Genomic DNA, 71,446 nt, shown 5'->3' with positions numbered 1-71,446 from the left:
TCAGTGGCATATTTCTTAATACTTAAACTAATTTTCTCTTATTTACCATGTTCTTGCTCCAATCCATACGATTTTACAATAACAGTAGTTCATATATGAAGCTCTTTTATTCTTTTTAATCCATTTGGAATAGTCTCAATTCAATAATTAAGTTAAGGGAACAGTCATTATTTATCAGCTGAGGGGGTCGGTTCATTTTAGGGGGGGTCATTACCAAAAATATCATACAGCTGGGGGGGTTGCCATCAAAAATTTTATTTGACTGGGGGGGTCACACAATGAAAGTTTTTATGTCTGACAAGCATATAAATTGTTGACGATATTGAAGTGAGTGTGCAATCTTTTAAATAATTTCTGTCATTATTAAATCATTGATCATGTACAGCACTAGCAGGATGTCTAAGTTCTCAAGGGTAGTGAATCTGGTCACTCCTTATCACAGTCATCTGTTATGGTTCATTATCCCATGGAACTATTATATTGACCCTTTATCCATAGGATGTGAAAGTTTACAATCCGACTTATCTCAAGATTAACAACTGTATAAAACATTTGTCTCTAGTTTTGACCACAGGAAACAATGAGTTTTAAAAGTTTCTGAACATGTGTATTACAACTTTCTAAAGTGTTCAAATCATTTTGATGCGATTACGGATAGATATAGGACTGTAAAAGGTGTGTACGTTCTAAAATAATTTGTAAATATGTATAATTATTTTATGAAATTATTACAAAGATATCGAATAATAATAAGAATTTTACATGTTCAAATCGAGGGCCCTTGTTGGGCAGCATGGCATTCACACACACAAAACAAGACACTGGGGTTTCATAAAACATTTTTCACATTGAAATAAAATATTGAATGTTCATATAATTATTAACCTACATTTATATTTCTTTATCTCAAATAAATCATGTACATTTTTGTACATATTTGATCCAGGAAGGACTTAGAACCATAAAATCAGCAATATTTGTAATGTGCTATTTTCAGTTGCACTTCCAAGAGTGGGATTGAAATAAAAAAATAACTATATGATGAGAAAATTAAAATCCACAAAACATTTATAAAACTTCAAAAATTTTAATAAAGGCATTAAAAGAATTGAGACATATTGTTTACTCTTTTTTTCTGTTTTTTCATTCACAAATAATTCTGTGTCAGACAGTAAATTTACATTTATTCATAATAGAGGGGAAATCATTATTGAAAGGTTATATATAAAATTTGTACAATTTTATAGGTTGCAGTCAAATAAATTAAATTTGGAACAAAGAATTTTCTGTTTTTTTTTTTTTTTTCTTTTTACGTCATTTCATTCATTTATAAGAGCACATGCTCATGTATATAAACAAATTTGGCTAGAATTAGCAGTTTCAAAACCAGGGACAATCTGTATTAAGATATGACTTCATTCGGTTCATGAAGGTTCAAGTTAAAATGCAATATATTTTTTTTTCATTTAAATGCTTATTTTGTCCATTTTTCTTCTTGCATGTGTCAGATATTCATATTCGAAAGAAAAAAAAAACAAGAAGAAAAACTCTATTGTATACTCAGGGTTTTCTCAAAGAAGAATACAACTGAAAAATGTTTACTAAAATCAGTTGTATGAGCTTCAAAACAAAGAACATGGAAGGTCATGATGAAACATCAAGGCAATATATTATTTACAGAATATCACCAGAGACATATATACACATATGATATCACTTACTAGTGTTTGCTAACCAGACAAAGTAAATTATCTTTATCAAATTAATTAGTTCAAGCTACTTATATAAAATAACAGAACTATAGTGTAGAATGTATTATAAAATATCAGTTTAAAATCAAAGAAAATGAGTACTGCAATCAAGGAAAATCTTTTTATTCTGTATTCTGTTACGGAGAGTGTCAATGTCCACATACTTCTCATAGCTATTTTTCAAGTCAATGCCTGCAACTTTGTACTATGTAGCTTGCAGTTATCATCTTCTCCCAACTGTTAATGGATAGAGATTTTTCTTTGGTGGGGGGGGGGTCAAACTTTTCAAACTATGTTCTCAGGGGGGGTCATCATGTGGTTCATAAGAATCATGGGGGGGTTGCCAACAAAACCTTTAAATGTGAAAAATTTGAACCGACCCCCTCAGCTGATAAATAATGACCATTCCCTAAGGGCATACGATACAGTTTCGATCCCACGGTGAATTTTTGACGAAAATTTGCATACAAGCTAATTTTCACCTAAGCGATTCAAATATGTAATAGAAAATATACCTTCATGTGCTATTTTAAGAGATAAATGAGGTCGAAATTTTAGAAATGTACTCAAAATTTTGGTTTTTTGACATTTCTATTCTTTGAATAGATCTAACTTTTGTGTTTCAAAAGATAAACACAAGCGGATTTTTGTAAAAAACATTTGGAAAATCTTCTTTATATAAGAATGTTATTACAAATCTTTGAAAAATAATTATTTTTATCAAAGTTTCAGGATTTCAGAATGCTGTATATTTATCTAATTTATAAAAATTTCATCGGTGACTTTTTCATAAAAATTGGTACAAATAATCTTCATACGTGATCAAACCTAATGATTCGGTTGACAGTTTTGACTTTTCCACTCCATATTCTACACTTCCACACAATCTTATCAAACAAAAGTGTTCCTATCTAATTGAATGGTCGTTTGATAAATCTGGGTGCAAATTTATTTGCTGCAACTCATATAAAGCCTTTATTCTAATGATAAAGACAGAGACATATAATACAATTGTATTATATGTCTCTGATAAAGGTTAATATGCTAGATATACTTACTGGAGGTGTGATGAGATGATTAAAGCACTAAATTTTCTCCTTGACAACATTTATATACGTTTCGGCAATAAAGTTTATCGACAGATTGTAGGCATTCCTATGGGTACCAATTGTGCCATTTTAATAGCAGATTTGTTCCCTTACTGTTATGAATCACAGTTTATGGCCAAACTCAGTAAAGAACCGTCTAAATTCCATTTAATTGATAAATTCAACAACACTTACCGTTATCTTGATGATATTTTGTCGTTAAATAACCAAAAACTTTCTAAATATACTGCTGAAATTTACCCAAAGGAACTTACTTTGAATAAATCTAATATCAACAGCAATAACTGTCCTTTCCTAAATTAAGATATTTCAGTATTACACCAGAAACTCTACACAAAAAATTTACGACAAAAGGGATGATTTTTCTTTCCCTATTGTTAATTTTCCCTTTTTTGGACGGTGATGTTCCTTTGACACCGTCTTACGATGTTTATATATCCGAACTCGTTCGCTATGCTCGTGTCTGTAGTGACGTTTTGGATTTTAATGAGCGTAATCTATGTATTACTAGTAAATTATTAAGTCAGGGATTTCGTTGCCACAAATTACTTAAAATCTTTACTAATTCTTTCATATATACAAAGATTTGGTCTGCAAGTTTGGCTGTACCTGTAGAAAACTTATTTCAAACGGAATAGCACATCCTTGATTTTACGGTAATGTTGTAAAACGAGCCCGGAAATTTAGATACGATCCGGGTAAACTTATCAATCCTTTAAATAATACTTATTGTAAAAGGTTTGGCATTGCACAAGGTCATGTTTTTCTCTGACTGTTAATGACGTCTTTACACTAAATCATGATTGGATGTTGGATGTGTACTGATTGGTATTTTAGTCTTAGATACATGATTTTTTTCATTAGTTGTTATTGGCTTTGAGCTAGCTGTCAGTAACTGCGAGTACTCTCAGATCTGTACTAAGTGTCTTTTTTTATGTTTTTGGGATGTATAAGTACCCGTCCACTTCTACTTTGTGTTTTTGTTAGATGTATTTCTATTTGTATCCATCTGATGAGTTAAGCCTTTCTCAACTGATTTTTATAGTTTGCTCTTATATTGTACTGTTACACCACTGTCCCAGGTTAGGGGAGGGTTGAGCGCTCACAAACATATTTAACCCCGCCAAATTTTTTATGTGCCTGTCCCAAGTCAGGAGCCTGTAGTTCAGTGGTTGTCGTTGGTTCATGTTTGTCATATTTGTTTTTCGTAAACTGTCTTGTTATTAATTCGGCCGTTAGTTTTCTCAATTGAATTGTTCCATATTTTTCATGTCGGGGCCTTTTATAGCCGACCATACGGTATAGGTTTTTTCCCATTGTTGAAGGCCGTAAGGTTACCTATAATTGCTTACATCCACTTCATTTGAACTTTGGTGGATAGTTGTGTCATTGGCAATCATACCACATCTCCTTATTTGTATATGAAAACTTGCTAGTGATAAGATCTTCAAAGTCAAATATGAAGGATCAGAGACCCGGGTTCTTGGTTCGAACTCTTTATACAGACAGGTATAAAGAGTTGGATAAATATGCCGAAAATGACAAAAAAAACACAAAACGTAAAAACCTATCCTGTTACACGTGAATTATATTGTTGAGAATAGAATCCCTACCCCTTTCGCAGACATATTTTTTGCAACTATTCATTTATTATCAGAAGTCCATTCCTAGTTATGAACTTCTGATATTATATTTAGTGGTAATCCAAGAATATTTGGGAAAACAAAATATTTTAGATCAACATGGTTAGGGAAGAATACAATGTCAAGTAATCGAGCCGGTTCCATTCTGAGATCGAGGACACGCACGGGGATGTTTTAGATGCCAGGGACAGACTCGATATTCCGATAGTCACTCTATTAGGCGACTCCTGCTATATAAAAGAGAGCTCCAATATTTTTTTTTTGAAAGGAAAACAATGGCATAAATTAAACAATCGCTTGGGGCATGTATTCCTTCTCTCGTGTTTTTATGTTTTAGTGAATTTGTTTTTATATTTCGGCTGACCGAATGGATACACGCAAACAATTGTGTGAATATAAAATACGTGTATAGTGAAAATCAATTGCAATAGATTACTTCTCTGATTAAAACAATTTGTTACGAAAGGGGAATATAGTTTAAGATAAGTGTAAGATTTATTATTTAGTATAAGCTTTATTTATAGTATAACTAATCGCCGTATTTGAATATCAAAAATAAGACAACGCGTGACCGAACGACGCATGGATTAAACGAGTGCGCAAATCTTTTTCTGTATTGCGTTCTTTGTTTCAATGCGTATGTTAAACTCGAATTCCTCAGAAGTCCATTAATTAAAGCGCTTAAATGTTTTGTACATAAATCAGGCCGCTAGTTTTCTCATTTGAATTGTTACACATTTTTTTATTTAGGGGCTTCTTATAGCTTACTATACACTACAGTATGGGTTTTGCTCATTGTTGATGGTCGGACGGTGACCTATAGTCGTTAATGTCTATGTCATTTGTTCTCTGTTGGAGATTTGTCTCATGTCTCATTGGCAATCATACTCCATCTTTTTATGGTTTAAAAAAAGGGTAAAAAATTAAAAACCCTCCACTAAGACCTTCGGTCATTGTCTGGCCTATAATCAGAATTATAGTCACCTATTCCATTTAGTACGGTTTAAATGACCTGGGGAAAGGATGCAGAACTAAACAATGATCTCAATAATTAGTTTTGTGAGATTTCTGGACTGTCCCTCTTTTTTATGTTTGTCAAATAAGTAACAAGTCTCGATGGCCAAATGGTCAAATAGATTTGAGGACAGATTTGAAATCAGTGATGTCACATTAAAAGTCTATATTATAAAAGACACAGATTTGAATAAAAATAAATTGCTTCGCCGAGCGCAGCTGGATACGACCGCAAAGGTCCAACCCTGAACAGTTGGGGCAAAAATGGACACAAAATTCGCGCTTGATACAGGTCTGAATTTGGATTGTAATTAAATATTTGACACATAATAGGTTTCTGACACAGAATAACTGTAGTCAAAGAACTTAGAATTGGTTATATGATTTGAATTTATATTCAATGTTTTGCTTTTGTGCAATACACTTTGCTGTTGCGAATTGACCCCCCTCCCCCCACAAAAAAAAGTATTTACCCCCCTTTTTATTTGCTTTTGTGCAATACACTATGCTGTTCCGTATTGACCCCCCCCCCCCCCCTCCCACTTTTTTTTTGCAAAAAAAAATAATATTTGAATATTAGAATTTTTCTTTTTTATTTCTGAAATCTGAAATGAGAAAAAATTGACCCCCCCCCCCCAATTTCTTTTTACCCCCCCCCCCCCCCTTCCCAAAATTTTTTTTCACCTTCCCCCCAAAACATTCTTTCCCTCAAGATATGGTCATAATCTCAATTCAAATTTCCAATGGAGTTTGCAGCCATAATTACCCATTTAAATACATCATAAAAGTCTTAAAATAGAAAATGACATACATAATCATGGCTAAAATTAATATTTCTTAATCAGCATTTTTAAATAGTAACTTCTAAAAATAAATTGACAGCTAATCATCTCAAGACAATACAACATTTCTTTAAACATAATTTAAAAGCAGTGTAAGGGAGGTAATCAAAACGTTGTGTTTGGATTACCTCCCTTACACTGCTTTTAAATTGTCTTAAGTAATTGTCCATTAACCAGGAAACCCTTGTTTTCCCCCTTTTTTGCCCCTAATTCCTAAACGGTTTGAGCCATAACCCCCCAAAGCAAATCCTAACCATCCTTTTGTGGTATGGAAACTTGTGGTATAATTTCAGAGAAATCCATACACCGTTCCACAAGTTATTGTCTGGAAACTAGAAAAATGCTTATTTGGGCCCCTTTTTGGCCCCTAATTCCTAAACTGTTAGGACCATAACCCCCAAAATCAATCCCAACCTTCCTTTTGTGGTTATAAACCTTGTGTTTAGATTTCATAGATTTCTATTTAATTATACTAAAGTTATTATCCGGAAACCAACTGTCTTTGGACGACGCTGACGACGACGACGACGTGATACCAATATACGACCGCAAAAAAAAAGGGCCACAGATTTTACTTTCATGAAGTTAGGGGACACATATTTTAGGCTTGACATATATTTGACTTGAACATGCATATACATATTTTAAACACAGAAAAAAGCTGAAAAAAGTTTCAGGAGTGGTTGAGTTGTACCATTTTGTAAATCAATTTGGCAAAATGAAAAATGTGAAATATTTGGAATAACCACACATTTTCATAAGTCTAGTATATCCAATCTAGACATGTTAGTTTGATATGCCTCAATGAAGTATGTAATATGAATTCAGTACCATTTGACCAGATAAGAATACAGATAAGACTAAATAGCTAGACAAAGTTAATTTGACTTTTTTACTATTCAAAATGAAAATTAAATTCGACCAATCATTTGCTGTGTGAGAAAGGGCGTAATCTGATAAAACCATTTTGTAAGTTAAAATCAATAAAAAAATACATGAATATATAAGGCAATGGAATGAAATCGATAAATCAATTAGAAATGATGATATCATCTCCTAATTACAATTTTCAAAATGAAAGAAATGCCATCGATTGAAAGCCTCAAAAAGTCTATTATGTAGTAGCTCAAAGGTTTTCGTCTCGCTTCAACGCTGTAGAAAAAACAAGACTTAGGAGTGCTGTTTCCAGCGGCGGCAACAATGTCTTAGTTTGTGATTAGGTCAATTTATGGAGAACCACTAGTGTTCAATGGTATGTGGTATGCAGTTGTATTAGTATTGGCACATCTCATTTCCATGGAGATCTATGCCCCTTAGTCATGGTCTATTAACTTTGAAATTTTTCCTGAGTTTACATGTTTTACTTTGTGATTAGGTCAGTTTGAGGGGAACCATTAGTGGTAGGTCAATGACATTTGGTATGCTGATGTATTAGCATTGGTACATCTTATTTCCATGGATATTATTTGGCTTCCCCCCTCAGGCTTGTCTATTGACTTTGAATATTTTGCATAGTTTACAAGGTAAAGTTTGTGATTAGATCAGTTTGAAATAAACCAATTATATTAAGTCAATGATAGTTAGTATGTAGTTGTATAAGCATTTGCAAGTCTTGTTTCCATGAAGATTATATGGCAACAACCTATCATCATGGTTCATTGACATTAAAACTTTTGCATAGTTAAAATTTGTGTTTAGGTTAGTTTAAAGAGAACCACTTATAATAAGTCAATGGTATTTCATATGCAGTTTTATAAGCATTGGCATTTCTCATTTCCATAGAGGTTATTTTGCCATGCACCTTCAGTCATGGTTTGAATGTTTGCATAGTTTACATGATTAAATATTGCCTTTATAACATCAACATTTGCATTTTACTATCAAAATTACAATAAACTGTTAACACAGAGATATGTCTCACCTTTTTGTTGTTTTGATTTTGCAAATGTTGAAATTAAAATAGCAATACTTTAACATGTAAGTAATGCAAATATTCAAAGTCAATGAACCATGACTGAAGGTACAGGGCTGAACAATCTCCATGGACATGAGATGTGCCAATACTAATACAACTGCATACCAAAAACCATTGACTTATCATAAGTCGTTCCCTTTAAACAAACCTAACCACAAACATTAACTTGTAAACTATGTAGAAGTTTCAAAGTCAATGAACCATGATGAGGGGTGGGGTATATAATCTCCATGTAAATGAGACTTGCAAATGCCTATACTTTTGCATACCAAATATCATTGACTTAACATAAGTGGTTCATCTTAGACTGATCTAATCACAAACTAATACATGTAAACTAAGCAAAAGTTTCAAAGTCAATAGACAATGACTGAGGGGTAAGGACCAACTAATATCCACGGAAATGAGATGTGCTTATGCTTATACAACTGCATACCAAATTTCATTGACCTACCACAAATGATTTCCCTTAAATTGACCTTATCACAATTTAATACATGTAAACTAAGCAAAAGTTTCAAAGTCAATAGACAATGACTGAAGGGGCTGGGCCAAATAATCTCCATGAAAATGAGATATAACAATGCTTATACAACTGTATACCAAATATCATTGACCTACCACTAGTGGTTCCCCATAAACTGACCTAATCACAAACTAATACATGTAAACTAAGCAAAAGTTTCAAAGTCAATAGACCATGACTGAGGGGGCAGGGCCAAATAATCTCCATGGAAATGAGATGAGCCAATGTTAATACAACTGCATACCATATATCGTTGACCTACCACTAGTGGTTCACTATGAACTAGACCTAATCACAAACTAATACATTGTTGACGCCGCCGCCGCCACGGCAAACAGCATACCTGTGTCTTGCTTTTTGACTCCGTCAAGGCGAGACAAAAAACCAAACATATCTCTGTGTCAACAGTTTATTATATTATATCAAAACAAGATATTGACATTCTCTCAACTGATTATTCTGAATATTTTGTTTCCATTTATATTCAGGTAATGTATAAGTATGTCCCAATTCAAAATTATTATACTAGTATTCAGAAGATTGATAAATTGATTGATTGGTTGATTGATTGGTCATTAGACAAACTTGAAATATGAAAAGACCAAAATGAAACTGAGTCATGTTGGTTGGTATGGTCATCATCAGGTATATCTTGGTCCAACATGACAGTTATGTTGGGCCACCATCAGACATACACTGGACTAATGTAAATAAAATGCTTCGCTGGGGCGCAGCTTGATACGACTGCAGATGTCGAACCCTGAACAGTTGGGGCAAGTATGGACACAACATTCAAGCTTGATACAGCTCTGAATTTGGATTGTTATTAAATATTTGACACAGCATAGGTTTCTGACACAGAAAGAATGTGGTCTAAGAACTTGAATTTTTTTAATTTACCTATTATGGTCCAATGTCTAAAATCAAAATACATGGTTAGATTCAGCATATCAAAGAACCCCATATATTCAATTTTTGTTAAAATCAAACAAAGTTTAATTTTGGACCCCAACTTGGACAAACTTGAAAACTGGGCCCATAATCAAAAATCTAAACACATGTTAAGATTCAGCATATCAAAGAACCCCAAGAATTCAATTTTTGCTAAAATCAAACTAAGTTTAATTTTGGACCCTTTGGACCTTAATGTAGACCAATTTAAAAAACGGGACTTAATATTAAAAATCTAAATACACGGTTAGATTTGGAATATCAAAGAACCCCAATAATTCAATTTTTGATGAAATCAAACAAAGTTTAATTTTGGACCCTTTTGACCTCAATATGAACCAATTTGATAGCGGGGCCCACAAATAAAAAATCTAAATTCATGGTTAGATTCAGCATATCAAAGAACCCAATATATTCAATTTTTGTTGAAATCAAAAAAAGTTTAATTTTGGACCCCAACTTGGACCAACTTGAAAACTGGGCCCATAATCAAAATTCTAAACACATGTTTAGATTCAGCATATCAAAGAACCCCAAGAATTCAATTTTTGTTAAAATCAAACTAAGTTTAAATACTGGACCCTATCTTAGACCAACTTGAAAACTGGGCCCATAATCAAAAATCTAAACACATGTTTAGATTCAGCATATCAAAGAACCCCAAGAATTCAATTTTTGTTAAAATCAAACTAAGTTTAATTTTGGACCCTTTGGACCTCAATGTAGACCAATTCAAAAAACAGGACCCAAAATTAAAAATCTAAATACACGGTTAGATTTGGAATATCAAAGAACCCCAATAATTCAATTTTAGATGAAATCAAACAAAGTTTAATTTTGGACCCTTTTGACCTCAATATGAACCAATTTGATAACGGGGTCCACAAAAAAAAAATCTAAATACATGGTTAGATTCAGCATATCAAAGAACCCCATATATTCAATTTTTGTTGAAATCAAACAAAGTTTAATTTTGGACCCCAATTTGGACCAACTTGAAAACTGGGTCAAAAATCAAAAATCTAAATACATGTTTAGATTCAGCATATCAAAGAACCTCATATATTCAATTTTTGCTAAAATCAAACAAAGTTTAATTTTGGACCCTTTGGACCTTAATGTAGACCAATTTGAAAACTGGACCCAAAATTAAAAATCTAAATACACTGTTAGATTCGGCATAACAAATAAATAAATGTGATCAAAGATTTTACAAATCTAATGTGCCATACTGTGCAATTAAAGATTACTTCTTGAAATTTTTCAATATTTGAAATTTGAAAAAAAAATAATATTTGAAGAATAATTCTTTTTAATTTCTGAAATCTGAAATGAGAAAAAATTGACCCCCCACAATTTCTTTTTATCCCTCCCCCCTTTTTTCCCCCAAAAATTTCTTTCCCTCGAGATATGGTCATAACCTCAATTCAAATTTCCAATGGAGTTGGCAACCATAATTACCCATTTAAATTTACCATAGTGCTATCTTAATCTATTTTATAATAGAATTAAAAATAAAGTGTCAAATCTTTCATATGGATTTTTTTGTAAAAAAAAATGATGCAACATTTGCAGATATTTTTACTGGTCTTCCTTTATAAATATGCATTTCTTTAAACATAATTTAAAAGCAGTGTAAGGGAAGTAACCAAAAGGTTGTATTTGGATTACCTCCCTTACACTGTTTTAAATTATCTTTATTGTTCATTAACCATTACTTTTATACATAATTTAAAAGCAGTGTAAGGGAGATAATTTCAATGATGTATTTGATTTATCTCCCTTACACTGCTTTAAATTATGTGTTGTACTAAAGTATTTGTCCATTAACCAGGACAACCTTGTTTTTCCCCCTTTTTTTGCCCCTAATTCCTAAACGGTTTGAGCCATAACCCCCCAAAGCAAATCCTAACCATCCCTTTGTGGTATGGAAACTTGTAGTATAATTTCAGAGAGATCCATACACGGTTCCACAGTTATTGTCTGGAAACTAGAAAATGCTTATTTTTGGCCCCTTTTTGGCCCCTAATTCCTTAACTGTTGGTACCATAACCCCCAAAATCAATCCCAACCTTCCTTTTGTGGTATTTAATCTTATGGTCAAATTTCAAAAAGATTCATTCACTTAAACTAAAGTTAGAGTGCGAAAACCAATGTGTATTCGGACGACGACGCCGGACGACGACGACGACGCCAACGTCATACCAATATACGACCACAAAATTTTTTTGGGGTCGTATAAAAACTTGTCAAGTGGTCTAGATAGTTACTGTATCTGTACACACCACATCAACCTATCACCACTAAGCTAGGACCTTTTGACTCAGCATGGTAGTTTGCAAAAATTTTAATGTTTATTTAACCAACTGCTATATGACAGAGCATAAAAGGAAGTCATTTATCCTCCAACAATAAAACTGACCAACATGAAATTCTATAAATGTATAAAAAGTGGAATATAATACCAACAAACAAATAAAGTCGTTTGTTGCTGTAAATAATATTTTTTTTTCATTCATTGTTTTGTACATAAATCAGGTCGTTAGTTTTCTTGTTTGAAATGTTTTACATCTGTCATTTCGGGGCCTTTTATAATTCAGGGTCTTTTATAGCTGACTATGCGGTATGGGTTTTGCTCATTGTTGAAGTAATGTTAACTTTTATGTCATTTAGTCTCTGTTGGAGAGTTGTCTCATTGGCAATCATACCACATCTTATTTTTTATATAAAAAAAATTAACAAGAATACAAAGAAATTACATAAACACCAAACCAAAATTATATTTCAACAAAGAACCAAGTTAAATACCAACAAATTAGCAAATATTTATCACCTTAGATATAAATTATATTTAAATACCAATTAAAATAGGTATAATCTGGCATTAATTTACCTGTGAACGAAACAATTTTGTTTTCCATTGAAGAAATAAAAAAAAAACTATGTTTATACTGTATGTAAATATTTATATTAAATAAACTATTTTACTAAAATGATACTGTATAAATAAGAGATATGTTTTGTTCATCTGTTGCAATTACCATGCAATTTGTTTTGTTATCAATTCAAATCATGCTATACATTTAAAATTAATCAGCATAATAAATAAACAGTTTAATATCTGGTCTCATCCCTATCTTTTCCATCAAATATTTCATAAACTTTGTTCTTTATGGAAATAAGTAAATGACAATCACAGTAAGAGTCATTTTGATTCCCAGAGATTATTATCCTTGTGCAGCTTTGGTTAGGTGTTCCCTGGAAATTATAATACGCTGGATCTGTGCTGTACCCTCATAGATCTAAAAAAAAAAAACAACAGGTATTTAGACTGATGTTACTTAACAGATCATATGCTATCGAGTCAAAGTCTGTATCAGGAAAACTATGAGATTTTGTTCATTTTACAAATTCTTTATCATTAAAAAAACATTTAAGTAGAATATACTTTTTCTCAAAAACAAACCTAACCATAAATCAGTTTCCACCTCAATTATGTTTAGAATCTTTGGTAATCATGGTTTCAAGATTTCAGAATTATATATTCTAAAACAATTGGTATCCTGCATGTACATATGAATAAGAAGATGAGTGCCAATTAGACAACTCTACATCCAAGTCACAATGTATGAAAAGTTAACAATTACAGGTCAAAGTATGGCTTCCAACACAGAGCCTTGGCTCACACCGAACAGTAAGCTATAAAAGGCTCCAAAATGACTTGTGTAAAACAAATCAAACAGAAAAACCAACAGTCTAATCTATATAAAAACGAGAAATAAGAAACACCTATGAACCACACCAACAAATGACAACCACTGAACAACAGGCTCCTGACTTAGGACAGGTGCTTAAAAATGCAGCGGGGTTAAATGTTTTAACAGGCAACCTTTATCCTAACCCGAGACAGTAGTGTAACATTACAACATAAAAAGACACACTATAAAATATCAATTGAAATGGCTTAACTCAATCAAAAAGACATTTAAATTAAAACAAGTAATTTTTTTTAATTGGTTTTGGTTAAGTCATTGCATGTTAGAATTTTTCATCATGAGAACTTGGTGGTCTTGTTGTAGAATGTTTGTTGCTCATATGGTAGGTCTTGTGTTTTATTCCTGGCAGGGTCAAAACCTTACCCTTTAAAATGGGTATTTGCTGCTACTCAACAAAGTACACAACATATTGGAGAAAGAGCAAAGATTGGTCATGTCTTCCAAGACTGTTACCTTATGAACTGGCACCTTAAAATATATGGCTAAGCAACTTAAAATGTCCGTCTAGTACAAAGTAGGGTTCATATTCATAATGATTAGCATGTTCTCATTCAGATATGTATGTAATATTTACCACTGGAATTTAACACTAGCATCCATCATCATTCATTATATATAATTATTTCTCTTCCTTTATTTTATTTTGCATTTTTTCTGTTTATATATTTTTAGATGCATTTACCTGATAAATTTTAGCATCTCTCATCAATTTCTCCACTGGATATTCAGAGTTAAATCCATTTCCACCAAAAATCTAAAGAAGCAGGAATATTTATAAAAACATAGGGTAATTTATGTGAGGTTCAAAGAAAATTGTGACAGAACAGAAGGATTGCTTAGGTATTTTATTTTCCGTCACTGTTATTGCTAAGGTATTGTAACTGTCATTGGTAAGGTATTTTATGTTTTGTCACTGTTATTGCTAAGGTATTTTATTTTTGTCGCTGTTATTGCTAAGGTATTTTATGTTTTGTCACTGTTATTGCTAAGGTATTTTATGTTTTGTCACTGTTATTGCTAAGGTATTTTATTTTTTGTCACTGTTATTGCTAAGGTTTTGTCACTATTTTTGGTAAAGTATTTTATGTTTTGTCACTGTTATTGCTAAGGTATTTAATGTTTTGTCACTGTTTTTGGTAAAGTATTTTATGTTTTGTCACTGTTATTGCTAAGGTATTTTATGTTTTGTCACTGTTATTGCTATGGTATTTTATGTTTTGTCACTGTTATTACTAAGGTATTTAAGTATTATTTTATGAATACACTACATTGGTTCTCTAAGGCTCTGGCAGTATGTTATTATCTTACTTTCACCTTTAAAGAACATTATCTGATTGTTTACTGTATATATTTTTGGATTACTAGTATATCTTCTACGGGTATCTCCATATCTTTTCATTTCAATAGTGCTAAATCTATTCTGTTTTCTTGTACTGTGGATTCATTATTATAAGTTGGATACCAATTTTCGTGGATTTCGTGGGTATAGGTAAACCACGAAATCAAATGTTCAACGAATGACAAATTTCCCACAGGCTTGTATGCAGACTTTGGCAAAACAACGAAATTAAACATCCACGAACATGTAAGTTTTCCTTAATCCACGAAAATTGGTACCCACGAAAATAAATGAATCCACAGTATTAGGACAGATTTTATGAGCTTTGTACCTGAACAGCATCTGAAGCAGTTTTGTTGGCCACATCACCAGCCAGACATTTGGCTATAGAAGCATAGTATGTATTTCTTCTTCCCTGATCAATCTCCCAGGCTGCTCGCTGGGTTACCATTCTGGCTGATTCTATACCAATAGCCATATCAGCTAACATGAAAGCTACAGCTTGGTGCTAGAAAAAAGAAGTAAAATTTGGACTTACAGTAGATGAAGAACAATAATTTTCAAGCACTTTTCTCTTACTGTCTGAAAGATGATGATGATGGATGGCTGCTAAACGTCCAGTGGCAAATTAAATGCATATTCAGGACTAGAACATGTTAATGTTATATGAACAATCCTGCTTTGTACTGGACCGAAACACTGAACCTGATTTTTAATGTGCCAATTCACAATGTAACAGTAGGCAGGAAAACATGTGACCGTTCGGGGACACATTATTCAATCATGTGTGATCGTTTGCAGTATATTCGGGGACACATTATTCAATCATGTGTGATCGTTTGCAGTATATTCCTGGAAAAACCTATTTTCCATCATCAAATAGAAGTTGAAAATGCTTGTAAATGATTCAAGAACACTTCACAAGTGTTAAATAAGTCAAAATCACAAAAAATAAATCGGGAATGTGTCCATGGGACACAGATGATGCCACTGCTTGCATATAATGTTATAAAGGGACATAACTCAAGAACTGTAAAAGTGACACTACCCAAATTCGTACTTAATCTGAGTTTTGTGGTAATAAGCATTATGTATAAGTTTCATAACATGTAGTTAAGGCAAACTTAAGTTAGAGAACGGAAATGGGAATAACTCTAGAATGGTAAAAGTGATGCCACCAAAATTTGAACTTCATCTGTGTTTTTGGTAATTAGCATTGTGCATAAGTTTCATAACATTTGGTTGAGGCAAACTAAAGTTAAGAGAAAAGAAACTGAATATTTCAGCAATTTTTCCATATGTAAAGGGGCCTAACTCTAGAACGGTAAAAGTGACGCTAACAAAATTCAAACTTGATCTGTGTTTTGTGGTAATAAGCATTGTGTATAAGTTTCATATCATTTGGTTGAGGCAAACTGAAGTTAGAGAACGAAAAACCAATTTTGGGATGTATGTATGTACGTACCGACGTACAGATGGACAAATGTAAAACTTAATGCCCCCTCCGCTACGGCGGGGGCATAAAAACAATTAAGAAACTTGTGTATGTTTAAACCGGAAGTTCTAATAGCACTTGTAAATGAAAATAAATAAGGTGAGAGTGTACACATGTATCAGTATGAAACACCAAAAAGGAACAAATAACGGATTACGTTTAATAGTTTATACATCGTAATGTATAAGCTGGTTTTTGTTTCATTAAATTCAAGCAGATTCCGGTTTATTTTAAGCAATATATGCAGTAAATGAAATGAGAAATTTGTAGTGAAGCATTTAATTTTGAAATTTATCAGTTTATATTTGATATTGAATAAAAAATACAAAAAAAAAAATTATTGATGTTGTAATGTTTATGCCCTTTGGGGCCCATAATTGGAAATAAAATATCTTATCTTATCTTATCATATTAATATGGATTATGTAAAATTATTAGTTTTGAAAGTGATAAGAGCAATCTCTACAATTTCAATTACAAACATGTCAGAATGTGAACAAACCTCACGAAATCGATTTTTTTTCTCTTATTTCTTGCTTATCATACTCAATAGTCTGCACCCCTGTCTGGAAGGTTCAATTTTGGAGAATAAAACCGCGGACTATACAAGCCTGAATTCGGTATACGGTATTATATATAGAAACACAAAACAAATGACTTGTTTTTCTTTCCACTTATTCTCATTCATATTTTTTCCCTAGGAATCTTCTCAATTATTCTCTTGTTTTTTAAGAGTTTACACTAATTTAAATACCAGTTAATGCTACCTACCTCACAGATAAGTTTGCCAAAGGTTTTCCTCTCCATAGAATATTTTGTAGCCTCATCAAATGCTCTCTGTGCCAAACCCACAGCACCTGAAGCAACCTGCAACAAAAACAGTTTATATATTACAACACATACATGTATAGGTTTCCAAAAACTGGAATTTTAATTGCTATGCAAGTTAAGCTACATGTATTCTATAAAGCTTAATGACTGACATTTTTTAACAGGGGTATTTATTTTGAACTCCTTACTCACAATCCCAGATGACCTTTGACTTTCACCATCAATGTGCAACTTATTTAAAGATCATTAGTACAGTAGCCAATTATTCCTCACCTGTCTATGACAAATGAGTGATCTCCCAATATCTAAGAAATTGAAAATTGTTTACTTAAAATCAACAATATTTGAAAACCAATAATTGATTCAAAATTATATATATATTAGTCAAAAAAAGAAACATAAATCAACCATGATGTGTAGAAATTTGAAGTAAAGTAAGGTTAAGGTCAAATGGAAATGGGCAAATAACAATCATTGTACAGATCAAATTACCTATTAATCTTATGTTACAGAGATCTAGACCTAATAAATAAAAGTGATGGAAATCACTTAAGGAAAGATTGGAAGAGTAGTTTGAATAACTTCAAATTATATTTGGGTAATGGATGGTAAAATAAACATCATTATCGCTATTTTACGTAATTTTCCTTTGATCTTACTGACTGATAATTTCCTTTCTCAGTACAATAGAGTGATATGAAAAATTATCGCTAGAAACTAAGGGTGCACGTGCCGTTTTCAATGAAATTAACAACGTCGTCATAGATAAAATAGCGATAAACAGATTATCATTGGTCATCTCAACTCGATTGCTTTTCTCACTTTCACCCTACCAGCTCAAGCGAGAAAATCAATCTCATTGAGATGACCGACAATAATCTATAAATATTATAGCACTCTTAGGCCTGAGAACACATTTATTTCGTAGTGCATTTCTTTTAGACAATAAATTCAATTTAAAATAAATTGCTTCGCCAAGCGCAGCTGGATACGACCGCAGAGGTCCAACCCTGAACAGTTGGGGCAAAAATGGACACAATATTCGAGCTTGATACAGGTCTGAATTTGGATTGTAATTAAATATTTGACACATAATAGGTTTCTGACACAGAATAACTCTAGTCAAAGAACTTAGAATTGGTTATATGATTTGAATTTATATTCAATTTTTTGCTTTTGTGCAATACACTATGCTGTTGTGAATTGACCCCCCCCCCTCCCCCTCCAAAAAATAAAAAATTCTTTCCCTCAAGATATGGTCATAATCTCAATTCAAATTTCCAATGGAGTTTGCAACCTTGATTACCCATTTAAATACATCATAAAAGTCTTAAAATAGAACGTTTAAATAATTTCAACTATCAAGATTTGGGCTTAAAAAATTTAAATATTGCAAAAATTTGCTTTTTGAATACCCTCAAATATAATATATTAAGTATTTAAAGCAACTGAACACTCATTTGATTTATCAGATTTATTACAATTGTTCAAAAGTCAAATTTATATGAGCCTGTGCCTGAAAATAGAGATTTTTGAATTAAGGGGGACTTTACATAAACATTAATTTTTTCAACCAGTTTGAAGTTTAAGAAGTTTTTTAACCATAAATTATTCTTCCATATATATTTAATGTACTTTAAATGGAAAGAAATGTTACAAAAATGTGTATAAAATGATCTTAGCTTAGGCCATGTAAGACTGAAAATTGTTTAGAGTCAATTTAGGCCGTAGCACATATTTACATATACATGTAAAAATGCATACAGAAGCTATAAGAAATGGAAATTTGTTACTTTTTGCTCATTTCTATGCTAATATGCTAATATGTCATGATACAAGAAGTTTGATTGCAAAAGGACTCTTGCATTCAACTTTTTTTGCAGACAGTATGGTCTGATGCACAGTTTTTGCACTTTTCAATGGAAAACTTGCATGTAGTTTTAGTCTCAACAGGCATATATTTGAACCACTTACTATCTACAGAAGAAAATAAAGGTAGTATATGAAATGAATAAGGTGCACTGATCATTGTAAAGTGCTTTTTTTATAGATTTAGTGAAATATTTATGATAGACTTCAAATTTTATGTACAAAGCTCTTCACATTTCACATGCTTCAAACAGGTTGTTCTACCAGGGCCATAAATACAACACATTTTGCACATTTTTTTCTGTGATAATCTACTTTTCTCTAGATTCAGAGTTCACAAATGGTTAATAAAATTTGAATTGAGCATGAAAACACAAATATCAAAACATAATAAAATGCTCCGCTGGGCGCAGCTTGATACGACCGCAGAGGTCGAACCCTGAACAGTTGGGGCAAGTATGGACACAACATTCAAGCTTGATACAGCACTGAATTTGGATTGTGATTAAATATTTGACACAGCATAGGTTTCGGACACAGAATGAATGTGGTCTAAGAACTTAAAAATTTTAATTTACCTATTCAAACCATATCATTATTATTTGCTTTTATATATAAATCAGAAATAACCAATTTAAAATGGAAAATTTTAAAGAAAAAAAAGGGAAAAAAAATCCCCCCCCAAATTTTTTGAACCCCCTTATGATTCATCACCCCAAACTCAATCCCAGCCTTCCCTTTGTGGTATGGTACCTTGCAGTACAATTTCAGAGAGATCAATACACTTGAACACAAGTTATTGTCTGGAAACTAGAAAAATGCTTGTTTTTTGGCCCCTTTTTGGCCCCAAATTCCTAAACGTTTAGGGCAATTACCCCCAAACTCATACCCAGCTTTCCTTTTGTGATATGGAACCTTGTAGTACAATTTCATAAAGATCCATACACTTACACACAAGTTATTGTCATGAAACTTGAAAAATGCTTGTTTATTTGCCTCTTTTTGGCCCCTAATTCCTAAAATTTGGAGGCAATTACCCCAAAAATCAATCCCAGCATTCCCTTTGTGATATGGAACCTTGTGGTACAATGTCAGAGAGATCCATACACTAACACACAAGTTATGTCTGGAAGTTACAAAATGCTTATTTTTGGCCCCTTTTTGGCCCCTAATTCCTTAACTGTTGGTACCATAACCCCCAAAATCAATCCCAATCTTCCTTTTGTGGTATTGAACCTTATGGTAAAATTTCATAGAGATCCATTCTCTTAAACTAAAGTTAGAGTGCGAAAACCAATGTGTCTTCGGACGAAGACGACGACGACGACGCCAACATCATACCAATATACGACCACAAAGTTTTTTTGAGGTCGTATAAAAACCTGTCAGATAGAAAGTCATGTTGCCTCTTAAGCATAAAAATGGAAACTGCTTTAAAATGCTTATTTTAGCCGTATAATGCCAATATGGGACATTTTAACAGAATTTCTATCAAATAAAGATGTAATTCCTTTACTTTTATTGATTTTGACAAATTGAAACCAGCAAACCATTCAGGGAAGTTGCTAAAGTACAGAATCTACATTTACTGAATTCATCTCTTAGGCCAAGAACACAGTTATTTTGTAGTGCATTTCTTTAAGACAAAATATTAAATTCAATTTAAAATAAAATGCTTCGCTGGGGCGCAGCTTGATACGACCGCAGAGGTCGAACCCTGAACAGTTGGGGCAAGTATGGACACAAAATTCAAGCTTGATACAGCTATGACTTTGAATTGTCATTAAATATTTGACACAGCATAGGTTTCTGACACAGGATGAATGTGGTGTAAGAACTGGAAAAATTTAATTTACCTATTATGGTGGAATATCCATAAACTAAATTGTTTGTTAATTTCAATATATCAAAGAATATGTAGAATTCAATGTTTGATGTAATGTAATAAAGTTGAAATTTGGACAATTTTTGTTCAATGTGGACCAATTTGGTAACATGTATAAATAATCAAAAATCTAAATACATGGGAGCCCATTTAAATACATCATAAAGGTATTAAAATAGAAAGTGACATCATAGTCATGGCTAAAAATAAACAAAAATCCTTAATCAGCAACATTTAAAGTAATATCTAAAAATAAAATTCCTTTGTAACCATAAAAGCCCATTTAAATACATCATAAAGATATTAAAATAGAAAATGACATCATAGTCATGGCTAAACATAGCAAAAAACCCTTAATCAGCATCATTTAACAGTAATATCTAAAAATGGAAATTACATCATAAAGGTATTAAAATAGAAAATGACATCATAGTCATGGCTAAAAATAAACAAAATCCTTAATCAGCATCAGCAACATTTTATAGTAATATTTAAAAATAAAATTCCTTTGTAACCATAAAAGCCCATTTAAATACATCAAAACAGATATTAAAATAGAAAATGACATCATAGTCATGGCTAAACATAGCAAAAACCTTAATCAGCATCATTTAACAGTAATATCTAAAAATAAAAATTTCTTTGCAACCATAAAAGTAAAATAGAAAATGACATCATAATCATAGCTAAAAATAAACAAAAATTTTTTTTATTGGCAAATTTTAAATGGAGTTTATTATACTAAAACAATAAATTTGCAACCATAAACATGATAAAACTCCATTTAAACACATCATAAAAGTATTAAATAATTCAACTACTTCATAAGGCTATAAAAACAGAAAATGACTTCATAGTCAAGGCTAAAGGTAAACAAAAAACCTTCATCAGCAAAATTTTATATTGGCAAATTTCCAATGAAGTTTATTACACTAAAATTGTTGGCAAATTTCCAATGCATTTATTAACAATAAAGTTATTGGCAAATTTCCAATTTACATAATTTAAAAGCAGTGTAGATGAGATATTTAAATGAGTTTGAATTACCAACCTTACACTGCTTTTAAATAATGTTCTTTACTCAATTATTTGTCTATTAAAATGGAAACCCTTGTTTTTTAACCTTTTTTCCCCTTATTCCTTAAACATTAGAGCCATAACCCCCCCCCTCAAAGCCAATTATTACTTTCCAATGTAACCTAAATTTCCAATATACATAATTTTAAATTTCAATTCCTCATGATATATAACCGTATCATTATTATTTACTTTCATATATAAATCTGAAACAACCATCTTTAAATGGAAAATTTTAAAGAAAAAAAAAAGGAAAAAAAAAAATCCTACCCCCCACACATTTTTTCAACCCCCTTTTGATTCATCATCCCCCACCTCAATCACAACCTTCAATTTGTGGTATGGTACATTGCAATACAATTTCACAGAGATCCATACACTTGAACACAAGTTTTTGTTGCAAACTAAAAAAATCCTTATTTTCGACCAATATTTGGCCCCTTATTCATAAATGTTTGAGCAATTAAACCCAAAACTCAATTCCTACTTTCTCTTCGTGATAAAAAATAACTAACTTAAAATGTAAATTTTAAACAAAAAAAAAAGGAAAAAAAAAAAAATTACCCCTTTTTTGACAAACGCCCCCCTTATGATTCATCACCCCCACCACCCTTTCCCCCCAAACCAAGCTCAATAACAGCCTTGTCTTTGTGGTATGGTACCTTGTAATACAATTTTAGAGAGATCCATACACTTGAACACAAGTTATTGTCTGGAAACTAAAAAATGCTTATTTTAAACCCCTTTTTAGGCCCCTTATTACTAAACGTTTAGGGCAATTACCACAACACTCAATTCCAGCTTTCCCTTTGTGAAATGGAACCTTGTAGTAAAATTTCAGAAAGATCCATACACTTACACACAAGTTATTGTCATGAAACTAGAAAAATGCTTGTTTTTTGCCCCCTTTTGGCCCCTTATTCCTAAAATTTTGAGGCAATTAACCCCAAAATCAATCCCAGCATTGACCCTTTGTGATATGGAATCTTGTGGTACAATGTCAAAGAGATCCATATGCTAACACACAAGTTATGTCTGGAAGTTACAAAAATGCTTATTTTCGGCCCCTTTTTGGCCCCTAATTCCTTAACTGTTGGTACCATAACCCCCAAAATCAATCCCCACCTTCCTATTGTGGTATTGAACCTTATGGTAAAATTTCATAGAGATCCATTCACTTAAACTAAAGTTAGAGTGCGAAAACCATTGTGTATTCGGACGACGACGCCGGACGACGACGACGCCAACGTCATACCAATATACGACCTCAAATTTTTTTTGCGGTCGTATAAGAATCGCACCTGCTATATCTCAAAAAGATTTTTACAGTGTAGTGTACTACTACTAGGAAAAATAATATCAAAGTCTACCAGCTCTAACTCAAAATATGGACAATTCTATGTTAAGGGGGTCTAAAATTCAGTTTGACAGCTTCAGACATACTAATTTTTGACCTTTTTTAACTGGACCAAATCACTACTTAACATAAAGACTCAGCACCCAAATTTTTTCAACATGTAATTTCATCCCCTTACTTATAATTAGTATTTCATGCATAAAATATCAAGAAATTAATTGGGAAAGTGTATGAACAAAATTTGCAAGTTATACACTGTTCACACTATATTCATGATGGTTATTTTCTTATATGCAATGAAATGTTATGTGAAATTTTGTCTATAGTACTGGACAGGATAAAGCTTTACTCATGCCAAGTATTTTTTTATTTGTAACAAAAATAAATTCTGCACATTTTTTTGAAAAGTGCAAATTTAACAAAGACTAATAGGGGAAAATCAATGGTATATTACACTTAATATGGGAAGCTGCACATGCACCTTTGACCTTGTGTGTACTCTCATTTGTTAAAATTTCATGCTATTTAAGTGAAATATTATGAAAATGAAATATTCTGAGTGGATTGAGTCTCAAAAACACATTTTATGAGAAAATTGCCTTGAAATATGACTCTACCATGAATATTAGTAGACAGAGCAAGCCATACTCTGTGTTTTGGGGAGCTTTTTCTGACTTTTTTTCCTCATTTCTTATATTTTGCTATAATAGAAAACTTTTTCTTAAGCAACACTTTCATAAATATATAGTTATTAGTAAATGAAATTATATTTGAAGCAGTAACAACAAATTATTCACTAAAAGGGAAGCTTTTTATGTCCCTCTCTGGAACGCAGTGTAAATTTAAGTTGTACGTAAAGACTTATTGAAACCTCCATGGAGTCAGTAAACTTTTATATGGATAGTTCATTCAGCTTGAATACTTCAATTTCTCATTTATTATCACATTTCTTTCATTAATGAGTGAAAATTTCCCTAAATTTTTTATTTATTGGCCTAAAAAGTTGAAATTTTGAGGAAATGAGCGGTATAAATGGACCAAAAGGGACCTTATTATGAAGACAAAGAGGTCCATTAGTGGTATTTATCATCCTAGAGTCATCTTTTGTATCATATTCAACTGTTTGTTGGCAGATGAGATAAATATTTGATCATTTATTGGTCCACACTTTATTCTATCATGATGCGGCTTGATTTGGATTTTTCGAAGAAATTTTGTTCAAATCGCTGTAGATGTCGTCTTACATTATACCAGATTTTTCTCAAACTATTGAACTGATTATGACAAAACTTGACAGTAATGCTTGAAATAACCAGTATTACAAAGGAAAAAAGTCACATTCAGTTTATTCAACAAAAAAGTCTTCTTTAGGTGTAATATACATGTACCACCAAATCATAGTATGTCACATCTGGTTGCATACGAAAAAGGGTTGAAAAAAAATATTCCCTTGAATTTGACAGTTGCAGGAAATCAATCCTACATTTCATTGCAGTAAAAAATTTCTGAGTCATAAACATATATCTTGGGTGTTTCAAAGCACCATTATTTTTTTATTTGGTGTTTCTATAGAATATTTTAGAAACCTGAGGTTACATGGTTACTAAAGCTTGTACACAGGAAATAAAAAGGTGAAAATTTGATTGGTTAACTTCCATTGATGGTTATTTTCTTATATGCAATGAATTGTTATGTGAAATTTTGTCTATAATACCGGACAGGATAAAACTTTACCCATGCCAAGTATTTTTTTTATTTAAAACAAAGATAAATTCTGCACAATTTTTTGAAAAGTCCAAATTTAACAAAGACTAATAGGGGAAAATCAATGGTGGTATTACACCTTCTTATAAAGTTTATCAGTTACCTTATAGGACATGTGACCACTAGCAGACTAAGAATTATATTGTCTCCAAAATTTAAACTAATAAGGTTGTTTTGGGGGCATGTAAGTTGAAAGTTTGAAAGATAGGTATACTATTTTTCACCTCTAAAAATTGCTTATTGAGTTTGAAAGCAATTATCATGATTACCGGGTATTTGACACTGAAGATTAAAAGTTGTAGAGTGTACTTTAATTCAATTTATAATTAAATATTTTCCCGAAAATGGCATAGAAAATGATTTTTTCAAGATAAACAAATTAAATAAAATGCGCCGCTGGGGCGCAGCTTGATACGACCGCAGTGGTCGAACCCTGAACAGTTGGGGCAAGTATGGACACAACATTCAAGCTTGATACAGCACTGAATTTGGATTGTAATTAAATATTTGACACAGCATAGGTTTCTGACACAGAATGAATGTGGTCTAAGAACTTAAAAAATTTTAATTTACCTATTCAAACCATATCATTATTATTTGCTTTTATATATAAATTAGAAATAACCAATTTAAAATGGAAAATTTTAAAGAAGAAAAAAGAAAAAAAATCCCCCCCAAATTTTTTGAACCCCCTTATGATTCATCACCCTCAAACTCAAGTCCAGCCTTCCCTTTGTGGTATGGTACCTTGCAGTACAATTTCAGAGAGATCCATACACTTGAACACAAGTTATTGTCCTGAAACTAGAAAAATGCTTGTTTTTTGCCCCTTTTTGGCCCCAAATTCCTAAACGTTTAGGGCAATTACCCCTAAACTCAAACCAAGCTTTCCCTTTGTGATATGGAACCTTGCAGTACAATTTCATAAAGATCCATACACTTACACACAAGTTATTGTCCTGAAACTAGAAGAATGATCGTTTTTTTGCCCCTTTAAGGCCTCTAATTCCTAAAATTTTGAGGGAATTACCCCCAAAATCAATCCCAGCCTTCCCTTTGTGGTATGGTACCTTGCAGTACAATTTCAGAGAGATCCATAACACTTGAACACAAGTTATTGTCTGGAAACTAGAAAAATGCTTATTTTTGGCCCCTTATTCCTAAACGTTTTGGGCAATTACCCCCAAACTCAATTCCAGCTTTCCCTTTGTGATATGGAACCTTGTAGTACAATTTCATAAAGATCCATACACTTACACACAAGTTATTGTCATGAAACTAGAAAAATGCTTGTTTTTTGCCCCTTTTTGGCCCCTAATTCCTAAATTTGGAGGCAATTACCCCCAGAATCAATCCCAGCATTCCCTTTGTGATATGGAACCTTGTGGAACAATGTCAGAGAGATCCATACACTTACACACAAGTTATTGTCATGAAACTAGAAAAATGCTTGTTTTTGGCCCCTTTTTTGCCCCTTATTTCTAAAATTTGGAGGCAAATACCCCAAAAATCAATCCCAGCATTCCCTTTGTGATATGGAACCTTGTGGTACAATGTCAGAGAGATCCATACCCTCACACACAAGTTATGTCTGGAAGTTACAAAAATGCATATTTTTGGCCCCTTTTTCCTTAACTGTTTGTACCATAACCCCCAAATCAATCCCCACCTTCCTTTTGTGGTATTGAACCTTATGGTAAAATTTCATAGAAATCCATTCACTTAAACTAAAGTTAGAGTGCGAAAACCAATGCGTCTTCGGACGACGACGCCGCCAACGTCATACCAATATACCACCGCAAAATTTTTTTGCGGTCATATAAAAACTTGTTTTATTGTCATACTCTGATAAGAGTAACCTATATTATTGATTAATTACAGATGAGGATTGCACAATTTTATCAAGTAAAATATAGACCTTATAATTATTTGAATACCTTTTTTATATCCAGATTTAATATTTTGTCTTTTTTTTATATCTGGATTTAATATTTTGTCTTTTCTTTTGAAAACAATTATTCTTGTTAATCCTTAATCATTTTTCTTTCAGACATAAACTATAATATCACTTTATGTAGTATAGATCAAAAGTAATAGGCAATACATAAATCTATCATTTTTATATATATGTACATTTGTGTATTCAATAATGATGTCAATATAAGTGTATTGAGATGAACTGTCTGTTTAGTTATGTAAGACTGAGGATGATTAGTAATTTGGTCAATATGATTGGCACTTAAGGAGGTGGGACATTGTAATCATGGTAATTAAGGCCCCACCTTTTCTCTAATTGTTTGGTATCATGACAGTTGTCAATCAGACTGGTATTGTATCATTACTCTTAAATAAAATGACCAAAATACCCTGCAAATTGACAAAACTTAAAGACATACATACTTCAATGAACTACTCAAAAGATATAACCCAAATTTTTCCCAGTTTGTATGTGCATATTTACACAGACATGAGAATTATGGGGAACTATATTTCAGTGTGTATACATTTAGTAGCTAACCTGTGCTACTTTTTGTTTAGGCGACTGGTGCCTTAGGAAAGATTTGGAACAAGTTCCAATCTTTCAATAAAACCTGAACATTGAACAAGGATTTTAATAGTAAGATGGCTATGAATCTTATGGACAGTTTGCATAGAAGGTATGGAAATATTTAGCAAATGAGTTTTCCATTCATGCATCTCATTGTTTGTTTAGCTTGCTTGTTTATAGGTGGCAACTTTCCAAAATTGTTACTGTGTTTTATAGTCATTTTTAGGAATTTTATGACAGATCTTTGATATTCTCTCTTAAATCTATTCACTACTTTTCTAGACTTGACACATTGTATAGACACCTGTCAATAGTTCATCATATGTTGAAGGTTCAATCCTAGATGACTTTGGGTTGCTGTCCCATTGATATATACTCCACTAATAATATAATACTAAAAATGATTCTATCTATATTTTACAATACAACTCACAGGTGGTCTGGTCTTATCAAAGGCTCCCATTGCTAATCTAAATCCAAGGCCTTCTTGTCCAAGAACATTCTGTACAAAAAACGAAATACACATGTACATATTGAGGTGAACAGAGTTTACTTTGAAATTGTTTGTGTCACATCATTAATTTAACTCCAGTTCTTGAATCTTTATATATATATATATTAGTTTCCAATAAAAACACAATATAGCTGGTGTACTATAAAAGTTCAAAACAAGTGAAACTGTGAGCTACTACTCACTGATGATACCCCGCCCAAATACTTGACGGGAAACAGGAAGTTGTTGAGTGATGAATCTGAAAACGCATCACAGGGTATAGCTGACTTATATAAACCCTGAAACCAAATTTCAGAAATCCTTGTAATGTAGTTCTTGAGAAAAATGTGACGAAAATTTTTCAACTTGGATGTCATTTGTACAATCATGTAAGTGTTCGGTAAACAGGAATTTGTTGAGTGATGAATCTGAAAACGCATCACACAGTATAGCTGACTTATATAAACTCTGAAACCAAATTTCAAAAATCCTTGTAATGTAGTTCCTGAAAAAGATGCGAAGAAAACTATTCATGGGATAGACAGACAGACTGATCGACGGATGGATGGACAGACAGAGGTAAAACAGTATACCCCTACTTTTTTAAAGCGGGGGTATAATAATAATTAGCAAATCTTATTAAATTCTCTTATAGACACAGTTTTAACATATATCACGGTTTCCTAAATGATCATATTGTCGAGACTTTTGTTTTATTCTTTGTATTTTTCAAGGAAGAAATTTGATTTACAGAACAAGCCAAAGATTTGTAAAGTTTGAATAAAAAATAAAGGCTAAACATCTTTTAGGTTTGACTATTTTCTCTACCACATGAACACTTTTCCAGACATAAAAGTGGCATGAGAGTAGTTACTTAAAAAATAAACTAATTAAATACCCTGTCATCAAATCAAAACAGTATATACATATACATTTTTGTACTAACATATTCAATGGTTAGCTGACAGCCAAATTTTATCTGTTTACTGAGATACACAAGAACCAGATATTGATCTCTACTTGAATTGTTTCTCATGTTGGCAACAAAATAATAGTTTAGTTTATAGGCTTCGAGACAGACAAAATATTGGAACGAAAATTTCCCATAAAATATCTGAAAATTCAACAATCTTTTAACCCTATACAAAGTTGCGATTAGACATATCGTAATAAAATTAATAACACACCTCTGCTGGCACAAGTACATCTTCAAATGTTATACCTCTTGTGTCTGATGCTCTTTGTCCCATATTTATTTCCTAGAAAATGTAGAAATTATCCCATATTTATCATCTAAATGAACAAATGAGAAAAGATACAAAACATTAAATAAACTGAAGAAAATTATCATAAAGATAAATTTTTGCTCTCCTCAAGTAATCTTGTATGATATTTGAAAAGAACTGAAAGCTTCTTAACTATTAAAAAACAGAAAGAAATGATCAGATATTATTTCATTTTCTTCATAGAATAACATAAGGTGGATAAATATTTTGAAATCTGCACCATCAATTTTGGCCATTAAATTGACAGCAACTAAAAAAAATTCCTTCACTAGAATTAACCTTGAATTGTCCCTATTGTTACTCACCTTTCTACCCACAGTGACCCCAGGTGAATCCCTGTCTACAATAAACCCTGTAAAGGCTTTGCCAGCCGGACATTTAGGATCAGGATTTGTTCTTGCTAATACAAAATACCAGTTAGCTACTCCACCATTTGTGATCCACATCTTCTGACCATTCAGTACATAGTGATCTCCTTTTTTCTCTGCCTTCGTTTTGATGCCTGAGACATCTGATCCCGCAACTGGCTCTGTTACACAGTATGCCTAAAGTAGAGATAATAAACCAGAATCTATAGAGAAGACGAAACTAAGTGTAGGATACACCTTTAGTGTTTACTTTAAAGCTGAATTAAATACAAGGGATTGTGATACAAGATTTTTATAGTCATATCTGATCGAAATGAGTTCATATTGTTTATATCTACTTTCTTTGACCTCTGATGGATATTTGTTTCATTGGCAATCATACCACATATCTTTCTTTTTATATCATAAAGTAAAGTTTAGAAAAACAGTCATAAAGAACTCTATATATTGCAAATGACGCCGAAGAAGTAAATTTCTCAGTATTGTCACAATATAAGTATGTCCATTGCCCTTCCCCTACTCTTCTTACAGTCTAGATTCTTAATTTTTTTATGTAATTGGGTGTAAAATGCAAAAAAAAAACAAAAAAAACACTATATTAATTTGATGTGTTTTAAGCACTTTTAAAGGTTCAACACTCAAACCAATAAACATTGGAGCCAAAGATGTATATACACTTAAATACTTAAGAATCTTTATGACAAAAAGGGACCTAAAAATAGTAGGATCCAGTTACACTTTGAACCTGTTTTCTCCGGGCACTCTGGCTTCCTCAACCAATAAAAACTGACTACCATGAAATAACACAATAGTGTTGAAAGTGGCATTAAACACCAACCAATCAATCAATCAATCACTTTGAACCTTAAAATTACCATCTGTTCCACTTGCATTCATTTTGAGTTGACAACAGCTATTTTAAACTCTAAAATTATGATTGCCAGCTGTGGTACAAACAACCATTATTTTGGCTCTTAGTGTAACTATGATGTATGTCTGTTCCAATATCTTGTCTCATTGGACAAGTTTTCATTGTAAATGATCACAACTTTGCAAAATTTCCTTTGAGATAATGCCTACATTGTAGTCCATACTACTACTAGGGGGCGTTTAACCACCTTGCCTACCCATGAGGGTTGCACGGTTGGTAGTGCATTCCGACTTGATCACTATATGTAATATTGACCTCTCTTATAACATTAAAATAAGTGTTTATTTTCTGTTCTGGAAGATGCAGGAACTAGCCTTTCTAATAATGTATCCATCAAAAACCTTCTTATTTTAACTATGATATTCATATTTCTCCTGAAGTTATAACAATTGACTCTTAATTAAAAATTCAGTCTGTGTTTAATATAATGCTTGCATATTACATTTTACAATATAAAATTGTTTAGATTAATGAAATGACATCATACTCAAGATAATAATTTGCATAGTGTTATGTCTTATTTTATTTACACAGTTTTTCAAAAGTCCCAATTATACCCCAACAATAACATTTTCACAGAAAATAAATTGAATAAGAAATTTCTGTTAACACTTACACACATAAGAGGTTCCTCCAACATTCTACCTAAATATTTCTTCTTTTGGTCAGGGTTTCCAGCTAATATCACAGGCATTTCCTGTAAAAAAATAAAAACTACATGTATATTGCATAAATATTGCTTGAGGAACCCAGATAAGGAGAGGGTTCAGCACTCACAAACATGTTTCATCTTTGCACATTCAGGTGCCTCTGCCAAGTCAAGAACCCGTTATTTAATGGTCGCCATCTGCCTTATTTGTTTTTCTTTTGTCTTTGTCTTGAGTTGTTTCAAATTTTGTCATACCCTGGGACCTTGGTCTTTTATAGCTTACTGTGCTGTCTGTGCTTTGTTCTTCGTTGAAGGCTGTACAGTGACCTACAGTTGTTTAAAACCTCGTCCTTTGATCTCTGGTAGATACAGGTAGTTGTCTCTGACATTGCCAATCCTACCACATCTCCTTATTTTTATATCAGGAGTATACTTAGTTGTATAATATATAATATTCTGCAAGGGATAATTTATAACAAATAATGCTTAGCACTGAGGTCCACATGGTATTTAATGGACCAGACAGTCATATACAGGAGAATGTGGACCAAAACCAAGCTTATGTCTTTCAATTGTTGTGAGATAATCCAATTGTTTATAACCTGCCATTTGACCTGAAGGGACACACATTATTGTTACATTGAACTTATCTGATTAAATGTCCAAACAATATAACATGGCTTAATATATATTTATACTGAATCAGAAATCTATTCATTGAATCAAATTTACAATGTATGTTTCAGTCATTTATAAAAACATCAAAAAACAAGAATGTGTCCATAGTACACGGATGCCCAACTCGCACTATCATTTTCTATGTTCAGTGGACCGTGCAGTTAGTGTCAATACTCTAATTTAATTGGTGTCAAAACTCTAATTTGGCATTTAAATTAGAAAGATCATATCATAGTGAATATGTGTACTAAGTTTCAAGTTGATTGCACTTCAACTTCATCAAAAACTACCTTGACCAAAAACTTTAACCTGAAGCAGGACAGACCGACGAACAGACGGATGGTACTTGGACTACTGTCTCGGACTCTTGGACTGTAGAGAATGTAATATACATGGACTACTGTCTTGGACTCTAGGACTGTAGAGAATGTAATATACATGGACCACTGCCTTGAACTCTTGGGCTGTAGAGAATGTAATATACTTGGCCTACTGTCTTGGACTCTTGGACTGTAGAGAATGTAATATAAATGGACTACTGTCTTGGACTCTAGGACTGTAGAGAATGTAATATACATGGACTCCTGTCTTGGACTCTTGGACTGTAGAGAATGTAATATACATGGACTACTGTCTTTGACTCATAGAACTGTAGAGAATGTTATATACATGGACTACTGCCTTGGACTCTAGGACTGTAGAGAATGTTATATACATGGACTACTGCCTTGGACTCTAGGACTGTAGAGAATGTAATATACATGGACTGGCTAATGTTTTCATAGATAAATAGGAGCAATGTATTGAAGTACCAAGGATACTTATTAATAAATTGCTTCGCCAAGTGTAGCTGGATACGACCGCAGAGGTCCAACCCTGAACAGTTGGGGTAAAAATGGACACAATATTCGCGCTTGATACAGGTCTGAATTCGGATTTTAATTAAATATTTGACACATTATAGGTTTCTGACACAGAATAACTGTAGTCAAAGAACTTAGAATTGGTTATATGATTTGAATTTATATTCAATTTTTTGCTCTTGTGCAATACACTATGCTGTTGCGAATTGACCCCCCCCCCCCCAAAAAAAAATATTTGAAGAAATTTTCTTTTAAATTTCTGAAATCTGAAATGAGAAAAAAATGCCCCCACCCTTTTTTCCCAAAAAAAAATTCTTTCCCTCAAGATATGGTCATAATCTCAATTCAAATTTCCAATGGAGTTTTCAACCATAATTACCCATTTAAATACATCATTAAAGTCTTAAAATAGAAAATGACATACATAATCATGGCTAAAATTAATATTCCTTAATCAGCATTTTTAAATAGTAACTTCTAAAAATAAATTGACAGCTTATCACCTCAAGACAATACAACATTTCTTTATACATAATTTAAAAGCAGTGTAAGGGAGGTAATCCAAACATAACATTGTTCTTTTTTTTAATTGTCCATTAACCAGAAAACCCTTGTTTCCCCCCCTTTTTTGCCCCAAATTCCTAAACGGTTTGAGCCATAACCCCCAAAAGCCAATCCTAACCATCCCTTTGGGGTATGGAAATTTGTGGTATAATTTCAGAGAGATCCATACACCGCTCCACAAGTTATTATCTGGAAACTAGAAAAATGCTTATTTGGGCCCCTTTTTGGCCCCTAATTCCTAAACTGTTAGGACTATAACCCCCAAAATCAATCCTAACCTTTCTTTTGTGGTTATAAACCTTGTGTTTAAATTTCATAGATTTCTATTTACATTTACTAAAGTTTTTGTCCTGAAACCAAATGTCTTCGGACGACGCTGAAAACGTTATACCAATATACGACTGCAAAATTTTTTGTGGTCATATAAAAATAAATGTAAGGAGACTTCTTACAGCATACATACCCCTAATGAATTGGCTTCTATGGCAGTCTGAAAACCTGTACATCCATAGGATATTTCTTCTGTTACGATACATGATTCAAAAGTTCCTAAACCAAGTCCACCTGAAGACAAACATATTCACATGAAAACAAAATCAAATCATGTCCCTATCTTGAGTTGAGGAAATTTGTTAGTTAAAGTTGCTCTTTCTTTCTGTTTTGTTTTGTCATTATTTAAAAATCAATATTGAATTGATTTACAAGAAGTCTAAGAGTAAGAGTTGTTCAGTGCTTGCTTTATATTTTGATACTTGACCATTGGTTACAGTATTACAGTGATCACTCAATACCTAATTTAGTAAACCGATATTATTAATTTTCTGTCTCATTTTTCACATCTTTCATTCATCTGTCCTTTCCCTGTTGTATTTTTATTTATCAACAAAGTCATCAATAATGAGATGTACTTTGAGCTATTGCTCAATAATGATATTCCCAGTCAATGTTATATACTAAATCAAATTTGAAAAAATACTTAATATATGCGTTTGACATTTGAAAGATATCGGTTTTCAACAAACAGGAAGTATAATTTCTCAGGAACCGAAAATTCTGATTAAAATACAGATCATGTGACCATGCTTTGTTCACAAGGATCTGACAACACTCTGTCTTTACTTTCTGTTTTAAAGTCCTTTCGTGTTCCTCTGTTTTTTTCCTAATGATACAGCCTTCAAAAATGTTTTAGGCTGATGTAATTATTATCAGAATAGAACAGAGTGTTGTCACATCTTTGGAAGCAAAGCATGGACACAGGAACTGCATTTAAGTCAGATTGTGAAAATGTACCAGATGGTTTTTCACAAGTAGATGTAGCTTGTTTCCATGTAAAGAGTTTATAAGAGATTATTAGTTGCTGCAAAAAATGTGACAAAAAAATTTCATAGAATGTTATTCTGAAAATAATAAAAATATGACTGAAATTTATTAAAGACTCATTAAGTATGGATGAACAGATAGACAGAGGTAAAGTTTACCCCTTTCTTTGGAGTGTTAGGTGTAAAAACTATCACTATACAAATTTGTGATGAATATGAGTATTTCATTGGGTCATGATGAGGTTCCAGACAACTTTATATCATGAATTACTGTATTTTCTCACTCTCGTTAGTTTATGTTTTAAATGAATGGCAAGTTTTAATTTTGAAAATTTAACTTAACATGTTTTATCTTTAGTTTGTAGAAAAATGCATTAATTGGCAAGAAAAACAAGAGTTTTTCCTCATCATATTCTTGTGGTATGAACATAGTTCCAATGTAACCTTATCTGCTTACCATATTCCTGAGGAATGTGCATATTAACTAATCTGAGTTCCCATGTGACCTTATCTGCTTACCATATTCCTGAGGTATGTGCATGTTAACTAATCCTAGTTCCCATGTGACCTTATCTGCTTACCATAATCCTGAGGTATGTGCATATGAACTAATCCTAGTTCCCATGTAACCTTATCTGCTTACCATATTCCTGACTCCTGAGGTATGTGCATATTGACTAATCCTAATTCCCATGTGACCTTAGCTGCTTACCATATTCCTGAGGTATGTGCATATTAACTAATCCTAGTTCCCATGTAACCTTATCTGCTTACCATATTCCTGAGGTATGTGCATATAAACTAATCTGAGTTCCCATGTGACCATATCTGCTTACCATATTCCTGAGATATGTGCATATTAATTAATCTTAGTTCCCATGTGACCTTATCTGCTTACCATACTCCTGAGGTATGTGCATATTAACTAATCCTAGTTCCCATGTGACCGTATCTGCTTACCATAATCCTGAGGTATGTGCATATGAACTAATCCTAGTTCCCATGTAACCTTATCTGCCTACCATATTCCTGACTCCTGAGGTATGTGCATATTAACTAATCCTAGTTCCCATGTGACCTTATCTGCTTAGCATATTCCTGAGGTATGTGCATATTAACTAATCCTTGTGCCCATTTAACCTTATCTGCTTACCATATTCCCGAGGTATGTGCATATTATAATCCTAGTTCCCATGTAACCTTATCTGCTTACCATATTCCTGAGGTATGCACATATCAACTAATCCTAGTTCCCATGTTACCTTATCTGCTTACCATATTCCCGAGGAATGTGCATATTAACTTATCCTAGTTCCCATGCGACCTTATCTGCTTACCATATTCCCGAGGAATGTGCATATTAACTAATCCTAGTTCCCATGTTACCTTATCTGCTTACCATATTCCCGAGGTATGTGCATATTAACTAATCCTAGTTCCCATGTGACCTTATCTGCTAACCATATTTCTGAGGTATGTGCATATTAACTAATCCTAGTTCCCATGTGACCTTATCTGCTAACCATATTTCTGAGGTATGTGCATATTAACTAATCCTAGTTCCCATGTTACCTTATCTGCTTACCATATTTCTTAGGTATGTGCATATGAACTAATCCTAGTTCCCATGTAACCTTATCTGCTTACCATATTCCTGAGGAATGTGCATATTAACTAATCCTAGTTCCCATGTTACCTTATCTGCTTACCATATTTCTTAGGTATGTGCATATTAACTAATACTAGTTCCCATGTGACCTTATCTGCTTACCATATTCCTGAGGTATGTGCATATTACTAATCCTAGTGCCCATTTAACCTTATCTGCTTTCCATATTCCCGAGGTATGTGCATATTAACTAATCCTAATTCCCATGTGACCTTATCTGCTTACCATATTCCTGAGGTATGTGCATATTCACTAATCCTAGTGCCCATTTAACCTTATCTGCTTACCATATTCCCTAGGTATGTGCATATTAACTAATCCTATTTCCCATGTAACCTTATCTGCTTACCATATTCCTGAGGTATGTGCATATTAACTAATCTGAGTTCCCATGTGACCTTATCTGCTTACCATATTCCTGAGGTATGTGTATATTTATTAATTTTAGTTCCCATGTGACCTTATCTGCTTACCATACTCCTGAGGTATGTAGATATAAGAAGATGTTGTATGAGTGCCAATGAGACAACTCTCCATCCAAGTCAAAATTTATAAAAGTAAACCATTATAGGTCACAGTACGGTCTTCAACACGGAGCCTTGGCTCACACCAAACAGTAAGCTATAAAGGGCCCCAAAAAATTACTAGTGTAAAACCATTCAAACGGGAAAACAAACGGTCTAATCTATATAAAAAACGAGAAACGAGAAACACTTATGAACCACATCAACAAACAACAACTACTGAACATCAGATTCCTGACTTAGGACAGGTGCAAACAAATGTTTTAATGGTACCAAACCTTCACCCTTTTTCTGAAACAATAGTGTAACATCACAACATAGAAAGACACTCTATAAAATATCAACTGAAATAGCTTAACTCAATCAAAGGACATATTTACACCATTGAACATACACTGAACAAATAAATTTGACCTATGACACAATGTAAATACAAAATAAATAAACTAAGGGAAGAATAATAAAAGTAACATGTTATATCGGTAAGAAATGTTAAACAATTAAAGAAAAACAATATGCTCGAACAAAAATACCATCCATTTGCAATAACTTTAAACACAGGTAAATGAAAATAATTTTGTTGTTAGGTATACGTGTACAGTACCAATAGAGAAAGGAAATATTTTTACAAAATAAATAATTTTGATGTTCTTAGTACGAAGTGAAAATTTATAGTTATACCAAACACTTATCAAAGCTGGTATATAGACCAGATATAACCCTGAATAACATTAAATAACAAAAAATTCGTAAGGGTTCCGCGGAACCCAGTGTCTCGCCTACTTTTTTCTGTTTATCGCAGGCTCAACAAAAATGAGGAAGTAAATCAATAAAAATATTCCTCTTGATACTATCTTTTGATTGTAAGAAACTTCTGTCCTAGTTTGGTAAAAATCCAGGATAGTTTATGAATCTAATAAATGTTTAAAAACTTTAACTGCAGACTGAATGTAATGTTAACTGGAAGAAAACAAAATTTCCTTCTAGATACTAGCATTTGATCATAAACAAGCTTCTGTCTAAGTTTGGTACAAATCCAAAATAGTATAAGAAAGTTATTAAAATTTTAAAAACTTTAACCACAGAGTGAATCTGTTGTTTCCTGGCAGAAAATCTAAGTCCATTTAAAAGTAAAATACTGAAAAAATGGATTTATTTTTTTACAAAATTTCCTTCTAGATACTAGCTTTTGATCATAAACAAGCTTCTGTCCAAGTTTGGTACAAATCCACAATAGTATAAGAAAGTTATTAAAATTTTAAAAACTTTAACCACAGAGTGAATGTGTTGTTTCCTGGCAGAAAATCTAAGTCCATTTAAAAGTAAAATAAGGAAAAAATGGATTTTTTTTTTTACAAAATTTACTTCTGGATACTATCTTATGATCATAAACAAGCTTCTGTCCAAGTTTGGTAGAAACCCAGGATAGTTTAAGAAAGTTATTAAAATTTTAAAAACTTTAACCACAGAGTGAATGTAATATTTCCCGGCAGAAAAACTAAGTCCATTTATAAGTAAAATACGGAAAAAATGGAATTTTATTTTTACAAAATTTACTTCTGGATACTATCTTATGATCATAAACAAGCTTCTGTCCAAGTTTGTTACAAATCCAGGATAGTTTAAGAAAGTTATTAAAATTTCAAAAACTTTAACCACAGAGTGAATATTTGTGGACGCCGCCGCCGACGACGCCGACGGAATGTAGGATCGCTATGTCTCGCTTTTTTCGACTAAAGTCGAAGGCTCGACAAAAAAGCAATGTGCATATTAACTAATCCTAGTTCCCATGTGACCTTATCTGCTTACCATAATCCTGAGGTATGTGCATATGAACTAATCCTAGTTCCCAGGTAACCTTATCTGCCTACCATATTCCTGACTCCTGAGGTATGTGCATATTAACTAATCCTAGTTCCCATGTGACCTTATCTGCTTACCATATTCCTGAGGTATGTGCATATTAACTAATCCTTGTGCCCATTTAACCTTATCTGCATACCATATTCCCGAGGTATGTGCATATTAACTAATCCTAGTTCCCATGTAACCTTATCTGCTTACCATATTCCTGAGGTATGTGCATATAAACTAATCCTAGTGCCCATGTAACCTTATCTGCTTACCATATTCCTGAGGTATGTGCATATGAACTAATCCTAGTGCCCATGTTTCCTTATCTGCTTACCATATTCCCGAGGAATGTGCATATTAACTAAACCTAGTTCCCATGTTACCTTATCTGCTTACCATATTCATGAGGTATGTGCATATTAACTAATCCTAGTTTCTATGTTACCTTATCTGCTAACCATATTTCTGAGGTATGTGCATATTAACTAATCCTAGCTATATATAGTTCCCATGTTACCTTATCTGCTTACCATATTCCTTAGGTATGTGCATATTAACTAATCCTAGTGCCCATATGTAACCTTATCTGCTTACCATATTTCCGAGGAATGTGCATATTAACTAATCCTAGTTCCCATGTTACCTTATCTGCTTACCATATTTCTTAGGTATGTGCATATTAACTAATACTAGTTCCCATGTGACCTTATCTGCTTACCATATTCCTGAGGTATGTGCATATTACTAATCCTAGTGCCCATTTAACCTTATCTGCTTACCATATTCCTGAGGTATGTGCATATTAACTAATCCTAGTTCCCATGTAACCTTATCTGCTTACCATATTCCTGAGGTATGTGCATATTAACTAATCCTAGTGCCCATGTAATTTTATCTGCTGACCATATTTTAAGATATGCGCATATCAACTAATACTAGTTCCCATGTAACCTTATCTGCTTACCATATTCCTGAGGTATGTGCATATTAACTAATCCTAGTGCCCATTTAACCTTATCTGCTTACCATATTCCTGAGATATGCGCATATCAACTAATCCTAGTTCCCATGTAACCTTATGTGCTTACAATATTCCTAAGGTATGTGCATATGAACTAATCCTAGTGCCCATGTTACCTTATCTATTTACCATATTCCTGAGGAATGTGCATATTAACTAATCCTAGTTCCAATGTTACCTTATCTGCTTACCATATTCCCGAGGTATGTGCATATTATAAACTAATCCTAGTTCCCATGTTACCTTATCTGCTAACCATATTTCTGAGGTATGTGCATATTAACTAATCCTAGTTCCCATGTTACCTTATCTGCTTACCATATTTCTTAGGTATGTGCATATTAACTTATCCTAGTGCCCATATAACCTTATCTGCTTACCATATTCCTGACTCCTGAGGTATGTGCATATTAACTAATCCTAGTTCCCATGTTACCTTATCTGCTCACCAAATTCCCGAGGTATGTGCATATTAACTAATCCTAGTTCCCATGTGACCTTATCTGCTAACCATATTTCTGAGTTATGTGCATATCAACTAATCCTAGTTCCCATGTTACCTTATCTGCTTACCATATTTCTGAGGTATGTGCATATTAACTAATCCTAGTTCCCATGTTACCTTATCTGCTTACCATATTCCCGAGGTATGTGCATATTAACTAATCCTAGTTCCCATGTGACCTTATCTGCTTACCATATTTCTAAGGTATGTGTATATTAACTAATCCTAGTGCCCAGGTAACCTTATCTGCTTACCATATTCCCGAGGTATGTGCATATTAACTAATCCTAGTGCCCATGTGACCTTATCTGCTTACCATATTTCTGAGGTATGTGTATATTAACTAATCCTAGTGCCCATGTAACCTTATCTGCTTACCATATTCCCGAGGTATGTGCATATTAACTAATCCTAGTTCCCATGTGACCTTATCTGCTAACCATATTTCTGAGGTATGTGTATATTAACTAATCCTAGTGCCCATGTAACTTATCTGCTTACCATATTCCTGAGGTATGTGCATATAAACTAATCCTAGTGCCCATGTAACCTTATCTGCTTACCATATTCCTGAGGTATGTGCATATGAACTAATCCTAGTGCCCATGTTTCCTTATCTGCTTACCATATTCCCGAGGAATGTGCATATTAACTAAACCTAGTTCCCATGTTACCTTATCTGCTTACCATATTCATGAGGTATGTGCATATTAACTAATCCTAGTTTCTATGTTACCTTATCTGCTAACCATATTTCTGAGGTATGTGCATATTAACTAATCCTAGCTATATATAGTTCCCATGTTACCTTATCTGCTTACCATATTCCTTAGGTATGTGCATATTAACTAATCCTAGTGCCCATGTAACCTTATCTGCTTACCATATTCCCGAGGAATGTGCATATTAACTAATCCTAGTTCCCATTTTACCTTATCTGCTTACCATATTCCTGAGGTATGTGCATATTACTAATCCTAGTGCCCATTTAACCTTATCTGCTTACCATATTCCTGAGGTATGTGCATATTAACTAATCCTAGTGCCCATGTAATTATATCTGCTGACCATATTTTAAGATATGCGCATATCAACTAATACTAGTTCCCATGTAACCTTATCTGCTTACCATATTCCTGAGGTATGTGCATATTAACTAATCCAAGTGCCCATTTAACCTTATCTGCTTACCATATTCCTGAGATATGCGCATATCAACTAATCCTAGTTCCCATGTAACCTTATGTGCTTACAATATTCCTAAGGTATGTGCATATGAACTAATCCTAGTGCCCATGTTACCTTATCTGCTTACCATATTCCTGAGGAATGTGCATGTTAACTAATCCTAGTTCCAATGTTACCTTATCTGCTTACCATATTCAAGAGGTATGTGCATATTATAAACTAATCCTAGTTCCCATGTTACCTTATCTGCTAACCATATTCCCGAGGTATGTGCATATTATAAACTAATCCTAGTTCCCATGTTACCTTATCTGCTAACCATATTTCTGAGGTATGTGCATATTAACTAATCCTAGTTCCCATGTTACCTTATCTGCTTACCATATTTCTTAGGTATGTGCATATTAACTTATCCTAGTGCCCATATAACCTTATCTGCTTACCATATTCCTGACTCCTGAGGTATGTGCATATTAACTAATCCTAGTTCCCATGTTACCTTATCTGCTCACCATATTCCCGAGGTATGTGCATATCAACTAATCCTAGTTCCCATGTGACCTTATCTGCTTACCATATTTCAGAGGTATGTGCATATTAACTAATCCTAGTTCCCATGTTACCTTATCTGCTTACCATATTCCCGAGGTATGTGCATATTAACTAATCCTAGTTCCCATGTGACCTTATCTGCTTACCATATTTCTGAGGTATGTGTATATTAACTAATCCTAGTGCCCATGTAACCTTATCTGCTTACCATATTCCTGAGGTATGCACATATCAACTAATCCTAGTTCCCATGTTACCTTATCTGCTTACCATATTCCCGAGGAATGTGCATATTAACTTATCCTAGTTCCCATGCGACCTTATCTGCTTACCATATTCCTGAGGTATGTGCATATTAACTAATCCTAGTTCCCATGTGACCTTATCTGCTTACCATATTCCTGAGGTATGTGCATATTAACTAATCCGAGTTCCCATGCCTTCTTTACCACTTCCCAAGGATACTGTAAATAGAAACTTGATCATGATCATATGTTTTAAAATTAGTTTCAGACCTCATTCAATCTAAATTGACAACAGAATAAACAAAAAAAATTAAAAAAAACATAATATCTCTCTCATTTCTCAACAATTTAACTTAAAAGTAGGTATTTATCATGTAAAAATTTACAAAATATGGTAAAAACATATTTATCTATTGCCCAAGCTTTCTAACATAAAAGGTTAGATTTATTTCATTGCAATTATAAATGTTTGAATACTGTTAAATTCCCTTTAAAAATCTGTTCTTATGACAAGTCTGCACCTTAAGACCACATATGATCAACAACTAGCTTTTTTAATACATTATGCTTCTTTTTTCTTTTATTAAAAACTTGCTCAATTTCAAAATAAGTTAACATATTGCATTTATATGTGTAGAGTTCAGTTTCTGCTTCATTTTTTCATCATCTCCCTTTATAGATGATCGTGATAAACTTCCTATGTTACTCACCTGTTTGAACATGACAAACTGGCATATGTACTCTTCTCCCTTGGATGATCATAATAAACTGACAGTGCAAGTTACCACTCCTAACTTGATCATGATGTGCTGTCTATGGCATATATACTTATCTCCCTTGGATGATCATAATAAACTGACAGTGCAAGTTACCACCCCAGCTGGATCATGATGTGCTTTTATGGCATATATATACTTAACTCCTTTGGATGATCATAATAAACTGACAGTGCAAGTTACCACTCCTAACTTGATCATGATGTGCTGTCTATGGCATATATACTTATCTCCCTTTAATGATCATAATAAACTGACAGTGCAAGTTACCACCCCAGCTGGATCATGATGTGCTTTTATGGCATATATATACTTATCTCCTTTGGATGATCATAATAAACTGACAGTGCAAGTTACCAACCCCAGCTGGATCATGATGTGCTGTCTACGGCATTTATACTTATATCCTTTGGATGATCAAAATAAACTGACAGTGCAAGTTACCAACCCCTTGCGATTGTCTGATCATGATGTGCTGTCTATGGCATATATACTTATCTCTCTTGGATGATTATAATAAACTGTATTTCTTACCTCCCCTTTTAGGTCATAATATAGTCAGTGTTACTTACCTCCCATGTCTGATCATGATGTGATGCCACTGGCATATGTACTTATCTCCCTTGAATGATCGTGACATGCTGTATATCTTACCTCCCCTGTTTTATCATAATATACTGTCAGTGTTACTTACCTCCCATGTCTGATCATGATGTGCTGCCACTGGTTTATGTACTTATCTCCCTTGTTAGATCATAATATACTGCCAGTGATACTTACCTCCCATGTGTCATGATGTCCTGCCACTGACATATGTTCTTATCTACCTTGGATGATTGTGACATGCTGTGTTACTTACCTCCCCTGTTTGATCATAATATACTGCCAGTGTTACTTACATGTACCTCCCATGTTTGATCATAATGTGCTGCCACTGACATATGTACTTATCTACCTTGGATGATCGTGACATGCTGTGTTACTTACCTCCCATGTCTGATCATGATGTGCTACCACTGGCATATGTACTTATCTCCCTGGGATGATCGTGACATGCTGTATTACTTACCTCCCTTGTTTGATCATAATATACTGCCAGTGTTACTTACATGTACCTCCCATGTTTGATCATAATGTGCTGCCACTGACATATGTACTTATCTACCTTGGATGATTGTGACATGCTGTGTTACTTACCTCCCATGTTTGATCATAATGTGCTGCCACTGACATATGTTCCTATCTACCTTGGATGATCGTGACATGCTGTGTTACTTACCTCCCATGTCTGATCATGTTGTGATGCCACTGGCATATGTGCATATCTCCCTGGGATGATTGTGACATGCTGTACTACTTACCTCCCCTGTTTGATCATAATATACTGCCAGTGTTACTTACCTCCCATGTTTGATCATTATGTGCTGCCACTGACATATGTTCTTATCTACCTTGGATGATCGTGACATGCTATATTACTTACCTCCCATGTTTGATCATAATGTGCTGCCACTGACATATGTACTTATCTACCTTGGATGATCGTGACATGCTATATTACTTACCTCCCATGTTTGATCATAATGTGCTGCCACTGACATATGTACTTATCTACCTTGGATGATTGTGACATGCTATATTACTTACCTCCCATGTTTGATCATAATGTGCTGCCACTGACATATGTACTTATCTACCTTGGATGATCGTGACATGCTGTGTTACTTACCTCCCATGTCTGATCATGATGTGCTACCACTGGCATATGTACTTATCTCCTTGGGATGATCTTGACATGATGTATTACTTACCTCCCATGTTTGATCATGATGTGCATCACACTGGCATATGTACTTATCTCCCTTGGATGATCATGACATGCTGTGTTTCTTTCCTTTCCTGTTTGATCACATTCTGCCACTGATTTATGTACATGTCATGCTGTGTTTCTTACCTCCCCTGTTTGATCATGATGTGCTGCTACTGGTACTTATCTCCCTTGGATGATCGTGACATGCTGTGTTTCTTACCTCCCCTGTTTGATCATGATGTGCTGCTACTGGTATGATTTCTTCTCTAGCAAACTTCCTTGCAGTCTGTTGATATTCTTTCTGTTCATCTGATAACTCTGTAATAAAGGGTTTGAGATCAAGGTATAAAATAATTCTATATAAGATACTAATACCGGTAGTTAGTTATAAAGTCACCACTTCTTATTCTTATAGGTCTCGATAATTCTGACCTCTGTAATGAATGGTTAGGATTATGGTAAGATTACACATTGTTGAAGAGTCAATAAGGAGTCAATATCTGATAACTCTGAAATGAAGAGTTGAAATTAGGGTCAGATAGTGCCTGTGATTAATTGGTAGGGTCATACAACTTGAAAATGTTAATGAAGAGTTTGGTCTAGGTATAATTATTTTGCTCATTTTTGGCATGTGATTGGCAAATAAAGTATTTATTGTGGTTGTTGTTGTAATTTGTACAAAAGTAAAGTTGTTTATTGTAAGGCAAAGTACATTTACACTATATCTGAGGTACATGTACTTAATGCACACCTTAGCTGTGCATTATCCACATTATAGCACAGAAATAAAAGCAAAGAGATTTTGCCTATGTCATGTGTTAAACTTAAATAATTCACAAAAATTCCTAGAGTTAATAACAAAAATATAAGGTTCAAATATAACCACATATGTTTTTGTTCCAATATTTTGATAGAACCATTTCAGTACTAATATATTACCAAAAGAGAAACCTCTGGAGCCCTGTGCTGATGTGGAATTCGCTGTGTCTGGAACTGTTCCAAAAGCTCTGGCTGCTTTACATAAGCATTGCTTTCCTTGCCGTATCAATCCACGAGACACCTAAAAAAAATTTCATACAAAGAATAACCCTGCAGTGTTTTTCCACTGAAGCCGGTAGCTGGATAAATAGTCTTCTACTTCATGATTTTCATCACCTACTTCTGAGTTAAAAATAAAAAATACAACTAAAAATTATGCTTACTATGGGCTTCCTGTTCTCTAGTTTCTAAATCAGCATGCTTCTAAAACATTTAGAAAAAACACTGCTCTGACTTTATCAATATATATATAAAATGTGAGCCAAGGCTTCAACATTATTGTTTTTTCTGTTTACTCCATTAACGTACAATTACTGGTCTTAGTAACAGTTTTTCACCAATATATCTCTACCAATATAAAGTGTATTCTTTCAATGCTTAACACTGAACACTAAGTACAGTTATATCAACTAATTATTTTGGGTGATACGTATAAGTGGTTTACGTTACCTGGTTATTTATGAAAATGAAAAGGGTAACTCTTCTAAATAAAAAAAAATCTTATATGAAACTGTTATTCCTCTAAATTGGCTATCATGCATTTCTTTTTTGTATGCTCATTCAATTATCTTCATGAAAAAGCTTGATACTTGAGTTGCAACTGATATTCATGATACATTTTAATATATTGTATTTACTCTTAAATGTTACATATCCTAAAATTGTTTAGTCTATTTTCAAATTTGGTCCAGATTTTTTTTATGGGAACAAAACTTATATTATTTGTTTTAATGTACATGATGTATATAATTTGATATATAGCTGAATGGTTCACAGGGTTTGGACACTAATGCCAGCCCACTAGCCTGAGGCATTAAAAATTAGGGAGGGCTAGTAAAGTATTCATCACTCAATTTCGAAGGGCTATTAAAAATTTTGTTTAAAACCAAGAATTTCACAAAGTTTTACTTTTTCAAGTAAAAGCTGATAGCTATATATTGAAACCCACTTATTTCTACTCTAATGATGTTGTTACATAATGTATACTCCCATATGCATCTCCCCTGAACAATGTGCAATCCTCCTTCAGTTGATTTCGAAAAAAGACAGTGATGATGATAATGATTATGAGGTTGATGAAAAAAACAGTTCTCAGGTTTTGTCAGTTAGTTATTGTTCACTAAACATATATAGCTCTTCCTCAAGATCATTAAGGCCTAATAATGTTTCTGGAAACATGCTGAAAAAATTAGGGTAGGTACATACATGTATATTATATTTTTTATTATAGACAGGTTTTTCCGATTATCTGCCTTAGTTTGTGACGCGACTCCTTGGCGTCGTCGTAGTACGATCGCCATTACAACCGTGAAAAAATATAAGATATAGATCTATATGCCCTGACCGCATATAATTAAATGTAAACACAAGAATGTGAAGTCGTGCTTGACCTCGGCAAAATTATATGTGCTATAAATAATAAAGTAATTAGATAAGGATTCTAAGTGTATTGCAGGCCAGGTGTTGTGTCCTTAAAATATAACTGTATTTGATATGTTACATGCGGGACATAATAAATTTTATACGAATACTAATCCCAGGTTACATGTCGATTACAATCATTTGGTAATCATAATATTAATAATTATAACGCATACATAAATAAAAAATAAATAGTCTTGACCGGTCGAATATGTGATATATCAGAAAAACCAGGGTGCAATTTTATCAAATCATAGAAATTTCTGTGGTCAGACCTATAATGAGACAGTCCTAAAATTTAACAATGCACTAATCAGACGGTCCTACAGAGACGAGAGTTTTGTGCTTTTTGCTTGACTCACGTATAATGCTCAAAACTGAGTGACATTTTCGTATTACTTTGGTCATTGTTGGTGTCCGCATGAATTGCGCTATGATGCTATCGATGCGTCGGGCCATATGTAGATATAACTTTGCGATTAGAATATGGGCTGAAGAAGTTTTGAACTTTCACGGCCCATGTATTCCTATAGTTATTATGTGTTCGATTCCAATTTCTTTTGCAGAAAATTACTGGACATACAACTACTATAGTATGTATAGTATATAACATCATGATCCAGCCCGTGCTTAATATAAATGAATGCCCGGATTAAACCACCAAAGACTCCAACATGTAAATTCAAAGCGATGATTAGTTATGTTTTAGAAGCGTCATTTAGTGTTTTGCCAACTCCCCTCCCAACCACTCCAAAACAGAGGTCTCATAGATTTTCATCCCTAATCCCTATTAGACTCATATATAAGTCCCCGATGTATATAATACAGTGAAATACAGTATTACAATATAACATTAGATGTGTATATCGGACCGTCGGACTACTGAAGTGTCGGAATTTCGGGTTGTCGGATTACCGGTATAGCTACGCTTTTGTAGGTTCTAGTAAACTATTTGATTACCAAGAGTTAGACCTTTGAAAAATCCTTTCTAATGTATAAAATTTTAGAATTCATGCACAGAATAATCTACTGAGGAAAGTTCAAATCAACAGAAGTAACTGTATACGTCTTATAAAGAAAATAAAGTGAAAATATACCATAAGCACACAGACCTACATATATATATATAAAACCTTTAAGTTTTTCAGCAAGAATTGCACCCAGGAATAAAATATTTTACAAGCCTTACTTTTCGAAATATTAATTAAAGCGCCGTCCCAAATAGTTAGTTACATAAATATACAATAAGGCGTCACTGTCATTCATAATATTTCTTAAACGGCTGACGAGGTTCCCCCTCCCCTTTTATTTAATTTTGAACTCCTTACTCTTCTGTTAACAATATTTTTGTCTGAGTTAATATTGTCGGAATGTCTGTCTATTTTGCAGCATAAAGATACTATAGAAGTCATGAATGAAAAAAGTTCGTCTCTTCACACTGGGTTGATTTGCTTGCAATTATAACTACATGTAGCCTCGGGGTAGGTTTCATTGTTATTAGCTTCATTTATGGTTAATCCAGACATTTTACCGCTTCCACTACAAAAGTTTGGGGGCATGCGCCCTCCCCCCTTTTTTCAAAATCCTGGATCCGCATCTGATGTCGCCGGGTGGATTTTCTATACAAAAAGAGGCAGATGCACTGTAGTCATCGGATTAAATTTTATAGATTAATTTAAGTTTTTAACAGTCGTTTTACAACGTGTAAACATTCGTCGGTCAGAGTTATTTTACTTTCATAAGTTTTATTTTAAAAAAAAAACGGATTGTCGTGCAGTGGCGCATCATCCAAAAAAAAAAAGTCCGGATCATACAAAAACCTGTTTATGCAGAGTTTTTTTTTATGTTTATACGGCTTTGATCCACTCAGGTTTGTTGGCTCGTCTGAAGGCATCACATAAGACGTATATGGAATCAAACGAGGGCAGTCATTGTGCAACTCGTTGTGTAATTCGCATATTGATTTTTTCCACACCTGAAGTTTTTTACGATTATTTGTACAACTATTAACTGCACAAGAAATGCTTCCATGTTTTTTTATAACTTTCGGCAGCATCCATAGTAAAATAGATCAGAAAATGAAAGAAATACAAATGTAAACAGAAAATTGATAATGTTTTGATCAATACACGTGTGTTCTTTTTCACGGTTGTAATGGCGGATCGGTCACGTGAGATGTTAATGGATGCGCCCATGTTTTCTAGGTCAATTACAGATAAACCCGTCTATAGGTAGATAAAAAATGTATTTATTAAAATATTTTTGACTGGTTTTAATTGAAACACAACTATTTTTTATCATGTTTATTAGGCCTAAGCACAGGAAACATATAATTTCAATAAATCTGCTTATGTTGTTTATGATTTAATTTTTAAGGTAAAACATGTTTCAACTAAGATAATACATGAGAAAATAAATTGGTAATTCTAGAGACCAGGTTATGTCATATTAAATATTTATGTAATCAAAACTTATACTAGTGTTATATAAAAGTCAGGAGACCAAAGTCATCCTTAAACAGGTGCAATCTATACTGTGTTCTTATAATTCATACCGTGTTCAAATGGATTTTAGAAGTGTCAATCAAAAGCATAGACCAACTCGAAAACAGCATAGCTGACTTGAAATTATGCAACTCATCATTGCCATTGGGTCGGCAATTCTTCCAATCCAATATATTTTGTGTTTCATATTACTAAGAAAATGAGTACGAGCAAAAGCAGCATAGGTGCTCTATCTTCACAAGTATCTAATGTTTTATCAAAACTTTGAATATATATTATAAACAATGTAAGTTACCTTCGACAACGACATTGCCATTCTTTTCAAAACTACAAACTGTAGTCACATGACATACGCCAGAGATACAACTAATAACTTCAAGTACAAATCAACACGCAAGGACAGCAACGTCATATAGAGCGTTTGCTGAATACCGAGCGATTCCGGCAGGTACAATTTTAGGCATAGTTGCTTAAATGTCATGGCTCCTCTATGAAAAGCAAAGTTTTGTTTTCTTCTTATTGGAATAATAATTTTAACATTGCCACTACAAATAATTTTCTTGTAGATATGATTTGAAATACTGACTGAGTGAAGGAAAAATAGTATTACACGGGAGTTCCAATATTGTTCTATGTGTAAATTTGTATTGTCCCTTGCTCCAGCCAGACAGTGATCGATCAGTTCAATATATTCAAAGCGTTTTATGATCAGCGACTGAGAAAACCGTAGTGTAATTTTTTTTTTTGCTAAAAACTATTTTTTTTATGTTTATTTTAGATTTTCATTATTACAATGCATTAGTTTAGTGTCTCAAAGGTCTCCAAATGTAAACTAAATATGACAAATAACCAAAAAATTATGATCATTTTTATCTCATCCAGTCAATCATCATGTCATTGGTGTAACCCGAATTAAAGAAATAATATAATTCTGAATTATTAGATTTGCGTTTTATAAAGTAATTTTACTGTTTTGAGGCATATTTCAGTAGTTTTGTTGTAATTTGTGTAGTTCCAGGCGCGGATCCAGAGCTTAAAGCGGGTTTTTTTTTTTCGCTGAGAGAAAAAGACATTATTTACGGTTAACTATACACAAAAAGGCCTGCTACGAACGGTTCCGACAACAAAGGTAGGCTGGTCACACCTTTTTGTAGATAATTTAATACAGATTTACGACACAGCACATTTTGAGTGGGATAGTAGACAGCGGATAGATGACTACTTGAAAAAGTTCTTCTCGTCTAAAAATAGTTATACTAATAAGTGTTGAAATAGACATCAGATCATAAATCACACGACACAAGTTGATTCATTTAATTGTTAAATATGTTAATTGCATCGAAATAGATTTTTTTAATTCATTTGCTTAAAAAATGGATTTCCTTTTGTGTTATCTAATCATGTTTCATAAGTAAATGATACGGATGTTCTTATTCAAGTTGACACTTAGATTATATCCTTAAATATAATACAACGAAGTCATGCGTTACCACACCCTATTACCGACTATAGGTACTTCAGATGCAATATATGACTAAAATCAAAATGTGCAGTACACGATTGCAAAATTCATTGTATTGCGGGGCATTCAGTTAAAGTTTGAAAGTATTTGGCCCAGTAGTTTCAGAGAAGAAGATTTTTGAAAAAGTAATAAACTTGCACGAAAAAATGTAAAAAATAAACGTTTCAAGGGCAATAACTCCTTAAGAAGTCAATTGACTTTTTTGATCATTTGACTTATTTGTAGGTCTTACTTAGCTGAACATTTTTGCCATTTACACTTTCTCTCTATCTATTATAATATTCAAGAAAATAACCAAAAACAGTGAAATCTAATAAAAATAAACTATTTCGGACAGTAACCCTACAATGGGTGGTCCAATTGGTCTGAAAATTTCATAACAGATAGATCTTGACTTATTCATCACTTGAACTCCATGTCACTTTTGCTCTAACTGCTATAGTTTTTGGGATAAAAGCCAAAAACTACATTCGACCCCTATGTTCTATTTTTTGCCATGGCGGCCATGTTTGTTAATGGATCAAAACTTCGGATACAATTTATAAACCAGTTACCCTAAGGAACATTCAGTTAAAGTTTAGAAGTATTAGGCCCAGTAGTTTCAGAGGAGAAGATTTTTAAATGTTAGAAAACATGATGAACAAATTGTGTAAAATTGTCTTAAAAGGGCAATAACTCCTTAAGGGGTCAATTGACAATTTTGGTCATATAAACTTTTTTATAGACCATACTTTGCTGAATATTTTTGCTGATAACAGTTTATCTTTATCTTCAATAATATTAAAGATAATAACCAAAAACTGCAAAATTTCCTTAAAATTACCAATTTAGTGGCAGCAACCCAACAATGGGTTGTTTGACTCGTCTGAAAATTTCGAGGCTGATAGATCTTGATCTATTGAACATTTTTACTCTGTCAGATTTGCTCTAAATGCTTTATTTTTTTGAGATATAAGTCAAAAACTGCCTTTGACCCCTATGTTCTATTTTTAGCCATGGCGGCCATGTTTGTTAATGGATCAAAACTTCGGATACAATTTATAAACTAGATACACTAAGAAACAGTCAGTTAAAGTTTGAAGGTATTTGCCCCATTAGTTTCAGAGGAGAAGATTCTTGAAATAGTTTACGACGACAGACGACGACAGACGACGGACGACGAGGGACACCAAGTGATGGCATAAGCTCACTTGGGGCACTTCAGGCCCCGGTGAGCTAAAAAGGGCGTATCGGATGAAGGACTACGAATTGCATTGCTACTGTAAAAAGAAGTTATAATGGTGAAGGTCAGAAATTATACAACACAACAGATCACGTACGAACCGATAAAAGAGTTGTTCATTTGAAGGGCTCTTTAACATGCAGTACGATCTCGAGAGTACGATCGACCTATTCCCAACACAAGTCATCAGATATATACTCTCCTTTCCGTCCGGACCTCGCTGCGTATGTATACATCCACATAACCAAACGAACGTTTTCTCAGCAGTAGGTCTTATTGCCGGACGGAATAAGTATTGGTGAGCATATTTCTTAACCCCTGTCAACCCTTGGGTTCAGGTAAACTTCGACTACTGTAACACTTTAACCATCAAAATGGTATAAAAAGAACGGTTGTAAAGTTACAAATGCCACTTGATTGACAAAAGAAGGTATGTTGTTGTTTCTTAGAAGAGTAACATTGTATTTGATGAAAAAAGTATAGCTAAAGATTGACGTACATCTTATTTCTTGTTCCTTAAGTGTGATCCTTATTCTATGTTACAACCTCCGGTCTTTTTAAAGTTCATCATAACAAATGGACAAAAATACATTTAACTTTTATGTATCTAGTGGATGCCAGGCCTTAAAACTTTTCCAACTGCACAGGTTAGTCTGTACTCAGACTAGTTTTTGAGGTGTAAATACAGCCATTTTTGTCCATTTGTTATGATGAACCTTAATTTTGCCTATATTCCTTTTTAAATTATCATGATTTTACGTAATGGAAAGAAATTAAATAACAATCCAACTTCTGGGATATCCACGTGATTAAACAAACGTATTTGTAATGCCTCTGCAGCCAGATTGTTAACAAAAATGCACGTGGATATCCACAAATTTTCCCGTGCAATGCCAAAAAATTACTTACCTGTTTTAGATTAACTTCACAAAATACTGTTAGGTCAACAGTGAACGGGAGAGCTTTTTCACTCTCCTTTATCTGTGACATTACCTGAAAAACTCAAAACCATATATATGTGGTAACTTGAACCCAGCCTAAGTGTGGTATTCAATGTGTGGGACAGACGGGACGAGAATATACAGTGGAAATCGAGAGCACCTTTACTGCTTTCGAAGACCTAAAAAATTCAAAAGTTTTATATACCAACATTTAGATAAGCATAATCATAATCTAAAATTTATTAAATTCCAACCACTTGAAACCGTGCAGAAACAACCAGGACAATCACACAAGCAATTTATAAAAAAATCCCGTGAAGTTCGCGGCAGCTTATCCTCTCGGTCTCAATGACAAAATATTGGGGAACATATCTTCTTTGACTTATAATGGTTTACTTTTATAAATTGTGACTTGAATGGAGAGTTGTCTCATTGGCACTCATACCACATCTTCTTATATCTATATCTAAAACTTCTATCGATGTTATAAATATTGTCGATAAACGACTAAGAAATAATAGGTCTCATGGTAAACGCAAAAACCGTAATCAACGTATTAAACATCGTATAAATTATACACTTGCTGGTCTGTTATCTATATTAAAAAAATAATGGTAAACATTAAGTATTATGTAAACTTGGTTTTATACCAATAAGTAAATTATATGCTATTTTTCAGGAGTGTGATAAAATTTCATTGTTTAGCCCGTTGTATGAATACACCCGTATTATTACAGCCTTTTGTCATCACAGGCTGTTTCCTAGTATCGATAAACCAGACTCAAGCTAGCGACCAATTCCAGCGACCAATCAAGCTAGCGACCAATTCTATCGACCACTAAACTTAACAATGAGCATCAACACGTTAGAGAATCATTCAGAGATATGTCTGAAAATCACAAATTGACATTATGCTACAACGTTCTACTAATACGAAATACGTAATATATCGCTTTTAAATGTTTAATGGACCACGTACGTCTACATTTGCAATAAATAGGGGACGGAATAATAAATACATATCCTTTTTAGAAAGGAAAAAGTAATTAATTTTGTTTAAGTTTTACTTTGGATTTCAATCTTTCTAACAGTTAACGTGAGTAGCGTGCTTGCTCAAGGCTTATGCTCTAAATCAGTAATTCAGTATTTGAAGATTTTATATTACATGGCATTATACATTGATATAAAATCGAGATCTTCGTTCCTTGCAAAAAATGAATGAAAAAAAAAAAAAACAATAAAAAAAAACAAAACAAGTTAAAAAAACCAAAAGTATCGGGAATGTTATTTGTTTGCGATACTTTAAACTAAGATTTTTAACGTGTAACAATAACTACATATAGTATAGATGAATTAATAAAAGGCAATCTTAGTACATAACGGCTAAACCAAGTCTCAACATTCAGAGGTGTATTAAGTATTGTAGAACAGAATAAAACAATCTTAGTACATTAGCGCAGATGTCAATTTACGGTGAGAAAAATAAAAAGTTAAACTGAACAAGAAAGACGCTATATGCGGTAGAAAAATCATATAACGGCTTTCTATACTCTCGGCATCCTCAAATATCGTGTATTTCCTTAAAATCTCTTTAGGTAAAGAATTACTATATCGGCCCGGTCAAAAAGAACATACTAGTACATATTTCAAACAAAATAGTTCCTACGCATATAGCCAAAACTTTGTCAATAAGTGAAATATTTGGTTTATTTTGGTATAAATGAAAGTTTAATCACTTGGGATCACTATAGGACCCTTGTTGAAAGTCTCTTTTGAATGATAAAAAAAAAGAAATTATAAAGCAGGGAATATTTGCCCTGTTGCTCAGATTTTGCTCAGTACCTGTTTTTGTACTTCCAAATTTCCGGGAACCAGTCAACACATATCGGTACAGTTATGCTGATTTTTTTCCAGGAAAAGTAATGATAATGTATATTTTGCCATTGAATAACTGTCATATAATTTGAAGTTAGGACAATGGTTATTATTTTTACCATACTGGGTAAAAGGGCCGGACGGGGGTGCACTTTCCCACCCGGGCATTTCCATGAATAAAAGGGCCTGGGACAAGCTTTCAATCCCACTAGATGTGGGTAAAAACTTTGCCGTAGGGAACTGTACACAAAGACTGAAAAATGTGCCCATACCCATAATTGATAGGTAACTCAGACTTTGGGTGGCCAGTGAAGTCTTCAGGTGCACTTTCCCACCCAGGTATTCATATGAGTTGAAGATATGGATAATAGCTTTCAAACTAACCACCTGTGGTCAAGAACTTTGCCGTAGGGAAACGGGAGGATAGCGATTCCTGCCACCACCCCTGTGCTGAAAAATGAAAAATTTGGTATGTTGTTGTGAGCTTCTGGTGCACTTTCCCACCCGGGCATTTCCATGAATAGAAGGGCCTGGGACAAGCTTTCAATCCCACTAGGTGTGGGTAAAAACTTTGCCGTAGGGAACTGTACACAAAGACTGAAAAATGTGCCCATACCCATAATTGATAGGTAACTCAGACTTTGGGTGGCCAGTGAAGTCTTCAGGTGCACTTTCCCACCCAGGTATTCATATGAGTTGAAGATATGGATAATAGCTTTCAAACTAACCACCTGTGATCAAGAACTTTGCCGTAGGGAAACGGGAGGATAGCGATTCCTGCCACCACCCCTGTGCTGAAAAATGAAAAATTTGGTATGTTGTTGTGAGCTTCCGATGCACTTTCCCACCCGGGCATTTCCATGAATAGAAGGGCCTGGGACAAGCTTTCAATCCCACTAGGTGTGGGTAAAAACTTTGCCGTAGGGAACTGTACACAAAGACTGAAAAATGTGCCCATACCCATAATTGATAGGTAACTCAGACTTTGGGTGGCCAGTGAAGTCTTCAGGTGCACTTTCCCACCCAGGTATTCATATGAGTTGAAGATATGGATAATAGCTTTCAAACTAACCACCTGTGGTCCAGAGCTTTGCCGTAGGGAAACGGGAGGATAGCGATTCCTGCCACCACCCCTGTGCTGAAAAATGAAAAATTTGGTATATTGTTGTGAGCTTCCGGTGCACTTTCCCACCCGGGCATTTCCATGAATAGAAGGGCCTGGGACAAGCTTTCAATCCCACTAGGTGTGGGTAAAAACTTTGCCGTAGGGAACTGTACAAAAAGACTGAAAAATGTGCACATACCCATAATTGATAGGTAACTCAGACTTTGGGTGGCCAGTGAAGTCTTCAGGTGCACTTTCCCACCCAGGTATTCATATGAGTTGAAGATATGGATAATAGCTTTCAAACTAACCACCTGTGGTCAAGAATTTAGCCGTAGGGAAACGGGAGGATAGCGATTCCTGCCACCACCCCTGTGCTGAAAAATGAAAAATTTGGTATATTGTTGTGAGCTTCCGGTGCACTTTCCCACCCGGGCATTTCCATGAATAGAAGGGCCTGGGACAAGCTTTCAATCCCACTAGGTGTGGGTAAAAACTTTGCCGTAGGGAACTGTACACAAAGACTGAAAAATGTGCCCATACCCATAATTGATAGGTAACTCAGACTTTGGGTGGCCAGTGAAGTCTTCAGGTGCACTTTCCCACCCAGGTATTCATATGAGTTGAAGATATGGATAATAGCTTTCAAACTAACCACCTGTGGTCAAGAACTTTGCCGTAGGGAAACGGGAGGATAGCGATTCCTGCCACCACCCCTGTGCTGAAAAATGAAAAATTTGGTATATTGTTGTGAGCTTCCGGTGCACTTTCCCACCCGGGCATTTCCATGAATAGAAGGACCTGGGACAAGCTTTCAATCCCACTAGGTGTGGGTAAAAACTTTGCCGTAGGGAACTGTACACAAAGACTGCAAAATGTGCCCATACCCATAATTGATAGGTAACTCAGACTTTGGGTGGCCAGTGAAGTCTTCAGGTGCACTTTCCCACCCAGGTATTCATATGAGTTGAAGATATGGATAATAGCTTTCAAACTAACCACCTGTGGTCAAGAACTTTGCCGTAGGGAAACGGGAGGATAGCGATTCGGCCACCACCCCTGTGCTGAAAAATAAAAAATTTGGTATGTTGTTGTGAGCTTCCGGTGCACTTTCCCACCCGTGCATTTCCATGAATAGAAGGGCCTGGGACAAGCTTTCAATCCCACTAGGTGTGGGTAAAAACTTTGCCGTAGGGAACTGTACACAAAGACTGAAAAATGTGCCCATACCCATAATTGATAGGTAGCTCAGACTTTGGGTGGCCAGTGAAGTCTTCAGGTGCACTTTCCCACCCAGGTATTCATATGAGTTGAAGATATGGATAATAGCTTTCAAACTAACCACCTGTGGTCAAGAACTTTGCCGTAGGGAAACGGGAGGATAGCGATTCCTGCCACCACCCCTGTGCTGAAAAATGAAAAATTTGGTATGTTGTTGTGAGCTTCCGGTGCACTTTCCCACCCGGGCATTTCCATGAATAGAAGGGCCTGGGACAAGCTTTCAATCCCACTAGGTGTGGGTAAAAACTTTGCCGTAGGGAACTGTACACAAAGACTGAAAATTGTGCCCATACCCATAATTGATAGGTAACTCAGACTTTGGGTGGCCAGTGAAGTCTTCAGGTGCTCTTTCCCACCCAGGTATTCATATGAGTTGAAGATATGGATAATAGCTTTCAAACTAACCACCTGTGGTCAAGAACTTTGCCGTAGGGAAACGGGAGGATAGCGATTCCTGCCACCACCCCTGTGCTGAAAAATGAAAAATTTGGTATGTTGTTGTGAGCTTCCGGTGCACTTTCCCACCCGGGGATTTCCATGAATAGAAGGGCCTGGGACAAGCTTTCAATCCCACTAGGTGTGGGTAAAAACTTTGCCGTAGGGAACTGTACACAAAGACTGAAAAATGTGCCCATACCCATAATTGATAGGTAACTCAGACTTTGGGTGGCCAGTGAAGTCTTCAGGTGCACTTTCCCACCCAGGTATTCATATGAGTTGAAGATATGGATAATAGCTTTCAAACTAACCACCTGTGGTCAAGAACTTTGCCGTAGGGAAACGGGAGGATAGCGATTCCTGCCACCACCCCTGTGCTGAAAAATGAAAAATTTGGTATATTGTTGTGAGCTTCCGGTGCACTTTCCCACCCGGGCATTTCCATGAATAGAAGGATCTGGGACAAGCTTTCAATCCCACTAGGTGTGGGTAAAAACTTTGCCGTAGGGAACTGTACACAAAGACTGAAAAATGTGCCCATACCCATAATTGATAGTTAACTCAGACTTTGGGTGGCCAGTGAAGTCTTCAGGTGCACTTTCCCACCCAGGTATTCATATGAGTTGAAGATATGGATAATAGCTTTCAAACTAACCACCTGTGGTCAAGAACTTTGCCGTAGGGAAACGGGAGGATAGCGATTCCTGCCACCACCCCTGTGCTGAAAAATGAAAAATTTGGTATGTTGTTGTGAGCTTCCGGTGCACTTTCCCACCCGGGCATTTCCATGAATAGAAGGGCCTGGGACAAGCTTTCAATCCCACTAGGTGTGGGTAAAAACTTTGCCGTAGGGAACTGTACACAAAGACTGAAAAATGTACCCATACCCATAATTGATATGTAACTCAGACTTTGGGTGGCCAGTGAAGTCTTCAGGTGCACTTTCCCACCCAGGTATTCATATGGGTTGAAGATATGGATAATAGCTTTCAAATTAACCACCTGTGGTCAAGAACTTTGCCGTAGGGAAACGGGAGGATAGCGATTCCTGCCACCACCCCTGTGCTGAAAAATGAAAAATTTGGTATGTTGTTGTGAGCTTCCGGTGCACTTTCCCACCCGGGCATTTCCATGAATAAAAGGGCCTGGGACAAGCTTTCAATCCCACTAGGTGTGGGTAAAAACTTTGCCGTAGGGAACTGTACACAAAGACTGAAAAATGTGCCCATACCCATAATTGATAGGTAACTCAGACTTTGGGTGGCCAGTGAAGTCTTCAGGTGCACTTTCCCACCCAGGTATTCATATGAGTTGAAGATATGGATAATAGCTTTCAAACTAACCACCTGTGGTCAAGAACTTTGCCGTAGGGAAACGGGAGGATAGCGATTCCTGCCACCACCCCTGTGCTGAAAAATGAAAAATTTGGTATGTTGTTGTGAGCTTCCGGTGCACTTTCCCACCCGGGCATTTCCATGAAAAGAAGGGCCTGGGACAAGCTTTCAATCCCACTAGGTGTGGGTAAAAACTTTGCCGTAGGGAACTGTACACAAAGACTGAAAAATGTGCCCATACCCATAATTGATAGGTAACTCAGACTTTGGGTGGCCAGTGAAGTCTTCAGGTGCACTTTCCCACCCAGGTATTCATATGAGTTGAAGATATGGATAATAGCTTTCAAACTAACCACCTGTGGTCAAGAACTTTGCCGTAGGGAAACGGGAGGATAGCGATTCCTGCCACCACCCCTGTGCTGAAAAATGAAAAATTTGGTATGTTGTTGTGAGCTTCCGGTGCACTTTCCCACCCGGGCATTTCCATGAATAGAAGGGCCTGGGACAAGCTTTCAATCCCACTAGGTGTGGGTAAAAACTTTGCCGTAGGGAACTGTACACAAAGACTGAAAAATGTGCCCATACCCATAATTGATAGGTAACTCAGACTTTGGATGGCCAGTGAAGTCTTCAGGTGCACTTTCCCACCCAGGTATTCATGAGTTGAAGATATGGACAAGCTTTCAATCCCACTAAAATAAAAAGCATATATCTATAAGCTATTTTGAAGAAATTTCCTCGATCAGACATAGACCTTACATTAAGTACATGGAGAAGTTAGTTCGTTGGAAGAAATTTCTTCTAATCAAAAACTCCATGAATGTTTTCGAAAGTTATTAATGTCTTTAACTTAAAAAATTTACCCAAGAGTCTATATTTTTCATGAAGAAGCTTTTCTCGGAGTTTCACCAAATTTCATGAAGACTCACAAAGTGTAATTGACGTCTAAAAACTTAAAACTTAGACTGTAGCTATATGTTAAGTTCAAAACAGAAATTTATCCGTTAATCAATAAAATTTGGAAAAATTACCTGGAATACTATAGATAAACATCCTGTCTCGTGGTATCATACGAGTCTCAAATTCAGGATTTGTTAAGTAACTTCCCTCTTAGAACAAAATCTCTAAAAAGAGTGTAGCGCTGTGTCTCCATTATTACGTTAAAGTGTTATTTGGGAGTAAATGTTATAAAACTACATTCGTGTATTAAAGGTTCAAGGACATCTTGTGATTATTTCGGCAAAATCTGAATTTGGAATATCCCTATAAAAACAGGTGTTATAATGTTATCATTTATTTCGACCACTAACTGAAATTAATTCCTTTTTTTATCTTAATAGATACTCGTAATCACGTCACATAATTAAAGTACTAAGAATATTACCCACTGAGTACCCTGTGTAACGAAGTCAGTAAGTGGATAATTAAATTTTATTATGTAATTACAAAGTTAAGAAAGATTCTAAAGTTCAAATGTTCGATTGTTCACAAACTGTCTTTAAAGTTGAATTGTTCAAATGTTCATATCGTCACACGGACACGTGATCGTATAGTGGTATAACTGTTCGGTCCTGACTGAGTAATTCGGATGGTTAGTGAATTAATTCCAGCCTACCAACAAGGGGGGAGACCTTGGCGGAATCTCCTTTTGGAATCTATCTGTACGAATCTATCTTTCGAGTCCAAAGCTGGATCTTATATAGTTCAGAGGGGTCATCCATCGTTACACAATGGCCCATAGCTGTAGGCCGGTTACGTAGTAGTCTGGTTGTGGAGTAATACTAGTCTGTGGTTAATTGTCAAACTATGCAATTAACCCCTGACGGATACATGTTATTTCACAGTAGACATGGTCATTTATTGGCTGCAGGGTATATGTCTATAATATTCGTACAGATTGTTATTAAGTGTCTAAAGGTTACATGTAATCGTTTCGGATTTGCTGTATTTAGTTACTTCCTGATGATTAACGTATGGAACACAATTGTGTTACATAATGCCTTCCATCCAAAATAGAACGAAAGTTCAATAAAATACGGTATTTTTCTTCCTGTAGGTTATTATAAATTCAGTAGTTCCTTGTTAAGTCTTCTGTAACCATCACCACATATATAGTTCATAAAATTCGGCAAATCCAACATCTGGATACATAGAGTTCATATGATTCATAAAGTTCAAGATTTGGGTATATATTGTGCATACTTTTTCCCGTCACCATCAAAGCATATTGTTCCTCTACTACTTTGTACAAGTGTCGGTCATCATCTGCTAGTGGATCCGGTCATCAACGTTGTAAGGTTTACCATCTAGTCCAATTACTAAGTTGTTGACGTATCTATCTCTAGGTAAATCTTTCTCAAGAGACTATTAGCATCGGTCTCCGGTTAAGTTTCGTCCCTGATCAATGGCGCAGAGGAAGACATCTCTCTGGAAGCAGTAACATCTGTTCCAACCAATTGCGTTGACACCATTTTGTACCCGTTGTTCGTGGCATTAGAACCAGAACTCGCACTTTTCTTTTTGGCTATCCAAGATATATTCTTAATAATTAAACAGTACAAAATATGGCTATTCAAATGAAGATTGCACCTAAACCACTGATAAACTTATCCCAATTTCGGAAAAACTAAAACTTGTTTACTACTTTTTTATTTATCAATCGTTTGTTCAATCGCCTTTAGTTCACTGGGTTATTCAAGCCTAGCACAATTTAATAAAACAATTTCTAGGTAAAATCAATACGTTCTCTTAAATATCGAATTAACTGGTTAAAACAAAAAAAAAAAAACAAAAGAGGGAAAAAAAAAACTGTCGTATACAACTTCTAAAATTTTGAGAATCCTACATGATAAAAACAAAGATACGTTTATTTACACAAGACATTAGAAACATATTTACAAATTTACAATCAAATAAGTTCAATTCGATCATTCTATATAACCCCTACACCTACATGATACCTATAAAAAAAAATTACTAAAAATTATATGTGTTAATTTGTTACCAATTGTAATACTTTTACGTCTTTAACGTTAGTTTCTCATTAATTTATCTTAATGCTAAATGTAGTCCACAAATTAATTCAGGCTCATCACTCTTAAAAATATTTAAGATTACATTGATAAAATTTTAACTACGCCTTGTGCAATTTGTTACTGACTCTATATTTCCTATTTGACAACAACACCTTGTTGCGAAAAAAAAATGTCTTTCTCTGTAATCGTTTACATTTCCAAAAAATGTATATAGTTTCCTCATCATAGTCTTTCCTTTCTTTTTTTATATATATCATTTTAATTTGCTTTAAAACATCAGCAACCTACTGCCTTTCCTTTTTATACATTTCATTATGACTGAATGTATATATGTTGAGATTTTATTCCTTCTATTTTTTTTTTTTAAACTTGACCTACTTCTTGAAAACCAAAACAATTTAAAGTTTGTTCTATGCTTATTTATGAACAAAACCCATTGTTTAGACTCATTTTTTGTTTTACTACTAAATTAATTATTTTCTTATTCTTATTTTAATTTCTGATAATTATCCTCATAATTGTTTATAAAAAAATCAATTTAATTTTAATGCTAATTTTCCTTTAATATCAATTATCTATTTCACTTAAAGTTTGTCATTAGTCATGAAGTTCATGTGTCTCTCATTTTTTACAAATATCAATCTACCACAAAAATACTGTAAATTCCTTTGGGCAAAACATATCAACATTTATCTTTAATGTGCTATTTTCTGAAGATACTTCTCTTTATCTATTAACATTTATTTTATGTAAATAAGGCGTAATCTAACACCATAAAACAACTTGCACCATTTAATTACTTAACATCACTTATGTTAATCATCCGAAGAAGGGGTTGGAATCTAAAATTATAGACTATTTGTTTTCTCTAAACAAATGTGCGTAAACACTACCCAACTGCGTAAACCCATAATCATCAATGGCAATAACACGCAAACAATGTATCCTCAATGTACCCTTAACTTCATCTACCAAAGGTTCTAAATCAACCTTCATATATACCGGTGCTCTACTAATTTTACGTAAGATATATATTTTCTAGAATAATTGAATGTATCTTCAAGAAAACAACCCATAATATAAATGCTATAGTATCAGACATTTTAGTTTTTTACATATTTACTCTAAACAAAAAACTAGCTTCTTCAAACTTAAAAAAAAAGTTTTATTTTTAAAAATCATACTTATTATATATAACGTATCCTATCTATTCAATAACTGCATATAAAAATAACTAAAAAAATATCTTCAATTGTTTTAAGAATATGTGTATTCATAATTCTTAAATTGACGTACAATTTCTAAAAATACTAATAAAAAATTTCGTGCGAACCACAGCTCGTGAACAAACTTCTGATTTTAAGCCTTTTAAATATACGGCCACACTCCCTTTAAAATTTACAAATTTACTTAATGTGTATGCCATCCCTTGAAAAGCCATTTCTACTTTTTGTACTGACATTGAAATATCTTGATTGTCCATAAAGAAAAATGAAAGTAACTTAGTTCTTACGTTTTATATTCCTTTGCGTTATTTTAGCCAATCCAAGTCGATCCTGCTGTCTCGGCACCAAATTTACGACTTGTAACGAAGTCAGTAAGTGGATAATTAAATTTTATTATGTAATTACAAAGTTAAGAAAGATTCTAAAGTTCAAATGTTCGATTGTTCACAAACTGTCTTTAAAGTTGAATTGTTCAAATGTTCATATCGTCACACGGACACGTGATCGTATAGTGGTATAACTGTTCGGTCCTGACTGAGTAATTCGGATGGTTAGTGAATTAATTCCAGCCTACCCACAAGGGGGGAGATCTTGGCGGAATCTCCTTTTGGAATCTATCTGTACGAATCTATCTTTCGAGTCCAAAGCTGGATCTTATATAGTTCAGAGGGGTCATCCATCGTTACACAATGGCCCATAGCTGTAGGCCGGTTACGTAGTAGTCTGGTTGTGGAGTAATACTAGTCTGTGGTTAATTGTCAAACTATGCAATTAACCCCTGACGGATACATGTTATTTCACAGTAGACATGGTCATTTATTGGCTGCAGGGTATATGTCTATAATATTCATACAGATTGTTATTAAGTGTCTAAAGGTTACATGTAATCGTTTCGGATTTGCTGTATTTAGTTACTTCCTGATGATTAACGTATGGAACACAATTGTGTTACACCTGTAGTTCACAGTAAAATATCAAAGGCACGGCACTGGGTGTTGTGCTCAGGGCCGTAACTAGCCTCTTTTAAAAGTGAGTAAAAATATATAAAACATTTTCAGCGAAGGGTTTGGGGGTCACTAAAGGCCCCCAGAAGCTCTGGAAAAAATGACGCAAAATCGTGCATTCTGAGCGTTTCCCGGAACCTTTCTTAATCTAAAACGCAAGTTTTGTTTTAATTATTTTTCGACAATATTCTGGTCTCAAAGCAAAATATATAGATTCAGTGTAAGACTTTTAGTTTTTGGGGACAACATCAAAAGACCGATATGTAGGATAAAGCAAAAATTGTAATTCAAATAGTTAAGTGTGTGGCTGCTGTTCTTTTGCCTTTTTTTGTTTTTGAGTTTCGGCTTGCAGGAAAAACGTTTTATACCTGTCAATTATGTTTTTTAAGTTAAGAGGGGGACTGATTATCATTGATATAACTATATGTGAATTCAGTTTTTATAACACATTTCAATTACAACTTGATGTTGTTCCTAACTGGGATAGAAAAGGTTCACTCAGGGTAGACCAAGGAAAACTGTTCTTAAGACCTCATTGCTACATTTTTGTGCTGTTTTAATATGTATACTGGCTGATTAATGTCGGCTCTGTCTGTTCTGGTCTTGTATTGTGTTTAGACTTTGGTGTAATTTTTTGTGACTCTAAAATTTAGTAATAGCTACTTTAAGTACCGCTTAAGTCGACGCTAGGAATAAAAGCCCTGTTCATTGATAATTGTATGTTTTTCTATGTATTGTGCGCGATTTTGTCCAATGCACATTTACTCCATATCCCTTTTCTATTTAAGGGCCTGAAAACGGCTTAATGCAAGTTTACGCCCTTCATTGTAAAAGGTCATATGACAATACATTATTTTTCTTTTTAAATGATTTGATTCCGGGAGATTGGTTGTCTCACTTTAATTTTAACCTATGTCAGCTTTTTAGTTAAACAGAAAAGAGAGTCAGTTTTGTATTCTTTAATATAAAGTTTTAATTTTCCTTGAAAAAGCGACCAATGTTTCTATGTTCGGTAGCTTCGTATCTTCTCAAAACATTTTCTCCAACAATATCTGGACATGTAACATTGCCAAACCACACAAACGTTCACCCGTCATTACCGACCACTTCGACTATGCTTTTTCAATATTTTTTATTTTTTTATTATCAATGTTGCAGAGTACATACCTTTTCATAGACTTACCGATACATATTTTTACGATTTAAAGTAGTTTTTAAAATCAGACAAAAGGTCCTTAAATATAATAAAACTTAAGTTTAAAACAAAATTACTAATTTACAAATGGATTCAACACTAAGACAATAGTCATAAAGAAGGGCAATCAATGAACAAAAGACAAACCCGGAGAACAGATGAGACACATAACGACAAACAATATAGACAATCAACATTGAAAACTAAAAATAAATGAGAAACTTGGATCCCGAAAAAAACAGGGTCGACGTTCGAGGATGAACAGAACTTGATTCTTGCAAGACACTCGCCGTGAAAACAATCTGATATGAAGACAAGCTTTTGTTTCAACTTTTTTTTTTAATTTCCAACAGGAGGCATTTGCCTCAATGTAGTGACGGCCCTGAACTGTGCTCTATGATGTACATGATATTTACTGACATCCATCTGTGGTAGTAATAATGTTACCCGTATATCATATTTCTCACATGAATAGTAGCTTGAATACATTTTAAAACTTCTTGATAACTATATTGAATTGCAGCAATGGCGTTTATGTGGTAAACATTTTGTCATCCACCAATATATGTATTAGACACCGGCTACTTTAGAAACTACACAGATCTCATTTAGCTACATGTAGGACAGTTCATGCACATGAACAATGTATTTGATTATGTAAATTAAATAAAATATATACATTTGTATTTACAGATATTGCATAAGTCATCTAGATATTATTGAAGAAGATATTAGATAAAGTAAGGTTACAATGTAACTCCGGAATGTTTTTATATACTAGAGCTATTTTCAAACAGTTTTCTTATCTTTACCACCATCTAAAAATCGATGAAAATCTAATTTATAATACATGCTTAAAAATGGTTTAAAACTACAATTTTAAAAGTTTATTATTGCTCTTGGTTGAGCATTTGATATTTGGAAACAAATTAATAAATGCGACATTCATTCCAAAAAAAAAATATAATTCTTTTGGAAGTAAAGTGGTAAATTGTTTTTTTTTTCAAATATAATTAAATATGGGTTGCTGTCTTATTGGCCTGAATCTAACTCTCATTTTAATCATACTGCTAATACAAAGCGTTACATGCAATTGTCCTAATCAATAAAACTGACCGATGTGAATTGTAGGAATGAACCCGTTTGGGACCCTACATTGTATATCAGGAGGAAAATTCCGTATTTTTAAACAAAATTCAAATTGTTAAACAACCTCATTGATTACGGACATTATGAACATGTACATGCACAGTGATTTTAAACGTGTAGAAAGACATGCTCATTTGATTTTTGCAACAAATGATGAAAATCACTGTATCAACCCATCTTACAACTCTTGAGGACTGGTTTGGACTAGGCGTTTTTATCAAAGAAGACACATATAATGTCATCTCTATAAAAAATAACCAACTCCTTTGATTGGGTTGGATGGACTATGTTTGTATGTACATGTATATGCAAATCACTACATGAACCAATCTACTAACACATGAGGACTTGTTTGAACGAAAGGTTTTCCAAAGAAGACATATATAATCTCATCTCCAAAAAAAAAAATAAGTGTCCCTATTTTCCTACCGGATATTGTGAACAGTATGCATTTACAATATCCGAAACAGTCCAATGGTATTGATTTCTTTTAACAAAACAAAGATGTACCTGAACCACGCGAACTGGATTGTGTTTGATGATTTGATGTTGGGAAATAAAAAAAAGTGTAAAGATTACTGTGTTTGTTGACGGCACAACAATGTCGACTTCGCATATCTCTCACAAAATTATTTCAAACAGCTCATACCGACCAAGAATAATGATCATATTTATCGAGAATACTGTAGTGATATCACTAGAGAAGAGTGTTGTTCAGCTGTGCAATCGATGTTGGTTATAACCACATCGGTAAATCACCATTGATCTCGCCATCCAGAAAAGAGCAGAAATTGTTTAGATGATTTTCATAAAAGTTTAAATTAAGACTCGGAATCTAAATTAGAGACAGAAGCAACATCTGGAATATATATTACACCCTGGAAAGATAGGTGTAATAAGCGCACAAAGGAATATGACATCAGATGGATGAAAAAGTAGGATTAAGAATATAAGGATAAGATAAATGACTCGAGAGAAGTTTGCTATCGATGTCGTATAGTCGTATAGCTAAGTGGGCAACGTTTATTGAAACCAAAAAGTGTGTGTGTAGAAAAGGGGGGGATGAGTGTAAATGTGTGTGTATATGCATTAGTGGGAACCCATTCAAATATAAAAAAGTATCTGTAGTAAGTGCTTTGCTGACAATGCAGACCCTAAACAATTGTCATGTCAGCAATTGTAGCCGGATCACCACTTGATACGATACACCCATCATCGTGAAAGACTGGAAAAGTTATGAGATTGCTATACTAATGCTTGAGACTTACAACTCTTTCCCAAACAGTCATGAGAGAAAAAAACATCATCAAGTATTCTCTGGACGAAGATGTGAGTTGGATCACCATTTCATTAAACACTGGTTCTTACGATATCGACATCATCACCAATGAAATCCAACGACAGTTACAACTAAACAAACATAAGTCAAAAGTGTCATTGGTGCCAATAGTAGTTCTCTGAAAGCCACTCTAACTTAGCCAAAAAATACTATCAAGTAGACTTTAATTCTTTCAAGAGCATCAACACGATGCGTGAGAAAAAATAACCTACGCATACAACAAGATAACATAGAAGGTGAACAGATTGTAAACAGACTTAGAATTTAAGTCAACAGTGAAATCATCGGTGGTAGTTATGCCAATGAATCACAAAAAAACACCATCTGCAGCTTTGTCCCAACTGTTACATCCACAGGAGCACTTATCTGACTGATCAAGATGGACATCTTATCGATTTGAGAGGTAAGCAGTTCACATACGCTTTCGTCTTCGCAAGATACATACACTAATTAACTCAAACGCGGTGGATATGAGTATGTTGTGCACAAAATAAGGTGAATGTCTATATTTATTTACCTCTCAGATAACTTACGCACTACCTTTGGAGATAAATTGTATTTACAAAATAGTAAACAATTCTTCGAAGGAATTGGTTTAATTCTTGGTCCCAATAGTCCTTTCAAAAAATCCCTCTCTTAGGCATGTTGATCTAGATTGTAATACAATAGATGAAGTCGATTCATGAAAGCAATTGTGGCGAGAAACAAAAATCAAATCCACCGAAAATGAGTTGGCATAAGTGCTATGGGCCATTTTAGAGGCCATGCCTACCTCTACCTTTAGTATAATGGCCCATGTGGAGAATCTCTTAGTTTGGCCAGTCGCCAATAGTAAAGTTGGACTCTGGGTACCCTTTACCCTATGCTGACAAACTTGTACGGGTCTAGGGCTTAAGTGCTCAGGGCTATTTTAGAGGCCATGCCTACCTCTACCTTTAGTATAATGGGCCATGTGGAGAATCTCTTATTTTGGCCAGCCGGTAATATTAGATTGGACTATGTGACATACTGGGTATCCCCACCTTATGCTGACAAACTCGTACGGATCTAGGACATAAGTGGTCTGGGCCATTTTAGAGGCCATGCCTACCTCTGAATGGCAGTGTCCTGATAATGTTGAGTTTAAAGACTCTGATTGATCTTCGTAGTTTTGAAAAATGATATGTCATGGTAACAGTTTTTATTTTTTCTGTTTTTTTCATTATCTATAAATCTTGCATGTCTGATCTGTTTAAAATGAAAGATATACCATCGTATTTACGGCATGTAGTGCTTTTGAGACGGGACTGTATTTGTCAATAAACAGATTATGGAATGCCCATATGACAATTAATTGTTTCAGTATACATTAATTCACTGATACCAATCGATTCTTGGTTCTATGTATATGGAGGCATTAACCTTTTTATTTACATTCATTTTTAAAGGTGCATTGTGCATTGTGTCAGCGAAGCATAGACGGATTCATACTTTGTTCAATCACCTGTTCAATTTTTGCCGAAGCCATGATCTGCTAGCGCTCTGCCTGCGTTCAAGCTAAAAACCTTTACGTACAAACTAGGCGACATACCGTTACAACATAGATGGAACAATTCAAACATAATCCGCTTACACTGTAGTTCAATTATTCAAATGCCAAAAGTCCAAATGACCAACAATTATGGGTATGGCTCGCTTTTCCGTATTTGTGTTCAGTTCCCTACGGCAAATAATTTACCCACTCCTAGTGGGATTGATAGCTTGTCCCAAGCCCTTTTATTCATAAAAATTCCCGTTTGCGAAAGTGCACCGGAAGCTCACAACAACAACATACCACAGGTAGTTAGTTTGAAAGCTATTATCCATATCTTCAACTCATATGAATACCTGGGTGGGAAAGTGCACCTGAAGACTTCACTGGCCACCCAAAGTCTGAGTTACCTATCAATTATGGGTATGGGCACATTTTTCAGTCTTTCTATACAGTTCCCTACGGCAAAGCTTTTATCCACACCTAGTGGGATTGAAAGCTTGTTCCAGGCCCTTTTATTCATGAAAATGCCCGGGTGGGAAAGTGCACCAGAAGCTGACAACCACATACCCAATTTCGAATTTTTGTCCATTACGGGTGGTGGCAGCTGTCGCTTTACTCCCACTTCCCTACGGCAAAGTTCTTGACCACAGGTGGTTAGATTGAAAGCTATTACCCATATCTTCAACTGGTAGGAATACCTGGGTGGGAAAGTGCACCTGAAGACTTCACTGGTCATCCAAAGTCTAAGGTACCTATCAGTAATGGGTAGGGGCTCATTTTTCAGTCTTTCTATACAGTTCCCTACGGCAAAGCTTTTATCCACACCTAGTGGGATTGAAAGCTTGTTCCAGGCCCTTTTATTCATGAAAATGCCCGGGTGGGAAAGTGCACCAGAAGCTGACAACCACATACCCAATTTCGAATTTTTGTCCATTACGGGTGGTGGCAGCTGTCGCTTTACTCCCACTTCCCTACGGCAAAGTTCTTGACCACAGGTGGTTAGATTGAAAGCTATTACCCATATCTTCAACTGGTAGGAATACCTGGGTGGGAAAGTGCACCTGAAGACTTCACTGGTCATCCAAAGTCTAAGGTACCTATCAGTAATGGGTAGGGGCTCATTTTTCAGTCTTTCTATACAGTTCCCTACGGGAAAGCTTTTATCCACACCTAGTGGGATTGAAAGCTTGTTCCAGGCCCTTTTATTCATGAAAATGCCCGGGTGGGAAAGTGCACCAGAAGCTGACAACCACATA

At 34.2% G+C, this 71,446-nt stretch overlaps 1 protein-coding gene across 3 annotated transcripts; it reads right to left on the bottom strand.

Annotated features, from left to right (window-relative positions):
- Positions 1–12,566: 12,566 nt before the first annotated feature.
- On the bottom strand, positions 12,567–50,388 carry LOC127727866 (medium-chain specific acyl-CoA dehydrogenase, mitochondrial-like). 3 transcript variants are annotated; one of them, XM_052235001.1, is made up of 13 exons: positions 50,307–50,388; positions 45,987–46,107; positions 45,268–45,365; positions 42,611–42,680; positions 34,048–34,148; positions 31,447–31,527; positions 29,837–30,076; positions 29,433–29,504; positions 28,186–28,254; positions 17,193–17,288; positions 15,258–15,434; positions 14,270–14,341; positions 12,567–13,113 (listed from the first exon to the last, which is right to left on the bottom strand). In XM_052235001.1, exons 1-13 carry the CDS (start codon positions 50,325–50,327, stop codon positions 13,039–13,041), a joined length of 1,293 nt encoding a protein of 430 aa, XP_052090961.1. In that variant the 5' UTR covers positions 50,328–50,388; the 3' UTR covers positions 12,567–13,038. The 3 variants fall into 3 exon arrangements, with proteins under 3 accessions (XP_052090961.1, XP_052090962.1, XP_052090964.1); XM_052235002.1 differs by lacking the exons at positions 45,268–45,365; positions 45,987–46,107; positions 50,307–50,388 and adding an exon at positions 44,599–44,609; XM_052235004.1 differs by lacking the exons at positions 45,268–45,365; positions 45,987–46,107; positions 50,307–50,388 and adding an exon at positions 44,097–44,107.
- Positions 50,389–71,446: the final 21,058 nt, after the last annotated feature.

The sequence above is a fragment of the Mytilus californianus genome, unplaced genomic scaffold (genome assembly GCF_021869535.1).
Source record: "Mytilus californianus isolate M0D057914Y unplaced genomic scaffold, xbMytCali1.0.p SCAF_2, whole genome shotgun sequence".
NCBI lineage: Eukaryota > Metazoa > Mollusca > Bivalvia > Mytilida > Mytilidae > Mytilus > Mytilus californianus.
This window is presented reverse-complemented; position numbering and strand designations above follow the sequence as displayed.

What these genes read in the sequence shown, in the direction of transcription:
- LOC127727866 (XM_052235001.1), bottom strand. Translation starts at nt 50,327, where the DNA reads ATGGCAATGTCGTTGTCGAAG. An exon ending in TAGAAGCCAATTCATTAGGG is followed by an intron (nt 31,528 to 34,047) that starts GTATGTATGCTG and finishes ATTTTTTTACAG; the next exon opens with GAAATGCCTGTGATATTAGC. An exon ending in TTGGCAAACTTATCTGTGAG is followed by an intron (nt 15,435 to 17,192) that starts GTAGGTAGCATT and finishes TCTTTTTTCTAG; the next exon opens with CACCAAGCTGTAGCTTTCAT.